Source organism: Ixodes scapularis, unplaced genomic scaffold (genome assembly GCF_016920785.2).
Source record: "Ixodes scapularis isolate PalLabHiFi unplaced genomic scaffold, ASM1692078v2 PGA_scaffold6__148_contigs__length_123643588, whole genome shotgun sequence".
Classification (NCBI taxonomy): domain Eukaryota; kingdom Metazoa; phylum Arthropoda; class Arachnida; order Ixodida; family Ixodidae; genus Ixodes; species Ixodes scapularis.
This window is the reverse complement of record NW_024609881.1, coordinates 29,172,517-29,244,605: the sequence shown is the minus strand read 5'-3', so window position 1 is coordinate 29,244,605 and position 72,089 is coordinate 29,172,517. Positions and strand designations below refer to the sequence as shown.

Sequence of the window (72,089 nt, the reverse complement as noted above, 5' to 3'; positions counted from 1 at the left end):
CTATGACTGTTCTTGCACCCATGCGCACATCCTGTTGAACTCACCAAAAAGCCAACGTAGAAACGCGTTTACTAACACTTTCTTGGCCTGAACCACCAACATTTTTTTGGTAAAAATTTGTTGTTTTTTTTTCACTGAGAAGCCTTAGTTGACAAAAACATAGTCTGTCTAAACATGCGAGATCTTTTAGCTTATAAATAAAATGTGCATTTTCCGGTTTTAACCGAAAAACACCGATAAACATCCGTCGGTGACAAAAATATAAAATCGGTTAAAACCAAAAAACACCGGTGGTTGGATATTTCGCCCTGGTTAAAACCGAAAAACACCGGTCGTTGCTAGTTTCCGACCAAGTGAAACCCTTTCGCCGTACAGGTTCGTCAAACGTGTTATCTCGTGGATCCTGCATTCTTCCAGTGTTTATACATGGCTTGCAGGTGGCGTCAGTCCGCCCTCCTTTCTGGGGGTCAAGAGCGTCTGGTGAATGCAGTGGAAGCTAAGCTCTCATACGCCTTTCCCCTATTGTGTCTCCCATGGCCCCCTTTTGTGGAAAAATTAACACAGTGGAGGGTAGGCTCTCACGTGCCTTTTCCACATTGTGTCTGGCCAAGTGATGTCGGTGCAAGCCGTGTATTCAGAGGTTGCTGTGGTTCCTGGAAGACACTGCCAACGTCCGTGTCGTACAGGAGCGTGCGTTTTCATAATTGCGGGTTGCAAACCGCAAGGAACGTGCTGCCATGACGGCAGCACGTTCCTTGCGTGTAGATGCAAGCGTGAAAGTATGCTTGCATCTACTATAATAACCAAGTGTGAGAAATAGTTGCTTCCTAGAAAAGAAGTGTATGAACTATGTGAATAAAATTGGAACTCTCTCTCTGTGATCAATCGCTTTTTTTTCACCGATAATCACCGTTTTTAGCCTCGTCGTGAGACGTTCCACCGAAACACACCGGCGTTTTGCAAATAAATAAACACCGAAAAACATCCGCCGATTTTTCTCACAAATAAACACCGGAAAGTACACACCCTACTTATAAAATATAGTGCAGTTAAAAAAAAAGCGTTTTCACTTCCAATAAGTTGTGTATGTCGATGTTGGAAAACATTTATATGTTGACAAACGTGTTTTTGTTTTCTTTAGTTTGCCTGTAGACGACAAGTTATTGGCGCTGTTTTAGGTGTTGGCGAAACGCACAAACATGACAGGTGACTCCGTCAACGACAGTACCTAGGAAGCAAAGTCGTGGATCTATTTCAGTCACATAAAACCCATCCTTACTCATCTCTTTTCCCCTTTGAAGTCGACCCGGCGGAATTTTCCGGTGACATTTAGGCTGCCGACGATCCGACAGCTCAAGCGCCGCCTCGAAGTTGACTTCGAACAAAAACCGATATTCGTAAAAGTCGCATACCAGCGGATTATTGTTTATGTCGCCGTTTTTTCCCCGGCAGTCGCGAATTATCGCCACTCAAGATAACTCGAGGGAGTTGGAAAACACTGCCGCCGCGCCTAGAAAGTGGTAGGGCGAATGTTCCTATCAAGGATTCCGGCGGGATATCGATACGGAAGTACGTGACGTGACATAGTCCCGTACCGTTTTGTATAGCGGAAATGGAAGAATTCAAGATCCGCATCAAAATAGGTTGGCTAAAGGTCGCATGAGCTTAGCCTGGGCGTTTTGGTTTTTCTACTATATATATAAAAATGGTGTTAAAGGCTTCCTATGGGGCAGAGGTTAAATTTTGTTCGAATACAAAACTGTCGATCGCTAGCAGACGGCCCTGCTAAATTCGACTGAGATAAACTGTGTCAAGAAGGTTACGATCTGGGAAGCTAACACGCAAACTCAGGCTTTAGACGAGACAAGTCGAGACAAATCACGAAGTGTGAATCAAATGCTGCGAGAGAAACAAAGAAAAGAAACGATTTTAAAGGGGTGTATTACGTGGCGCAGAAGCAAACGCCAGGTAAAACTAATCCAAAGTGTAAAGCAGAAAGAGTCGTCTGCCGTTGGCTGCCATGGCTGCCACGACCAAACAAAATGGATTTTAGACAGGTCAAGCCAAGTCAAGTCAGTCGAGTTTGTACGCACCAGAGCCTATTGTTTAATCTAGCTTTAACCCATAATAGGTGAACTCGTGTCAAGCGAATTAAGTTGGCCGCAGACGCGCGCTGGAGGTTGACCTGAGAAAAAGAAGGGAGAAAAAAAAAAAGGCCAGTTTAAAGGAAACAGGCAGCCGAAGCAGAAGCAGACGGAAAAAGATGCCAGATTACTCCCGAGAACGCGGGCGACCCGTCTAAAACCTCGACTTCCACAGAAAAGTCTGCCCCGCGGAAGAAGACAAAGCCAAGTCGGATTAACCAACGCCACGCGAAAGGCATGGCCTGCGCATGACGTCCTCGTTGGTGGCTCCCCGACCCGCCCCATAGCGGCAAACGGTTGAAGCTTGACGAGAGTAGCCGCAAAGCTGCAGACGTGTCCGTTTTTTACGTTGCCGCGTGCCGCCACCGTGCGGCCGAAATTGGAAACGCGCGAAAGCGGGGATACCGCCGTGCGTCGTCTGCTACGGGCGCAGGCTCAGAAGCTTGGATCTCGACGACGCAAGCCCGTTTCAGGCTGAGCTTGACATTCTTATTAAATGTTTTATGTTTTTGTTGCCGTTTCTTCTTACTAAGGGTTGTGTTGTATTGTTTCCCATGCGTAGAAATTCAGCAAAGCGATTATTATTAAGTCGGAAGCTTCCATAATCTTAGTGTGTTGGTTTGTATACAATCGCTGGTCCCGCGTATTTTTGTTATCTCGCAAAATCCGTGGCTTTCATAAAGCATTGAGTGTTGAGTGGGTCTGTAGTTTGATTAGAAAATTAACCCGACTGATCGCTATCATTTAATAGACTAATCAATCAATAAATCCGTATGTTGATTTTTCGCCGGTCATCTTGCGTGAAAGACGCTAAAACTGCACATTTTTTACTGGTTCTACTATGCCATAAATGGCATATTGCATTCCCATTCTAAACTTCACGTTGTGAGTCCTTTATAAGTAGGAACACGCACGGGAAGCCTTTTAAAATGAAGTATTTTTTAAGTTTGCATTTAAACAGTATAATCACCCTCGGTGAAATGACAAGCACGCTGAAGTGGTTTACCGTGCAAGCCTGTGTCACAAAAGAAATAAAGACGTCAAAAATATCAAAGCAGGCATTTTTTACTCCTTGTTGACTTTCTCCAGCACAAGACTCCAATTAACCGGCAAAAAAAAATGCAATTAAAGCATTCCTTGAATACTCTGAAAGTTAATCGATGAACTGCCCAGTCCCGATATACGTTAGGTGAGGGCGGAGGGTGATCGGAAAGTCTCGTGAAGGTCGCTAGCCCTCATCAGTAAAAGAGTATCACTGCGGCCGATGCTGTCTGTGTCGTGGTGCGCGTCGTTTGTTGGGGTTGCAGAGTCTACTGTGTTTGAATACAAGATTATTTAGCCAGAAATTTGTAGTATTAGCCTCTTGACATCCGCGGCCCTCACCAAGAAAATTGAAGCGGGTGAACCCACACTCCCGAGAAAAGCATTTAATAACAGGAACATTGCTGCGCTGTTTGGTTACACTTGTTTATTACAGTCACGGCAGATATATTAGAACAGTTTGTTTCACTTGCTTCAGTTGTCCTACCAACCGTGCGGTTTGCAGATCTTAACTAGAAAAGACACAATCTCCTCATCGCAACGCAGTAGATTTGTTCAGACCACTGTTTCAGACTCCAAAAAACTTACCCACACTATGGCACAGTAAACGGCAGAGGAACTCAATAGCATGGTGATTTCCAATACAGCGCTAACTTATCTTCATTCTAAATATTTATATTACTGCAAAAGCCAAAAGTAAAAAAAAAAAAACAAAAAAAAAAAAAACATAGAAGCTGCGATTTCACAGTCCACAGTACCAGTATTATGTTATCTGAGTTGGAATTTATTGTTTTTTTTTGTTTTTTTTTTTATTCCCACGTTGATCAACCGATACATCTATTTTAAAAGAAACAAATATTTAACATAAATATTTAAGTTCAGCCGGAGACAGGCATCAGTCGTGGTGATCCATGATTTCCAACGTCTGCTTAGAGCAGACGACGCACCCACAGAAGCGATTATATAAATTTAGGCCGCACGCTGGCAACACAATTCGATCTTCACTGAAGCACCGAACAGTACCGCATCCTTTTCCGCTAGAATTGTTTTCCCACCGATAGTATGCGACAAAATAAACGCAAGAATCTACACCGCCTGGCGCGCGAACGTGGAGAGCCTATGGGGCGGCCGTTCTCCTATCCCCGCTTTGATGATGATGATAGCGCGACCGTAGCGCTACCTCTAGGTCGATCTCGAGGCCAATAGCGTCACGCTTGCTGTGAGACGCGCTGCAAGAAGCGTTGGCGGCGACGCTGACGCGAGCTAGGCGACGCATCGTGAATCCACTCGTGACGACGTTTCTGTGTGGTGGAAGGGGGGGGGGGGGATGTGCCGGCCTTTTCTTTGGTATTGGACTCAATCGTGCGTGATGCAGGTCAGCTCACGTGCCGAGAAGCATTCAGCGATTCAAATCCGATAATACCCATTTCATCGGCTGTTCGATATACGCGGTCATCGTGCGGATGGTAGATCAAACAAATGAACCGAAAAGTTGGAGGGTAAGCCGATGTGCCGAGTCGATGCACCAGGCGCACTATCAATCACTCGAATAATTGTTTTTTCCAGAAGGGGCCAAATCCACGCTTCCTTTTTAGAATCAGGATACAGTAATAGCTGATCTCAAAACCCCGCAGCTGAAAGCAGGACCCCCCCCCCCCCCCCCCCCTTTTCCTTTTTCTGCTTTTGATGTGATAGGATTATTAAGCTACTCATCACAGATCTCCGTCTTGGTATCTGTCCTCTAATGTAGTAGGCGGGGGGAAATGGATCACCGCTAAATTGAGCGGAAAATTGACGTCATATGACCTATGCACCGATTTAGTTTCCCCGCTAAATTTAGCTGAAAAATTGACGTCACGTGACCTCTCACAAAATCAGTTTCCCCGCTAAATTTAGCGGAAAACTGACGTCACGTCACCTATGCAATAATTCAGTTTCCCTGCTAAATTTAGCTGAAAATTTGACGTCAGATGATCTCTACACCAAATCAGTTTCCCCACTAAATTTAACGGAAAATGGCCATCACGTCACTTATGCACCAATTCAGTTTCCCCGCTAAATTTAGCTGCAAAATTGACGTCAGTTGACCTTTGCACCAAATCAGTTTCCCCGCTAAATTTAGTGGAAAATTGACGTCACGTCACCTGTGCACCAAAAATTTAGCGGAAAATTGACGTCACGTCCTCTATGCACCAATTCAGTTTGCTTGCTAAATTTGGCGGAAAACTGATGTCAAGGGACCTGACGTCGCGTGACTTACGCACCAGATCAGGTTCCTCGCTAAATTTGGTTGAAAAATTGACCTCACTTGACCTATGCACCAATTCAGTTTCCCCGCTAAACTTGGCAGAAAAAAATTACGTTACCTGACCTGGCGTCACGGGGCCTACAGACAAATTCAGGTTCTCCACTAAATTTAGCGGGGAACCTGAATTGGTGCACAGGTCACGTGACGAATGCTATCGCAATTTATAGAAAGACATCAATTTCAGCAATTTTTTTTGCTGCGGGGTTTAGGGAAAAGGAGGGGGGGGGGGGGGGGGGGGGCTAGGAATAGGTCTACAACTTTTGCGACGGGCGAACCCGCAGTTGCTCGTAAAGAATTAGAGTTTTTTTTCTACTAATAGACCTTTCCAGCGGCATTCTCGAACGAAGCGATGTACAGCGCGCGTCCCTGGTTCTGAGAGTGTACGTCAATGTTGCCGGGCTGCGCTGGGCTGTGGATTTTCTCATCAATGGGCTGTGACAAGTCTAAGAGGGCGTTTTCAGAAAAGATGGAACAAGCATGTCCGGTGACCATTTTTAATTTTGATGAAAAAGAATATTTTGCTGGCGTCAAGCCCAGAAGAATAAAACCAACCCTTGTTTTCGGAAAAAAATGTTCGTCTTTGCGAAAACAATTTGTAAGCACCCTCACAGTCAAGTACGCGTTTTGCGTATCGCGCGATGTTGACATTTCTGGCGGCTTTGCCAAAATAACTGTTCTGGCTATGGGTCTAGAAATATTTACTGAAAAATTAGGCATAGGCAGGATTTACAAAACATATTTATCACTGAATATTAGGGTCGTTATTTTGATATCTATAAAAGATAAGGTATTCAAACTTTGCCAGCGTGTTTTCCTGTACATAGTGCGACTATGCATGAAATATTGTGGTCCTGGTTAGCGGGAGAAATTTACAACAATTGCTCACACATTGGCATTTAACTAAATATGCAATATTTTTAAAATCATTAAAAAAAACGTCATCTTTACTATTCTTGAAACTCTGTGAAATTAACGTTTATAATATGTACTAACAGTGTCGGCAAAACATAATGCAATATTTGTGTGGCGTTCAAGTTATAGAGCGAGAAATATGGCCAGATTGACGCTAAGGCTGTTGCCCTAAATGGGGCGTGCCCATACCCTTTCTTTACAATTTCATTATTATTAAGAAGCGTAAAAATGCTACGGGGTGGTCAAGAAAACGCTAATTGACAGCACAGAGGTGGACGATAGCTTTAAAGAGAAAATTCCTAATACATTTTCGAAGAACCGACCAAAAAATGCCCATGGGGCGGAGCGATCGAGGTGCACCACTTTGTAACATGCTGTGCGGAACATATAGCATCTCCTTCTATGCGACGTAAAGGAAGCAACCGGAACGACTTTGCAAACATATCAGCCTACAACCTCAGAACGTGAATCTGCGCCACTATGGGCGCCAATAGATTCGCCGCCGTGGTGGGCCGCACAACGCGTAAAAAATAAAGTTAATTTAAAAAAAAGGAATTGCGATTGAATGAGATTGTCTGTAACTTAATTTATATGACAACGGTTTGGAGAATCGTGAAATCTAATTTGTGCGTGCTCATGTGACCTACGTCAGTGATGGTGCAGCAAGCCACTTTAAGAGCAAGTACACGTCAGCGAAGTGTATTTTTTACGAAACTGGACGTGGCAAGAATGCCTGCGATAGAATCGGGGGTTGCGTCAAGCATCAGTCAACGTTCTACAGCCTCCGATGGCCCAACACGTCGGTGATCAAGTCGGCGTCATAGATGGTTGCCCCACTGAACACTAAACTGCCGAACGTGAAACTAACCCTGTTCCCGAAAGCGTTCAGGGACATGAAAGCAAAGGAGTGGGATTCTGTTTCTGTTGTGCGTGCAATTCAGTCCTGTCACTTGTGGCAGAGTACGCGGTCCCACATTTCGCAACCACAGCTGTTTTTGCAAGATCAGTAGACGCAAAAAAGATACATCTTTAAAAGCTAAGTTTTTTTTATTTTCCTGCGCCTCAGGGTTACTATGGAAGTCTCCTATGGCTGCGAAAAGCAGATAGCGGTCGCGAGCTTGCGGTGCCACTGAAAAGAAACGAAGTGTGATTGCTACAGGCAAAACAGGAAAAACAAAAAAAGTTCCTCCTCGGAGTGCCAGGAGAGCGCCGTGACCGACTCAGGTAAGCGTCCGGCAGAAAGAATGCACGCGAGAAGCGCCGAGTGTAAGCACTGAATCTTGATTCATTAAACTTGTTTCAATTGTACCGCCTTAAACGTTTTTTCTTAACACTATTTAAACTTGGTCGTCAGCAGCCCAGCCTCCCTACGAAGGGTAGGCTACGAAATTCCCTGATCCGAGAATGCTGTATTTAAATTGTTGACTTGAGCTTCAAGCTCACGTGGAATCTTCTGTATGAACTCTTATTTTTCACAAACTCTTGTCACAGTGATATTTCTTCACGGTCTTCCTACATTTTTCGACCCCTTCCTTGCCCTTGTTTTGAAATCGGCAACGTTCAATCTTTCTCTTTTCCCGTTACGGCGATTCTGTATATTTAACGCTTTGTAAAAAAAAAAAAAATAAATAAATAAAAAAAATATATTGCAAAGCATTTTTGAAGGGCCTGATAGAACAGATTATGAGCCTTGATGTGTGAAAAGTAGAATAAAAATTAAGGTGGCTTTCATTTTAAACTGATTTCCAATTCTTGTAAAATCAGTAACCTGTCTACATTTCAGTGTGTTATTTTTAGAAAGCTTACCGTTTTCAATTTCAATAACAATTTAGGCAAATAGAAAGCGAACGCGTCCAAATCTTGTTAAAAAATTTGAATTTTTAGTCTTTTAATATCCGGGTCCATAAAGCTCTGAAGTGCTTCGTAGTCAAAAATGCATGTTTACCTCCTTTTACTTTATGTACAGTCTCTTCACAAAAAAAATGTTAAACCTAAGGCGACAACAATTTCTCTTTTATAAATATTCAGAAGGACGGCTCCACGCAAGTCGCAAAAACGTGCGCGTATACTGACAGCGACTTTGTTTTTTTTCGGTACTAAAAAAAGAAATTTCCGCAAAAAAATTTTTGAAAGTGTTTTTGCGCTTGCCCAAAAAGTAAAATATATCTTTTGGTCATTAAAAAAAAAAAAAAAGAGTGCCGACCGGACATGGTCGTTTGATCCTATCTGAAAACGCGCAATACAGACAATCTCAGTCAATTGGAATTTTTAAAAAAAATTTTAAAGTATCTTTATTTTCTACGCGTTGTGCGGCCCTCCCCGGCGGCGGATCTATTGGTGCTCACAGGCGGTGCAGGTTCAGGTTCTGCCGTGCCCTACCTCTAAATCATGTACCGCCAAGATTGTAGGCTGATATGTTTGCAAAGTCGCTCCTGTTGCTTCCTTTACGTCGCGTGGACGGAGACGCTACACGCCGGCTCTTGAAACAGGCACCGCGAAGCATGTTACAGGTTGACGCCTGTCGATCGCTCTAACCCATGGCCATTTTTGGCTCGATTGCACAAAAATGTATCAGGAATTTTGTCTTCAAAACTACCGTCCACCTCGGTGCTGTCAATTTGTCTTTTCTTGACCACCACGCAGCATTTTTTACGTTTTTTGATAAAAATGAAATTGTGAAAAATGGGTACGTGCACGCCCCATTTCTGGCAACAGCGTTAGCGTCAATTTGGCCATATTTCTCGCTTTATAACTTAAAAGCCATGCAAATATTGCATTATTGCTTTTTTTTTTTTTTGCGGATTCTGTTAGTACATATTATAATTTCGGAGAATTTAAAGAACATTAAAAATGGCCTTTTTTAAACTGATTTTCACACAGGCTTTTTTAAGACCCTAGCTCTTATCGATACGGAGAAAAAAGTCTTTAATCAACGGCGTTATTGTGGAACTTAAAGTGTTTGCCGATTGTTTTAATCAAAATAATAACCCTAATACTTGGTGATTAATACTACTTGTCAATCCTTCTTGTGCCTAACTTGTCAGTAAATATTTCTAGGCACGTAGCCAGAACAGTTTTTTTAGGGAAAAGCCGCCCAAATTGTCAACATCGTGCGATACGCAAAACGCACACTTGACTGAGGGTGCTTACAAATTGTTTTCGCAAAGACAATTTTTTTCCCTGAAAACAAGGATTGGTTTTATTCTTCAGGGCAGGACGCCAGCCAAACATATATTTTCATCAAAATTAAAAATGGTCACCGGACATAGTTGTTCGACTTTGTCTGAAAACGCCCAGGAGAATACGTCACGAGCCAGGTTGTCACGGGCCAACTGGTCATAGGTGAGCTCGTCTAAAGGCATTTCGCCACAGGCCCATTGGTCATAGGTGAACTTGACAAGGAGGCCAACTCGTCACAGGGCATCTCGTACGAGGAATTGTCCTCATGCTGGAATAATCGTCACTGTAGGAACACTCGTGTCACGGCGTGGAGTTTGACTGTAGAACTAAGAATTTACTTCTGTTTATTTCTATCAAATATTCAACGCACCGTGTTGGCAGCTGTGATCTAAACATGGCGCTGAAATAAATACAACTATACTTCGTCTCACCCTACGATGAACTAAAGGCAAAAGCTACGGACCGCCAGATCCAATCACGAGCCACTTAGAAAGTGTGCGGTATTTCGCTTCGATGCATGTGTCGGTGCCTGCGTCTCGGATCACCGGTCATGGGATGTGTGGACAGTGGCTCGAATCGAAGAGCACTGAGTGACTCAACAATTTTACATCGCAAATAAAGCCACGACATACACGCTCTTTGCAGTGTCAAAGCTATGAAATGATGCGACACTTTTGGATTCGAGCATCATTCGTCCACCCCTAATCAATGTTAAGCGTGTAATAGTATAGCGTGGAACGTGATTGGACCTGGCGTCCCGCGGCCTTGGCCTTTAGTCCATCGTAGGGTGAGACAAAGTATAGATGCCACAACGCGGTTTAGAAAGAACAAATGACAAATGCGATTTTATTGAACTTGCATGTGTCATTACAGCATGGAAATCAAAACCGAATATTCCTAGAAATATTTCGAAGCGTGCTGAGAAGAGATCCGATGAAGTGCTCCGCTAGAACTCTAGATATGTGGTCGTTCACATCTTTATATTTCTGTGCGAGACGCGGCGGTGGCTGTCTCGCGTCTAGCTAGGCCATCTTCAGTTCTTTTAGTGCTTGTTCATCCTGCAGACACCTCAGGAAGGCTCAGAGGTTGGGAAGACAACAGTCGACGTTAAATCTTACTAGTATGTTTTTTCTTTTTTTCCAACGCTCATTCTTTTTTTTTAAATGTAGCCCTAGTGGTCTGATACAGTTGCCAAAGTTTAAGAACTAAACCCTTATCTCAGTCAAAATTTAAAACCGATATCCTGAAATTTTCAATGGGAAAATGGCGGCCGATGAAGATCCTATAATGCATGCACACTCTAAAAAAAAAAAATTGCAGTAAAAGAATTTTTAGAGTTTTTCGGCTTGTTCATAATTTGAACCCTAAAAAGTTATTTTAAGCACCCCCGCCCCCTAAAAAAATTCCTTCTAAAAAAAAAAAAAAAAACTTTGAGGTTTTTTTAAGCTCTTGTTTTTGATGCGAAAGAGTTCTTCCTCGCCCAGTTGCCTTCGTATAGTGCGCCAAGGAGGCGAATGCGCTTGAGGCAAAACCTTTGTTCAAGAGCTGAAACAAAATTTTGGGGCATCAAAGTACTTTTAAAGCGCGAACTTTTATTTCGAGTGCAACTGAATGGCGCCGTTATCGAAAATGGGCCCCATTTTTCCATTGAAATTTTCAGAAAATCACCTATAACTTTTGACTGAGATAACGCGGTTAGTTGTGAAACTGTGATGTGGTTCTGACTGCGAGGGCTACATTTGGGCGAAGAATGAGCGTCCAACAATGCGTAACTTACATATAAAAAAATAATTGTAAATTTAGTAACGGGCTTCAGTTGCACTAGTTGGTGCATCAAGTTGGTCATCGGGTCAGTTGAACACGAAACACGAACAAAAAGTTGTTGAAGGGACATTTTTTTTTTTTTTTTTTTTTACTTTTGGCGTTGCTTGATTTGGTTACATCAGATCGTAGCTTCGGCTGCACGCTCAATGTCAATCCACCGTTTTGGGGATAACTGTGACTTCACTGGTTTCGGAAACGATAGGTTTGATTGCGTTGACCCCACAATGCTTGCATGGTGTATCTGACATGATACATTCCGGTAAAAAAGCGCCTTCCATGAAATCACAACAGGAAGGCAACGCGAATGCACTCTGCATCCCATCCGGCGCATGTTTTGTGCCACCTGTCTCAAAAATACTCCGTCAGATGGAGCCATTTCGGCTTTCAGACGGGTAAAACAAAATGGCTCGGTAGCGTAAACTACCGCCCGATCCAAAGGGCTCAGCCGGATTCATCCATCCATTTGGCGCTCAGATGCACGGCATCCTGACATCGGTAATTTTTCGCGAGGAAAGTGTAACCTCCAGGCAGCGCTCCTAACTTCCAGGTGGTGCACATCTCTGTCGTTTAAAAACTGCGAGGGAATTAGCTGTTACGCTGTGCTCAAACAAAAGCGAAAACTGCTTTTGCCGCATCCGGCACCGATGTTTTGTGTATCACATATAATACATGAAGTATTTCTTCGTTTTGAAGTTGAAAATTGCGATAAACATTTTTTAAAAATAATTTTTAGAATCATGATTTATAGTAGCAAGTACTCTAAAAAATTTCGCGTAAAAATAAAAAAGTCATGCATTGTAGGGTTATATATAGCAGACTGAAAAACAACATGGCAGAGAAGATTACGTCGATCAACACGCCCGAATCGCATTCCGTCGGCTTATGTGACAAGAAACTTCGCCTAGACGACGTAAACCCCGACAGCAAATTCAGACCAGAACGCTTACGTCAAGTGGAAGCAGAACGCGCGCCGTGATAATTTGAAGCACGAGAAAAGAAAGGAGGCCCCAAAGAGCCGTCTGCAACGTGCAGACGAAAAACCAGAGACGAAGCCAAGTCAAGTGTCAAAAATTGCGAGCCACCACAAGCTCACGCGCGCTTCTAGGCTTGCTGCTCCGACGAACGAACAAAAGAAAGTTAAGGTCAAGTCTAGAGCGAAACAAAACAAAAAGATGCAGCGAATAAGAAGCAGAACACGACTCGAAATGAATCCGTAATGTGCGGGCCACAGAAATACAAAAATAAACCGTTCAAGACGTCTGCTTCGCGCGCTCGCCGCCGGTCGTCGTCTGCTAAGCAGTTTTCGTGCAAGAAAACAAACAAACAAACATAAAAACACGCCGGCGGCCTAAAAGAAGTTTATCGCGAACATGAAGTGCTCGAAAGCTACAAGCGCATTAAACTTACCTAGCGCGCGCACAAAAAAGGCAAAAATAGTCCCAGGCGATGCCAAAGCAAGTTGTGACCCGTACTGACTGATGCACAGACTCCTCTTCCTGGAGGTCTGCGTCGTGTTCATGTCACTTGGCCGAGAAAAAAATACAGGCACCATTAAAGCCTTCGGACGATTCCGTCCGAATCCGGAAATATATATATATATATATATATATATATATATATATATATATATATATATATATATATATATATATATATATATATATATATATATATTTTTTTTTTTTTTTTACGGGCAAGGCATCGAACGCGGAGCTGTGTTCCCGCGTGATTGAAGGGTCACTTGAGGCTGACCCCAAAAAACCGAGAAGGGATGGCTCTGTGTCGTGTCGTGTCGTGTGTGAATCAAACTAAGGTACTTCCCCATCGTCTTGCTGAGCCGGGCAACGGAAGCTTTAGTGACTTTAGCTTGGATTCCCGAGTAGTATACGAGGCGGAAAAAAACGGCAGTCCCAGTGCCGTGTACGCAGTTTTACTACACCCCGGACCGGCCGACTCGGGAACTGGAAAAACGCCGCTTTAATTATAGCTCTCTTGAATAACCGACCGACTTGTGACCCGCCCCGGGAATGAAAAGATAAAATTAACGCAGGAACAAAAGACCCCACTGCGAGGAGCAGACGAAGAAAAACCACTTTGATCCGAAAGTAATGGTGCTCGCATCCCTGCAGTTTTGTCCTTCTCGCTCTTTCTCTAGAATGGGAGAGAATGGCGCAACGGTAAAGCAAATCCGGTCTTTTTCGCTTAACCAAAAGATGACCCCACTGACGTCAGCGTTTTATGCTCACGGTCAAAACGAGTGACGAGAGAGTTATTCTCTGAACTTACGCGAAACGTCACCACTTTACGCTTCCATTAGCGGACCAACAACTCCAGTAGCGGCGCCGGGCGATCGGAGTGCGCTTGGACCACGCGAACGGTTGTGACGTCACCGTTTTATGCGCAGCTCGCGCGCGAACTTGTTGCCCAGTTTGCGGCCGGTCTTTCGCTCGGGGCACACGTTAACGTCATCACTTTGCGGGCTCCCCAAAAGAGCGCAGCTCCGCGAGAGAGAGGCAAGCAAAAAGCCGAAAAGGTAAAACGGGGCCATCAAAAACGTGGCGCCCTCTATTCCAGGCTGCCCAAAAGACAGAAAACATAAAAGAAGGACCAGTCGCGGCGTCTGCTTCGGACCGCGCTAGCAGACGGAGAGACTCGCGTCGTCTGCTCGCGCGCTAAGCGACTTGGTTTGGCGACTTTTCTGCTCTTAGAAAACGTCGAATTATTTTCGGCGTTGTGTCTTCAAGTTTATCGGAGATGTGCTCCTAGACCAAGTGTGTGCCTGAACCACGACTCTCTTGAGTCATTCATGCGGTGTCTTCTGCGGCTGCGCCGGCGTGGTGTTGTTCGGACGTTGTTGTGTTCTGGTGCTTGTTACGCTACCTGAGGAGTGATACATCATGAGGTCCAACCACAACAGGTGCCGGCCACCGGACTTCTATGGTGAGTACCGGTCAACTTAACTCTCCAAACCTGGTACGTTTTTTATAACGCTAAATGATGGAAACAACATCCTCTCCCTGGCTTATTTAAACGCCACTTTTATCACACCAATTGCCTGTTAAACCTAAATTTTATACATTTGTGTAAAAGGACGGTTTTGGTAAGTTCCTGCGGGATCACATTATTGTCCAAGTCATGACCAATGCAGAGGATTGATGTTTTAAAAACAAGCTATTTTGAAAGGAACTGCAGTAATCAGAAAGTGGATTTGTGTCTTAGTAGATTTCTGCACAAAAAAGAAATTCACAATAAAGACGCCAGTGACATTGTTAAACTTCAATTGAAGTGATAATTGCCAAAACGTTAAAATCTAGATTTCAAAATAAAGCAGACTTTCAAGTAAGAAATTGTCTAGTAAAATCGAAAATAAAGCTTATTACAGGAGTTATTCCGTGGAAACTCGACTCAACGTCACCAAGTATGCGAAATACTACAATATGTAGGTTGACAGATGTGGCAGGCTCGGTTGGATGCCGTCATATATGTCGCGATATAACTTTGGCTTTGAACATTTCTTGTAGACGTTGTACGCGGTGACAAAAATATAGAATACTCATATCGCATAACCTAACCCCCCAAAAAGCTATAGGAGTATCTCCATTAAAATATGCAGAATAAGTAAAAAAAAAAAAAAGCAATGCACACAACATTCCTTTGAAAATGCCGACACTTATGCAGGTCACATCATTTACTGACGAAAAACAAACCCCGTTAAGCCTGATGGCACAAATTCGAAGAAAATGTGGGCATATATAGAATGAGGTTCGAACATTAAACAAAGACAGCTTGTGTGTTCGTAAACAATGGCACCCTCCGAACGACGGCTGATCCTTGACTCATTTAATGGCCTTCAATGACCGCTTTCGCAACAATGCAACCCTGCCGACATCACCCGAACTTGAACTTGGCTCGCTATGAAAGACTCCTTTGTGTCTGGCGTCTTGTGTCCACCTGCATCAAGAGCACCAGATCACGAAATGCGGAACTTACGACAGAAATGACACCACCTCGCGTACACTTCAAAAGATCCCCAGATTTTCACTCCTGCGAAAGATATTATCTTCGGGCGGCAACTAAGCTTCTGTAAAACATAGCAATCCATAATTGTTCTTTTTTATGGATGGACAAGCATTGTCGCAAGGATGGGTGCCATAAGTTTTAGTTCTACTTCTTTATCACGTGGAAACCAGTACGGACATTGATATCGATATGGGCAGTTTTATATATTGCACCACGGAGTAAACCTGTCTTAGAAGTGTACAAAAAGCCGCTAATACATGGTGGGACCCAGACTTCCGAGCTTGTTAATTAAACACGCAAATTAATATCTAGCTGCTATCTTGCAACATTTGGTAAGATTTTAGCATGTTTCTAATATTACCTATATTACCTATATCTGTCCTTGTAACTGGCTGGAAATCGACAGGCTTATATAGGTAACGCCTGATAATATTTAGTGACTAAATATGTTAAAAGTTAGAATTTTTTTTCTACGTTGAAATATATTATTTGGAGCTTTCCAAATATAGAAACCAGTTTTACTGAGGTAATCCTTTTCAGAATGCTCTAAATGTTGCGAAAGATTGCAATTGATTGCTTGAAATATGAGTACAAAAAAAAAACACAAAAAACATTGATTAACAATTATTTGTGTGTCATGTACATATTACCGAATATCATGCTTTTGTTTGCTTTCGAGAATCCGGTATTCAAGCTACGAACCGCTAAATCAGCTGAAATTCTTTTCGTAACATTGTAGCCAACCCCCTAGAAAAAAAATAATTTCGAACTTGATTTTAAATGTTTCCAATAACCGTCACTAAATTTTTGTATTACACACACACGGAATTTATGTCCATATTTTTAGACAGCTAGGATTAAACAAAAAAGAAACACATACACACACCGTAATCCGCAACAAAAAGTTGGTCACAAATATACGCTGCACGACACTTCGCGAGAAATACTACTTGGACAAACTAAATAATTGCGGAAACTTGGTTAAGTTTTATATGAATCCTTAAAGTCTAAAAACAGCGCAAAAAAAAACAACGAAAAAAAACTAAGGACCAAAAAGGAAATACGTACATTGACAGGATTGCATTGTGAATTACTTGGTGACAGGGTTATAGTCTTATTTCTTCCCTTCAATGTCTGCATTTTTAAATAAAATCAGATGAAAGTCTGGTCCCTGTTCGTGTACGTATTCTCTGGTCCATCGTCTTGTTGGCGCTAATTTTAGTTGAAAAACCGACTTAGGCGCCCTTTGACATTTCACTTCGCTAAGGTACTGACGGGTATCAACATATTTTATTTGACGTAGTACCTCCACCTGAGAACTTTCCACCACAATAGTAATTTTGATGACAGCCTTTCAATACTGAGAGAAAAACAGAAACAACCGACGATGGCTTGTTCACGCAAACAGCACTCACAGCGTGTACTACAGAAATTGGATGAACAAGGTGTTTCTTGTGTTATAATCAACAGACAAACTAAATATGAATTGGTAAACATTCTAAATGTTGCAGGCCCAAAACTTGTAAACCTCGGTCTTGTGCCTTCAGTACGTAGCAAGAGTTTTTTTCCCCGCTCACTTGTCCGCATCGGGAAAAATCGGGCCACCCAGATAACAATTCGAAGAGTCTTCCCATAAACGAGTCAAGATATGTCAGCCATGTGATAAAAACAGAAACTAAATGTTCGAGTCTTCTTTTCCCGGAGAGATAGCGTCGCTCCATTTAAGAAGCAGCATGCCACAAACCACAAAAAATATAAGAAACAAAAATTAAAAAGAAAGAAGGACACGCTTAAAAAAATCGTTTACGAGCGTGAAACGAAATCCACATTAAAATTCGTCACGTCGAATCGGAAAGTAGAGCATTCCCTCTTTCTTAACGCCATTTTTCCGGTACTCTTTTTTATATTTATGTAATTTTGTGCCCGTTCAGGAAGGATATAATTCCTGCTCAACTGAAAACAACAGGCGTTCAGACAGAGTGACGCAGCAATGTACTTCTCATGTGGGATGTCGCTAACTTTTCAAAGAGGTTCGAATATATTGAACTTTTAAGGTAATCGGCAGAATTTGGAGTGAAGATTCCATAATCTGCGCATCTGTGGAAATTGAAAACGAGCTGGGTGCACTGCTTAACATTAGCAAACTACATCAATAAAGGGTTGTATGTTCTGAAAAAAAATTTACTGCGCAGTAAATTTCAAATTAAAATGTTTGCCTACTAGTTGGGAAACCCTGTTTACGAAGTCGAACCTTGTCAATATCGCTGGGGTGAACCAAACTAGTCTGTATTTCACACTACGTACATTGTTTGTGATCACGTCTTGCTTTGAATAGGTTACTGCTAAAGTTAGCTGTCGCAATCGGGGCGTGTAAAATACTCTAGTTTTACTAAGCCAAACAGTATACGCGTAACCTAGGGCAAATCGAAATTTCTCCCAAAATCTTGCTTTGTCGTAATGCTTTGATAAGTTGTCAGTACAGTCACCTTATACAATCTGGATCTTCCTAACTTGCACGAAAATGCTATGATGTCGTCCTATGAACATCTTTTGATATTATAACTATAGATTCTTTGAAGTTACACAAAGTCCTTAATTGGGAATATTAGTGCTTTCTGCTATTAACAAACAATGTTCAGCTATTTATAATCACTAGATTGATTAAGCTGCATGTGCGAAGAACAAACCACATATCAAGAAGCGTGAATAGGCCCACACCCTGAAAATTTTAAACAAAATATTGTTTGCGTTTTATTTGAAACAATAAATCAAACAATTATTCTAATTACAATTCACTTAGTGGTGAATAATAACCAAATTGCCTATAAAAATTTCACGTTTGCGATTTTGCTAAGCACTGCTTGGACGTAATGACTGATGTTAATAGCATAAAACACATGCGTTCGTTTTTGGCTCCCAGACTAACAGTCAACATAAAACACCGGAAAAAAACGAGCGGCGTTAACTTTTTCAACGCCTCTCTAGACGAGCAATCGTAAATATTGTTATAAAAAAAAACCCTGAAAAGAATTTTTTTAACAGTCTGGTTGGAACACGCGTGTCAAAAAATTAATTTTACGCGAATTATTTTTTATTAGAGCAATATCGACGGCACGAGACGCGATTTATTCGGTAGTCACCTCCTTTCCACTTGTTTTCTCTCTCGGCATATCGGGCACGTGGAGGAGAGATGAATCGACTCACGTTGAGGAACAAAGACCGAATGACCATCTCGTTGAGCAAATGACCATTCCGTGACGTCATGGACTTTGCGCGCAGAATTTTAAATAAATCTCTTGCCGTCAATATTGCTCCCAAATTTTTTTTCGCATAGAAGTTTTTTCTGACACGCGTGTCCCAATCAGACTGTTAAAAAAAGTTTTTTTTCTTTTCAGGGGCCCTTTAAGGCTAATAAGGTGGTATAATAATAATAATAATAATAATAATAATAATAATAATAATAATAATAATTTTATTTGCCCATCACAAATGTAATGTTATATATATGGGCACATCAAAGCCAGCTAAAGGCTTGTGTGATGACACCCTAAAAGAATAAAAAAGAACAATAGGATCGGCAAAAACGCAAAAGTAGAAAAAAAAACACGACAAAGCAAAAGAAAATATTGTCAGGACAGAAAGCTATACATACATGTAATCAGAACTATTAGACCAATAGAAATGAAAGTATAATCAGCGACAAGCAAAAATGTCGCTAATCTTAGCAAAAAAAAAAGTAAAAACTAAACAATTCAGCAGAACTATACTGAAATGGAAACTCGACATTGAAAAAACATATCAAGGAAAAGAAAAGTAGAAGGAAAAGTCGTAACTGTCATCAGAGAGTGACAAAAGAAAAAAAAACAGTGAGTGAATAAGCTAATTAATACACATATAAAAAAACAAGAAAAAACAAACAGAAAGCAAGATGATACACAGTTACATAATGACACTACATGGCACGAGAAAAGCAAATAAATGTAAAAAAAAGACCAGAAGACATAGAAATGTCATCAGAATCATTGGGGAAGAAGGGTCCAGAGAAAAAAAAATAATAGCCCTGCAAATTCACTATGCACACACTGGTACTAGGCTTGCACTAAGTAATATCCAAGTCAACACCATTTCAGTTCCTTCTTCAATGCTTTCAGTGAGGATGTCCAGGATTGAGTCCGGTAGAGCGTTGAATAAACTCGGAACATAATAATCGCGCGTGCATTTCCCATAACGGGTCCAACAACGTGGCACCTTGAAACGAGGAGTGCATCGCAATGAGCGAGACGGAAGTGACGGTGTTTTGAAATTCTTATTCCAAAAGTTGCGTAATATAGCAGTTTGAATATACAGTGAATGGAGGTTTGGCAATTGGAGAGCTTTGAAAATATCCCTAGTTGTTGACAGAGGTGTATTATATGCAACGCTACTGAGTATTCCTCTCAGTAAGGTATCAACTTTGGTTTGCAAGCGACCAGAACAATTTCCAAAAAACGGTTAGTAAAATAATAATAATTCTTTATTTTCTGTGCCCACAAACAACTTTTCAGTCTCCAGTGTGGTGCACTAAAATACTATAATACAAATACCACAAAAACTAAAATACTAAATGCAAATACCACAAAAACTCTCATTAAGCTATCTAGGCGAAAGACATCAATTCACGAACAAGCAAGGTAAATTCCCGAAGACACATGAAAATATCCAGGTGATATTCCTTATTGAAGGCCAATTGAATCCGTGACAAAGGGATACAGGGGATATGCAAGATGGATAAAACGTTAATACATGCCGGCTGGCTCTTGATGAAACATGGAAGTCAATGGATCGCAGTAAATTCATTGACCTGACGTGACCATGGAAAACTTTATGAATAAAATCAAAATCTCTGGACTGCCTCCTCACGGCAAGTTTATATAATGCAAAACGGTGAACTAGCGTTTCAATTTGATAAAAGACCTCTTTTGAATATAGCGGTCATACACAATTCTTATCACCCGCTTTTGTACATTTTCGGTTTCTGCTGCCTGACCAAGAGATAATGAGTTCCAGAGTACCAAGCCGAATTCGAACCGTGATCTAACTAGTGACTTAAACAAATGCAACCAACAAGAGGGTGATGAGAACCTTAATATTGTTAAAAGTAATAAGCTGACATGAGTTTTTCCCCCGGCGTACCGGCAATGTTCATCACAGAAGCTAAAAACGCTTACTCCCTTAATGGTGTAACTCACCTTGCCCCAGGGCTACAGGAACAACCTTAAAATAACGGTAGGCGCCCTAAAACACAATCCTTGCCATTTTAGCAGGCTTTTAAGGTAGGGCTGGGCGTCGATTAAAATTTCTAACCCAATTAATTGGCACCCTTTAATCAAATAATTAACCGACTAATAGGCCTTGTTCATTCCCATGTAAAAAGGTTAAAAAAAAGAAAATTACATTTTTGCTTTTCCTGAATATATGATAAACAGCCAAATGTACAATTTCACATTTTAATCATTAACTGTTCCCATCTACAGATTAGAATAGGTAAAATAGACCCACTCACAAATTATTACCTCAGCCGCAGAAGCAAAGAGGTTCCTTGATATTCTCAGTCAATAGCGATCCCCTTTGAGACTTTGTCCGTCCCTTCTCGTCCCAGTCTCGGGGTTTTTAGTCAAATGTTTAGCGAACCCCTTTGATTATTCACAATAGTCTCTGCAGCGTTAAAGCGATACTCGGATGTTGTTGAAGTGGCTGGGACACGAATACACCAACTTATGTTTACAAACAAACCGGAGCGCCCCTAGCGGACGCCACCGGCGCCGCGCAGGCGCTATGGAAAAAGCTCGCCGTTGCCCAAAAACAGGCCATTGAAATGCGATGTTGTCGGCGTCGGTGTGAGTCCCCCTGCCCGTTTTCGCGTTCGAGTTGCTGGTTCTTCGTCTTCCTGGCATTGTCTGATTACTTGAGCGGCCTCAGCGAAATTACCGAGGCTCGTTACACCGCAAAACTTCGCGTGAATAATAGGGAAATGTAGTAGACCGTTTTTCTCCTCCGCTGCGGTATCCGTAAAAAAAACAAAAACGCCGCAGCTGCGCATGCGCGCCGCCAGCCTTGTCTGCATAGTTCAAAATCTTGTGGCTGATTACGAGCGCTATCCGGGTGCTTAGCGGGCAGCGGAAACGGTCTACTACAATTCCCCAATATGACATGCGGCAATTCATTCCGCGTGTGCGCCGCAGAATGTACGCTAAAGCCTGATTTGCGTGATAAGATTTCGCTCGCAATTTTCATTCGCGATGTCGCTTGGGCTACCAAAGTGTGAACCGTAGCTGAGATGGTCGACGTCGATACTGAAAATCGCAAGCAGAATCGGACCAAGTGAATCAGGCATAACAAGTCGGTGATGGCCACTGGTAACAATGATCGACATCTCCTTGTATGTACTGTTTACATTGAGCCTGCTTACCAGCCTTCAAACTTAAGTCTTTTGGGGCCTGCACTTACTCCTTTTCATATCATACCGGGCCAACATTTGGTCTACGGGCCGATATCGTCTAAAAGAACAGACGACAGCATAAGCGTTTGAAAGAGCAGATGGCAGTTCGAACGATCAGGCGGCCGTTCGAACTTGAAGACGCACTGAACGTAGTCCGCAGATGGTCCCTACAACTTGACAGTTTTCCGGCGTTCATGCTGGAAAGAGGGGGGGGGGGGGGGGGGGTTGTAAAGATTTAACCGATTAATCGGCTAAAAATTAATCACGATTGAAGCATTATCGATTAATCGGTACGGTTAACCGATCAAGTGTCCAGCCCCACGTCTGGGCCATGTTTTACCAGTAACAAGTATACTCGCAACAGGCACCATATGCCATTCTTACATGCATAGGATAGGCTAAATGCTACAAAGTAAATCACGCATGAGAGAGGAATCGCGACGCCGTTGTCTGCTGCACCTCTTTGCTCGACAATTTAAAGAAACTCACTCGCAGGGGAGCGTCACCGCAATTAAGATGGTTACAACAGCAACCATCCTAATTGCGAAACAGTAAAGAGATGCATCTAACAAATATTGCAATTTCTCTCCGTCAGGTGGTGTCAGCTCGTTTTCAAATTTTAGCGCTTGCGGACCAGAGTCTAACTTCAGTCGAACTTTTGGCGAACTTCGCGTTGGAAGTTCAAGAAAATCGACCTTGGCCAAACTCGAACATCGGCAGGTTCGCGACATCCTTACATGCATGTAAGGATGTCAGGAATATTCATTTGCGTTGCACGGGTTATTCCGCGACCCACACACCAGTCTCCAAGAGCTTTAGAAACGCAGGTCGTAGTGGGTCGTCCGTAAAGTCCACATCGAATGATCTTATGGCTTTAACCGATAAAATGAAGCTAACAACGAACAGCGAGAAGAGAACCGTGAACACAGTAAATCACACCCCGAGCTGTCATTGTCTCAGAGGCGCACGCGATCGAAATAAAGTGTTTATTATATGGCTCTCAACGGCATTTGTTTTACAAAACGAAACACAAAACATTTCTTGAATGTCACATTTTTCAAGAAAGTTCAAGCCTGGATCAAACTAACGACGGAAGTGTAGGAAGTGTACATATTCGCTAGTGGGATAGGGGCTCAACCTCAAACCGCGCGCCGAGGTGAGGCCGAACTACTGTCCAGCCAGGCCGTTCGCTGCTTCTCATAAAATGTTGTCGAGCGTCTCTTTCGGAAGCATACACCGCTGAGCGCAGAAAGACACACAAAAATATTTCTAAAACATACAGGTATTGTCTTCGACCACGAAAGAGCACAAGCAATGACATAAAACACCTAAACCAGTAACATATCAAAAAAGGTAAAAAAAATCTAAAGTTTCAAAGACCAGAATACGCCAGAAGCCGTTAGGCCATTGCATCAACAATGGCTGCACTCGTGGCAGCTCTGACTTCCGCGACGTGCTGGAGCAGATGCTGCGATCGTTATAAAGTCAGCTCCAACCCTTACACATGCCCCCTTCTACAATATTTGGTGCTGCGATTCTGTGGAGATAATTCCTCCTGCGTTCCGAAACAGTAAGTGCGTCGCTGACGCTGGCCGTCAGCGAGGCAGCAGACACCACCATCTGGTCCTCGTGAACCGTAATGACGTGCCTTAGCGCACCCCAACAGGGTAGAAACGTTTCACGGCGCCAGCATCGTTCAAAATGGCAGCGCACAGGAGCCTTTCTTGCAAACGTGCATACAACTTCCGATGCCGTTACTATAAGAGGTAAATTTTCGCCTAGAATACGCGATGAATCGTTGGCAATTTTACGGATATCCGCTATGAAATTTGGATGTAAATAGTTTAGAATCCCTAAGGTGAGGCAAAAACGAATTCATTTATTACGCTAGAGTCGTCTAATCTGAAGAACAATTCTAGCCTTACCCGAAGGATAAGCAAGCTTTAGCTTTTGGGGGAAATTTATTTACAGCTTGCTTTTACGACAGGGTTCATGAAAAGCCTCGAACTCGCGACGTAACATGTAAAACCGGCAGGTTTGCAAATAGTAACGTAACGAGCGTTCTGAAGTACCTCCGAGCGGCTAACACTAGGGACAATGTTATTCACAAAGCATTAAAACTCTGTTGTGCAGCGGAAGCTATAACGAAATAATTTGTTTTTGTAAACGCGAAATGAACCGCACAAGACGTACTCAGTAGTGTTATAATTTTAGAGAGAACTATTATCGTATTTTTACAATTACCGAAGTAATTATAAAGTTTCTGTAAATTTTATTATTCTGTAAAGCAACACGTTCACGCTCTCCTAAAAACTGATATGGGAAGAGTTTAATTCTCGGCTGCAATATGTGTCTTGCAAACAGACAAAAAAGAAACGGTGTGTAAGACATCCAGTCCACCCCAGCTAAATTTCGAGCATTGAATCAAAACAATTAAACAAAACCCACATTTCTGCAAATAAAAAAATAAATAAAAAGCAGTGCAGTGGTGGGGAACTTTAAGCAGCCAGCGCGTTTTAGAACGTTTGGCAACCTTTCGATTGACTTGCTTATAAATATATTCACCGTTTCATTGATTAATCGCCTGCTCCGTCCCTCAGGCTATACCTTCTCGCAGAGCAAATAGATGTGCCCTAGAAAAGTCCACGCAGGCGCAGTAGTGGCCTCTCGTCCGCCATCGGTGAACTTCATCGTCTGCAAAACGGGTCGCTCAAGGCCGACAGTTAAATAGCTTCCTCCAATAAGGCGACTAAATGCTGTTCATATCGTAAGTTGAAATACTGTAAAACCTTCACTTACGCGGCCTCTAGTTTTCGCGAATCAGTCACAGAGGGCATAAACTTGGGCACTAAATTTCGCGAATTCCATGCGCCTGCAATGAAACTCTTTGACCGAAATTTTACCGTTCCCTTATGTTTCGCGAATTTTTTTATTCGCGATTTGCGCGAAAATTAAGGGCTCGCGAATAGGGTTTTACAGTAGTTACCAACTGTCTAGCTTTATACATTACCAGGTACAGTACCTAGTAATAAACATATTAGAGACCCCCCCTCCCCTCTCTGCACTACGCGTTGTTATCAGTCTCGAGGTAGCACAGCACGTTTCGAAAGCCTCACGCTCCGGCGTTTTCGTTCATACTGTTCACGAGCGTACACCGTAGTGTACTTGAATACGGGGTAGGGTTGGGAATACGTGTAGACAGCAATAGCGGCACTGCAATCGTCACAACGCTAGAAAGTCACTGCAACCCGCCAATTTGGGCGAATATTGCATCAGGCGTTCGCAATCACTCGGGACGTGCCTGTTGAGCCGCAGCCTACTAGCAATGCACCGGTGTCGAGAGCTATCGCGATCAAGGCGCCTCAAACGAGCCGCTCAGGTCCCAACACTACACGGTATTCTAGACTACGTGACACACCGCATCACGCACTGCAGACACGGGCGCGCCACTGATGCTTTGATCTTTCTGAGCTCTACCGCGATACAGGTTAGTATCGAACACCGGATTTTACCATTAAGGTCGTCATCAGCATGAACGAATTCCGCTACAATGCTTGCTTTAGCTAAAACCTTCAAGCTAAAAAAAACAAAAAAAGGGAAAAATCACTTATCGGTGTGTTTGTGTTTTGTAATTGGTCAATTAAAGTGCATTTATCTGGACATTTCCAAAGTGACTACAATTGCTGGCTTCTAACGACATTTCTAAAAACTTGGTCCGGAAAGAAAGATTGAAAGTATCGACGGAATTTCTTTGCTGATAATTACAAACCTTTGGTGTCTTGTCTGGTGTATGATGAAGGCAACTGAGCATACTCATTGTATTATAAAAATAGACATATATGCAACATATAATTGAAAAACATTTCTAAAATTGTTATGGGATAAAAAGCTTAAAATTGACGACGGAACTTATTTGCTGACCAACACAAGAATTTTATTTTTTTATTTTTATTCTATAGTGCTAACTGGGCGCATTAGTGCCAGCTTTATTAAAAATACACGTATATGCAGCATATTAATGACAGGTACCAATAAATTAGCATTGAAAACTTGCCAGATGAACTCATAAAATACTTCTTTCTTGTTTTTGGCATTCTCGAAGTACACATCTCGACACCGTTATCATGAACCAACGATGGTTGGTTTTTGCTGCATGTCTCTTAGAATCAAAGGACAGTTTGAAGCATTAACCTAAGCGGTGAAATCTTACGCCCGCCAATACCCCTTCGATGTAAAATGCGAAACTACCGATGTCGTGTTCGCGCTCACAATTGTGCGCAGTGTAAATCTTGCCTACTGTACTCTTCTTCATTTTCCTTACAGTAGCAAATATTCCGGTTAGTTATCTTATCATACTTGGAATCATTTCCAGATGTACTCTACCCAACATTGCCCGGTAGCTTCGCGAAAAACAGCATCGCGAATAAACTGAGGCCAGATTCCCGAAACTTTCTTACGACAAAAAAAGTTCGTAAATTTATCTTACGACGAAGTTATGAACTTTTGAATATTCCCGAAGCAAAATGTTCGTAAGTTTTGCGTAAGTTACAGGTCTCGTCGTAACTTACGCAAAATTTACGAACATTTTTCTTCGGAAATACTCAAAATTTTGTAACTTTGTCGTAAGATAAATTTACAAACTTTTTGTCGCAAGAAAGTTTCGGGAATTCGACCTCTGAAACCCCGATAACGTGGTGACAGAAGCAGTTCCATGAAACTCGTACCAGGCGCACGTTACAGCAAGTTTCTGCGCAACGCTGCTGCCAATGGTTTCGATGCACGCGTCCGTTTCTTCCTCAGACGACATATGGTGGACACGAACCGAAAGCCTTACCGTCGCGATCGTGGAGGAACCATCGTCCTCAACAACGTCGTGTGCTCGTCCGCAAGCAGGGCGATATTCCCGGGACGCAACGGGAAAGCCCGTAACGGCCAATGAATCGCAGAACCTGTTTGATATTCGCGGCTGTAACTTCCGTGAGGGAAGTATGTATCGCTCCTTTTCTTTCTCCCATCGGCATTGCTATTATTAGAGGAATTACTGAGGATAATGCTGGCAATAAATATATATAAATTAGTTATAAGCCCCGGTGTGTCGTTATTGCTTCGGGTATGTCGTTACTTCGACGCTAACGTAACAAAAAAAGACAAGCCCAAATCGATCGTTAACTTTTTGACAATTTCTCGTTTTGATTTCATTTGTGAAGGACTGATCTTACTAATATTACTACTACTACCACTGCTAGTAACTACTATTGTAAATACTACTTCGACCCCTGCTGCAAGTGTTACTACTAATACCACTGCTACTAACTACCACTAATTACTTGCCACTGCTAGTGTTACTGCTACTGATACCAGCTGCTACCAGCAATGAATGACCACTGGCGGTGTCGACCACTGTTAATATCCACTTATGCCTACTGCCCGTGCTACAAACTACTAACAATGCTACTAGATATTTATTGCTATAAAAGTGCTACTAAACACTACCACTGGGTCTAAGTGCTTAAGGCTACTTTGCTACCAGTGCTGATAAAAAGTACTTCATACTAGCACTGATACTGACTGCTATTAGTATGGTACTTTTGCTTCTAGTGCTACTGTTGTTTATACTACTTAAAGCAATAGAAACTATTTTTAGTTTTCGTATAACAATACAATAAGTACGTCACTCTTCAGAGCCTTGGTTTGCTCCTTCGTTCAGAATTTCTTATGAGATAAGCTCACCGCACGCAAAAAAGTTATAATGCAAGAGAAGTTAACTAAATAAACAATGTTCGTTTAACATAAAATGTCAACAAGACCAACAAAACGAAAGAAACAATAAATCATTTAGTGTTTCTTATAATGTCGAGAAACATCCTAACAGTCTTCGTGCTGAAACACACACAAACACACGCAGGCATGCACGCACGCACACGTGAGCACACACGCGCACTAATCTCCATTGTGATTACTATAGCAAATCCCTGTAAGTCACTCGCCACCAGCATTAGCAATCTACGTTCCATCTCACTTACATCTAACATCTACAAGATCACGGAGCGCATGGTGCTTTCCCAAATAATTTGGTTCCCGGAGTCCCAGAACAAACTCCACCTCATACAAACATGTTTTCCGCCCAGCCTGTTTACCCAAGACAGTCTGGCCCTCATTAACCATGACCTCATCGCACCATCCCTCACTGCCAACCGCCATACCGTAGTAGCGACCGCGGATGTCAAGAAAGCTTTTCACACTATTCCACGCCCAACAATATCATTCAAGCAGCACAACGTATAAGGCTTAGCAGCAGGGTTTTGAAGTTTATCCGCTCCTTCATCTACAACAAGGCAACAGGTCAATAATGTGGAACACTATAACAGGAGCCAAAAAGATTGCAATACACGGCTTACCACTTAGTAATAATGACAATCTACTCAGTAAGGTAAAACAAAACAACTATAGCTTGCTGACTAAGCCAGGAAAACTCCCAGCTGTGCTTGTTCGACTTGTATCACGTATTACGCGGGATCAGTGGATGGAAAAAAGGGGTCATCTAAAAAGAGATGAAACAACTCTGCGCCTGCTTAACAACTTGACACCGGAAACTAAGAAACTTTTTTGGATGATGAGGACGAAAGCTCAAGAGAAAAACTATCAGTACGTTTGGCAGAATAACGGCAAGTTGTTTGTACGCAAAGAGCATGGGGAACGAGCAATCGAGATCCAATGCGTAGATGACTTAAAAAAAAAAATCTGAAAAAGTACTGATAGTATGCTCTTGATTACCCACATCTATCCACCATGCGGGAACTGCATGAAACTGGTTATTATGATACATTTTCCTTTAACTTACTTGTGCATGACTCTACTTTTGTTCAAAATGGCAATATGTCGGTTTCTCATGTAAACGCTAGAAGTATGAGAAGCAAATGGCTTGAAACTGAGACGTGTTTGGGTTCACTGGATCACAAGTTTGATATATTGTCATTTATAGAAACGTGGTTCCTGAGTGATCGTGATATAGTCCATTTTACAGGATACAAATCTGAAGGTGTGTATAGAACAAACCGCAGGTGAGGGGGAGTTTCTCTTCATCTTAAGGATAATCTTCAGTATATGATTCTCTCTGAATCTTCATACGTTAGTGATCATTATGAATCGATCGTCTGAAGTGTCTTGATACACTAATCGCTTCAATTTAACGCCCTCCGTCGGGTGAAATAATTTTTTTCAATATTTTTACGAGGTTCTTGATTACGCGTCATCTTTGAAATGGCCAGTCATTATAGTCGGTGATTTGAACATTGATATACTATCATCAAGCCCTACATGCCGAAATTTCCGCAATATCATTGAATCTTTTCGCTGCGCAAATGTGATTCATTCACCAACCCGAATAACTCTAGAAAGTGAAACTCTGATCGACGTATGTATTACCAGCTATGACTCGACTTATATTTTGTCCGGTATTTTGACTTTTGATCTAAGTGATCACCTTCCAATATTTAGCTTTCTTCAGCGAGCTAAAAAGGAAAAGAGACGCACTTCGGATACGCCCATATTCCAGCGGAGATTTTTTTATGGATACCCTAGCTGGGCTTTCCGTTCTCTAGTTGAAGGAATAAGTTGGGATGATGTTTATACTAAAGAAAAGCCGAATTTATCCTATGACATATTTCTACTTAAAATAAAGAATAGCTTGAGAGTCTCTTGTAAGAAGGCACAAAATATCTAGAAAACCTTGGATAAGCCGTGACCTTTGTAAATGAATTACAGAACGAAATAAATTATCTGACAAGTTTATTCGATCAAAAGACCGGACAATATTATCTGAATATGAACAAAAAAGAAATACATTAAACGCAGATCTAAAGAAAGCACGGTTAGAATACTATAAAACAAGTTCATTGCCGCATCGGACGACTCTAAGAAAATTTAGAAGGAAATTGGAAGGCTTAATGATAAATCGAACAGCAAGATCACCAATACTTTTAATTTTGAAAGTCATCAGTATAGCGATGCTTCATTAGCGGAAGAATTCAACGCTAATTTTTTGGCCTCCGGCGCTGCATTATAGAAACAGCGGATTCGATGCTTGACTTCGGCAGATGTGTTTCCTAGAGTATAAAGTTCTATATTTTTGATCACGTGCAGCGAAAGTGAAATATTTGTTTTCCTGAGATCCTTAGGGAATAATACTGCGGCAGGAGACGATGATATCAAAACTAAACTAATCAAAGCTGTCGCAGATTTATTGTTTCCCTTTACGTCATATATGCAGTAATGCTTTGGCTACAGAAACTTTTCCAGATGGCATGAAGGTCGCCAAAGTAGCTATTTTACACAAAGGAGGCATTCATGATAACATTAACAATTACAGGCTCATATTTGTCTTTCCACTGTTTTCAAAGGTACTTGAACATGTAATAAAAACTCGAATGAGTAAATTTTTTGATGAACAACGTGTATCTGTAAAAGAACAATACGAATTTCAGAGCGAAAAATGAACAGAAATGATGTTAGTAAATATTCAAGAACAGTTGTTAAATAATTTTGAAATGAAAGAAAAAAAAACATTTCTTGACTTTAAAAAGGCATTCAGTTCAATAAAACACGATATCCTGTTTCACAAACTTCCTTTTTATGGAATCCGAGGTGTGACGCTAGAACTGATCCGTAGCTATCTATCTAATAGAATGCAGTATACTTGTCTATATGAAACCATGTTTTAGCGGATGGCGGAAACAGATCAACCTAGTTTTTACTGGATTGACTTTTAAAAGATTGGAGGCGTACCAGTCCACCACTCTTATGGCATTGGTCTGCAAATTATTACATGCACTGTCGAAATTCACACGTCTCGAAATCAGCAGAGTGTCGTCGGCATATTGATAACATTTACAACTCGAAATTGCAGATATAAGGTCGTTGACATAAGTATTGAACGGCAGCGGCGATAACAAAGAACCTTGGGGAAACCCCCGCTCGTTGATAATAAACAAAACTTGTTTCACAGCCCACTAGAACTCGTCGCGATCGATTTAATAAAACTTTTGACAGAACTGCAAGAAAAGGCCCACGAAACCCGATCTTAAGCAATTTACGTAGTAAAATATCATGGTTGACGGTGTCTAAGGCTTTTGCGACGTCTAACTACAGCGCATAAGAAAACATATTGTCATCGAACACGGAGTTAAAAAAATCGGTGACATCATCTAGCAACAATTGAGTGCCATTTCCAGGCACGAAACCATACTGCGATGATGACATTATGGGGCGGCGGTCCAGAAATCTATTCGTCACCACAAAGGGGTGCTTTTCCAAATGTCTTAGTACAGGCAGAATAGATATGGGGCGTATAGTTTTCTATTGCTTTTGATTGACCCCCTTGGAAATCGGTCTAACAATAGCCACTTTCAACGCTTCGGGAATCGAACATGTTTGAATGAAACCGTTGAGAATATAAAGCAGCACATGTTTTAACGAATCAAAGTTCTTTTTTAAGAAACTAACTGTAATTCCGTCAGCACCTGGTGATCTGGTCCACTTAATACTGAACACGGCAGAACGCAAACCCTCATCATCAATCTCATAAAGAAAAGTGGACGCACAATTCCTACCCTTCAAGGTTAATTCATGCACGCTCCCACTGAATGTTGGCTTGGATGACGCAGCAAAAAAGGTGTTAAATGTTTCCACCGTCCCCTTAGTATCGACACCAAAGTTCTTAACTATGACGTCATCAAAAGAGCGCTGGCGGTGGCACCCTCGAAGACTGTTTGCAAGGGACCAGGTTCTCGGCAATATTAAAACGATTTTTCGAAAAAAATTTTTGGAAGTGGATCCCTTTAGCAGAGTGAACAAGGACATTAGTTTTGTTCCTGGTTGCATGAAAGACTCCGCGCAGTTGAGCATATGCAGGTGATCGCCTACAACGGGCCCATAACTTTTCTTTCTGCGCGACTGCAGACAAAATATCTCCGCTTAACCAAACGCAATCTGGTTTACGTTTTTTCACTACAATGTTGCGCCGTGCCTTTGACTTGAAAGAATCGTGGAAAACAACACATTCTTGGATACATCAGAATACGACACAGTTTTGAGAAACGAACTCCAATCATAAGACGACGCCAGGGAGTCCATAATTTGTCTACCGAAAATTTCTAAAGTTTGTCGACTGTTGTTGGCGCATCCCGATGTGCGCTACCAAACCAATTGGAATCCAACAAAAAAGTGGTCAGCCAGTTTTTGCAAAATTACTGCCGACCTCACCGTTGTGTCTAGAGTCCTAACCAGAATATGGTCGATACATGGATATACGAGCCTTCCAGCCATATATTCCTCCCTCTTTGGGGAACTAATAATACTTTCAATACCAGCACTAGCAAGTGCGTTAAGGCAGTCACAAACCTCAGATTTTCATCTTTCAGCAAATCTATGTTGATGTCCCCTACAATGAAAGTAACCCCTGATTGTAACTCGCGGCTAGGATCTCTGAGATCTCCTGAACAAATTGCCTGACGCTTTTGGACGGGGGCCTATAACAGACTAAGATAGAAAGGAAGTGACAGGAGTTTTTGATTTTTAATAAATGCGTTCTACGCAATTGAAAGCCACTTCCTGTCTTGAAACGAGCCATTCCCTTTTTACGTAAACTACGAGCCCCCTCCAGTGGAATACTATCGAAAGAACCAAAAAGAATTGTACCCAGGCAACTGAAAAAGATCCCTCAGTGCTTCAGAAACGTTTGATTCAGAAACGACAAACACGTCTATACGAGACGAAACTTTATTTACCAAAACTTTAAACTGTTCCCAGTACTTTCCCAGACTTCTAATATTAACGTGAGCAGAAAATGATTGAAAAGTTTTTACGGCTAACTGCTCAAACTCTTTGAAATATTTACACCTACTAAAGGACCCTGCCATAGTCTAGCGTATTTTTTCCAGATCTTGAACATTGGTCACACGGACAATGCCCATGCTTTCCGCCTTCTTTGCATACATTTTTCCCGATTTAACCCAGACGATCTTGTAACCCATTTCCTTTCCTCTTATTCTCGCCTTTCAGAGCAGTTCCATGCAGACTCTGGACAGGTGCTTGTTAAAATATACTTTTGAGAGTGCATCCGACTTTGGCAGATGCCGGAATAACTCTACGGCTCGTTTTGCAACAAACGGCAGTTAATAATATAGGAAAATTTGCTTCGAATGCGGTCAAATAAAGCTTCGTTTGATCTCGCCAACCCGCTCCAGACTACATATGCATATTCTAAGCGGAATCGGCAAATACTATTAAAGAGTGTGATGAATAGAAAGGCTGCAAGAATTCATTCGTTATACGGCTGATCATTCCTAGCGTTTTCATAGGAGTAACAGATGTTGTTCCTATCTGAGAGTAAAACTTTAGTTCTTGAGTAGATGTAAACACCTAGATCTCAAACTATTTCAGTTCGCGCAATCTTCTCGGAGTCATTTTTGTAGGGAAACATACTTTTACTCATTTTGCGACTTTAAGTGACTACTTCCGTTTTTGATCTATTAATCACTAAATTATTGACGGGGGTACCAGTCTCCGATTTTGTCTATATCCCTCTGCAGCTCGTGGCAGTCCGCCTCTGACTCGTTTTCTCGAAATATCTTCATGTCATTGGTGAACTGAAAAAAACAGATGAGTAGGAAAGACACGGCTGTACATCACTGACAAACAATGTAAACAATAGGGGTCCCAGAACCGAGCCCAGAACCAGAAGGTGTGATATTAAGAAGGGCAGACACCCTCGATTCCAACTCTATTTTGGCGGCCTCTAATGTAGTAAGAAAACCAAGCAAGCATTGATCCTCTCAATCCCATTCACTGTAATTTGTTCAAAAAAAGATTATGGTCCACTAAATCGAATGCCTTGCTCAGGTCAAAATATATTATATCAAGCTGACTACGCTTACTCACAATAGGTACAGCGATATTAATAAAACACGTTAAACTGGTTACTGTGGACCGACCCGGCAATAATCCGTGCTGAAATGCGACAATGATGTTTAAAAAAAAAGTGCGACATATATATATATATATAAGTGCACCACAAATTAAAAAAACATTTCGAAAACACACGAGGTAACGTCACAAGTCGGTAGTTGGAGGCGTCCGATTTTTTCCCGGATTAATAAACCGGCACAACGTTACATGTTTTGCATAACTCTGAAAACACACCAAACATTACTGGCTAATTAAAGACAGCTGCCAACGTAGGGGCGAACAGCTCTGCATTGGCCCTAACAACGGACCCTGAAATATTGTGAGGACCCACCGACATTGAATTAGTGAGCTTCTTTATGGCAACCAGGACATCTTATACCGCAATATCGACCCGAGAAAAGACACCGAAGGGTGTACACCCTTTATCAGGACAATCTCGCTTACTGTAGCATTTGTAAACGAAACCAAAATAAGATGCAAACGTGTTTGCGATAATAATAATAATAATAATAATAATAATAATCAATTATTTTGTATGGCGTCCAGGAGCAAACTTGAGGTATTTGTGCTGAATAGCAAGTAAAAACAATAAGAATGAGAAAGTCCGCCTTAGTCGCCTTTAACAAAATTGTTGTGCGAGAGCACATTATGGATTTGTCACGCGATGCATTCACGTGACGCGACCACCGTTTGTTAAACTTAACTGGAGGCACGTTAAATTTAGCTGACGACGTGTCCTCCGTGTAGTTCTTTATGTCGCTTTTGTATCTGGGTCTTTCCTTACATAGTCGGGCCTATAACGTATTTCTCGGTAGTAATAGTAAGAATGATCATAATCATAACAATAAAGACACGAGGGGCATGTGAAGTGCCTCGTTTAACTTTCGTAGCCCAACAAAATGCTCCCACCGTCGTAGTTGTCCATCGTCTCGGGCGTCTCGAAATACCACCGTAGCACGGCAGCATTCTTCCACCATAAATGCAAGTAGTCCAGAAAGACCATTACACATCTCAGTGTCCCCTCGGAATAAACACAAAAAAGCGATAACAAAGGAACGAAAGCAAGAAATAGCGAAAGCAGTAGAAAGAACACAACAAAAACAACAACAACAACGTAAAACCATATCTAAAAATGAAACGCGTACAAACGGAAAATAAAAGCCTCACGGAGACAGGGAGCAGTAATTCCGACGTTCCATTGTCCCGAGCCACGGCGTGTGTAGACATCGGCACCTGCGTCTTTTTATATCCGAGATAAGCTCGTTCTTTCGGCGCCCGATTAAGTTACCTCAATTGTCATGCGGCGCCGTCTACGAGCCAAATTACTTCCCGAAGGAAGCGGTTTTAGCTTTTTTATATTTATTTGTAGGGTTCGTATTGAATGTCGACTGCCATCTGACCGCGCTGGATTAGGAGAAGAATAGACATAATTGCATGATACAGCATTTGCATAGAATACATGTTTGCACGAGATACACTCATCGTATTTATGCAGGGCGCGAGTTCGTCTGCTTCTTTTGCAGGGGTTTTGGTGACGTCAGAACTACGCCGAGCTCTGATTGGCTCTCCCGGAGGGATAGTGGGTAGACCTCAAAGCAAGCTGCCTCGAGGTCTACGCACTATCTTTCAGTCAGTGTCAATCAAAGCTTGGCGTTCTGACGTCACCAACACCCCTGGAAAGAAGCAGACGAACTTGCGTTCCGCGATATTTTATACAGAGTACGTTTAGGGATATAGACTTTGAGGGCTTAAGGAACGCAGGGCGAGCGTATTGCGTTCACGGTTCCTGCCTCCTGGTTTGCTCTTTAGAATTATTACTGGCAAATGAAGCAATCTTATTGGCTTGCGGATTGATAATAGGACGAGTCTAGAATATTTTATAAGCTGTAAGACACTATGGGGTTTCATAAAAAAAAAGTTCCAAAACGGATGTAATTCGAGAGTGGGACAGATTACGGCCTCATAAATTTACCGGGGAAACTCTTCTCGCAAAGTTCTGCTTGTGATTTCACCAAACACCATTGGCGTAAGCGGAAATGGAACGAAAAAAAGAAAATGAAACAGAAATATGAAATAAAAATGGTAACAGTCATAAAATATTTCCACATATTATCAGCTGTATCGTGGAAATGAACCTCTTATTGAATTTTGGTATGCGTCGCCAAGCGACTAAACGTGCTCGTTGATTCGATTTTATTTTGACACGCATTAATAATATGTCGTCATTGCTATATGCCATTCCCCTTTGATACTGCTCGTTTATTTCAATTTTTATATTTGATTACGGTGGTTGATATGCATCTCTTTTTATTCTTTATTTTTTGCGCTCGATGTCCGTTTGTTATATTTACTACACCACTGTGATATCAAGATCTTATGAGACGACCTTGTTTGGTTTCAGTGAAGTGAGATAGGTCGAGAAGCCTGGGAGAGCGATGAAAACAAAACAGGCTTAGCCTGAATTGTGATATTAGTTTTCCTCATATTTTATAAGCATACTGCGGGTTATGCCTATAAAAGCGGGCGCACATAAAATCGTCACATGAAACGTCTACAAATAGCAGCCGAGCACACCTTAAATTGTACGTTGGACGTGACAATAGAATAAAAGAAAAAAAGCCAAAGGTAGGCATCTATTGTCGTTTTAAAGTTTTTTTTTTTTTTAGTCATAGTGTGCTTCGAAGTGCAGGCTTGAGTTACCAGTAGGAGGAACAGAATTAGAATGAACTAAACATTGCACACAGAAAAATAAAATATTACGTATTTAAACGATTCAAATGCTCAGCAGCACAGCACGTATTACATTTTTCGCTATATGTCTATTTCAAAATGTATTCTTACACAACCACCTCTGCATAGTAAAATATTAACCAGGTTTTTTCTCAAATAAGAGCGGCGTTTTACGTGAGAAGCGCCAACCAGGACATTGATGAGAGACTAGAAACAGGTAAATTTTAGAAAAATGCAAATACCCAACTTTTTTACAGTTTCCAGGTGTATTTAACTAAAAAAATACGATGTTGCATTTTATATTACAATAAAAAAATTATTACGTAATGCATCCGACCCTAACACTATACTAATGCTTTTATCATGCATCATTGTTTAGCCAAAGCTTGCCCATAGAAGGTAATTGATTCGAACATTCAGTATATCGCCCTGATATTTAACTTTTTTTTAATGCAAAACATAGCCTACGCTTGACAAGATATTTCGTTCAAAGGTTACGACAACAGTAATCAGCGGGAAGAAGTTCCACAGAGCATGCACACTGTGTCCCTGAAATGCTTGCCAGCGTTCTCTACGGCATGGCGCTTTTTGATTTTAGTGATATAGGATTGGATTTTGTGAACACTGTCACCAGTTACAATATGTAAAACGATACCAAGTATAACTATTCTGCTTATTCTACTTTATGTGTCCACAAACACTTCGAGGCCTTATGAGTGCGCTCATACTACAAACAATAAAAGAACAGATACAGACCAACAAACAAGCAAGACGTGATTTAGAAAAGATAAAAGGAAATAAATAAAACTACGGAGAACAATGAAGAACAACAAAGCACAGATGTTTCTCAAGCGGCCAACAATGCTCTTCTATATACGATGTGCCCGCGGATGTGGACCTGGTAGTCTGTTTAATCTTTGTTTATTCTATTAGTATATCCCCTAGTGAAAATTCTTACATGTATAAAAAATTTCTACGTCCAATAAAAGCATATAATTTACGTTCTATGTTAAATAAAATTTCTGATCACTTAGGCCTTGATAAAAACATTGATGTGTTCGCGACTTGATCTATGCCTGGTTTCAGCTCATTATTGATTGAAACTGTCGTGCATGGACATTTTTGGGCTAGCAGTTTTAGGACTCCTTACGTCCATGCCCGTAATCTCAGACCGAAACAGCGATAAGTAGACACCTCGGAGTTTTACAAGATGTGGTAAAAGAACCTGATTATACTTTGTGCCAGCAAGCTTTAATAAACTCCCTTCGTGAGTTATTAACGTCACAACAAGGTATAAACTGCAGAAAGGCTCAAGATTTTTTTTTTAAAGTGGCCAATGATTGATGTTTTTTTTTAAAGATATTGTGCACATACAGGCCTTACAGTGCACCGAAAGGTGACCTCCTACAGTGGATCTTAAAGAACGTTTTTGCTCTCGTAGCTGGTCATTCAGACACCGTCCCGTCTGTCCAACATAGCATCTTCCACATGAAAAAGGAATGCTATATACAACGCCCGATGAACAGGGAACAAAAGGCCGCACATGTTTTTTGTGGCACGTGTTTTTTGATAATTTGTCCGCCTTTTCACGAACCTCAGAACAAATTTGTCGCATTTCTTTAGAGGGTGATAGTACTACGGGCACACCATACCTCCTGGCCACTTGTTTTAGATTATGTGATATTTTCTGTAGGTATGGCATAACCACCACCCAGCTTTGTTTCAACGGGGCGGTGTACGTGCACACCATTCTTAGAGAAAACATCAATCATTGGCCGCTTTAAAGAAAAACACGCGCGAGGTGCTCGAGGCGTTCACCATCATGAGCCTGGCCTATCGCTGCGTTAGTTAGCCGTCGGTAGCTTTGAGCGAAAAAGAAGTTGCCTTCTTGCGATCATTTGACTGCGACTGATGTGTTTACCCTCTGATGACGTTGTCCCCCGTAAAAAAATTGTGCCTCGTCTTTCTTCTCTTCACTTAATATACTAGAGTTGTGAGTGCGCGCCTGTCTGTGTTCTGTGTTCCTTCCTCGTTTGTCCACGTCTCTTTGTGCGCGATTTTTAACCATGTTCAACTTTTACCGAGTCGCCCAGCTTACTACTCTTCTACTATTTGTGTGTGTGTTTGTTTCGTTCGCTGACTGCCAGACACTGCCAAAAGCCCAGTGAGGCTTTGGCAGGTCTGTTTTTGTATGTGTACTTTACATGCAATAGAAATTATTATTAGTAGTAGGATAATATAAAACATAAAATCCTTATATGAACATATAGAAGAATGTAAGATTTTATAAGACTCTAAAAACATCTTATCAATTTCTTATAACTTTTTATATACTGGTTCCTTTATGTTCTTATATAGTCTTGTTTAATCATATTCCATTTACTGGATCAAAAGATGTCTTATACATGTAAGATTTTTGCTAGGGTTAAAATACGCATGGTTATTACATGGTGTATCAGACGTACATATGTCTTGTGATTTTTGCATATTTTGAATATTTTAATTGGTGTTATGTGTCCATGAAAAACAAAGTGGCTTTATAACCACGAGTTTTAAACTACCTAAATTCGTGTATTTCAATCAAACATTTATAAATTAATTAATTATTTCATTTATTCATTCATTCATTTGTTTATTTTTTGTGCTCATCAACAGCTTTCGCCTTTGTAAGGATGCACGATTAACATACAGCAAACGGAAGTATAATTCTACAAATTGACAAGAGAAAAGTTGAACGCTACAAAAGATGGGTTAAAGACGTCAATGCAGGAAGCATCGAACGCATTATACAAGATACGACTACCGAATAAAATAGATTGCATGGTGCAAAATACGCACAAATTGGAAGTTTTAATTTACGTTTACATATGACAATGCACACTTTTCATTCCTTTTATTTTTTTGTAGCTGAAGATTTACGAGAGTTAAATTTGGAAGAAGAACAGAGAACAATAATTTCCCCTTAGAGAAATAGCACTAGATCTAATGCGTGCCAATAACCGGCCGATGACCTAAGAATAAGGGGAATTCCGCTGAGTCCTCTATTACAACTGCTCTCTACTTCCCCGATTGTGGTATGCAGCTAATCTTGGCTGGGTTTTCCGTTCCAAGAATGTTCAGATAGACGCGTAGTTTACTATGTGACTCATAGAGTTCGATCTAGGTCATTGTGCCAGATATTGTAAACTGTTATTTGTTCACCCCAGATCAATTTGTATTTGCTATATAATAAAGGACATTGAACAATTCGTAGAAAAATGTTCAAGGTGCAAATAATTCGAAGTATGAATGGCAGATTAATTACGCAATACGCATAGTAACTTTCAAAAAATTGAAATATGCAAATTGTAATACTTGAAACGGCTATATTACAACTCTTTTACATACTCTATTTTGCATAAAATGAGGGAACTAATGCAAATGCTCCGGCATAAGAAAAAAGCTCTATATTATATTACCTTCTATAAATTTATTAGACAAGAATTATCCCGTTAGTTGCCTAATACCCAACAATGTCGAAGCAGGCGTTTACTGGATACATAAACTAAAAAACACATAGCGTTCAATTATGAGCCATGTCATTTGTTACCAGCTTTCTTTTTATAACCCTACACTCTTCTCAATGCAAAAAAAAGTATTTTCGTGCACCTTTTGTTGTATACCACATAAAAGGCCATAGGCTAGTTCTTGACACGCCAAAATAAAAATTTATGATATTATTATTATTATCGCTGCAGAACATATGAACAGGGAAAAACGCAAGCCGATAAATTAAGACTCGACAGACGTTGGAAAGTGAAGCCAACCACCCCCTATGAAAGTGGTTACCTCCCAAAATAAAACTATCTCAATAGCTTCGTCAGTAACATTAATGTCGGTTTTGAATCTTAGGGGTATTAGCTAGCTTGTCCTAATGCCTTTTTTTTAAGTGCATTGCAAAAGTTTTTTTACGAGCAAGTACAGGTATTGATTGTAACGAAGATAGGCACAAACTTGACAGCGTTGCTTAAATGGGCATTTTTTTTGTTAATGTCAAGTGGAACACATTCTAACGTCAATCCGATGTCATTGAGTCAAGCTGGATATTGCTAAATCATAAAATGTGCTGAATGATTTTACTTTTTGCCTAGAGCCTCCAAATTAGCTAAGCTTCAAAGGAACGACACTTCCGCCCCCTTGATATTGAAAATCATTGTTGTCAGTTTTGTAAATGCTTTAGCTGAAATCAAAGAAAAAAGGTTCTCCAACCACCAGAAATGCTAAAACAGTCCGGTACAGTGCAAAACAATATCGCCTGAGCTTCATCACGCCGCGTCTAAAGCTCAGAATGTTACATTTTCGAATCGCGAAGATCGCCAACTGCGCCCACTCTGCACCAAGAGCAGAAACTTTGGTGCCCGCAAAGCAAATATACCGTTCCGTAAACACGCAGCGCCCCCCATCGTTCTTTCGACGAACTACGGAATAACGTGCGGCGTGTGAAGAAGTTCACATGAATAGAAGGAGCGGTTCATGTTTGTTTAGCATTTTGCAATTTCAGAACGCAAAAAGAAACCGGGACGATGACAACACAGGATAAATATCGGCTTTTTGATGTATTTGCTCTGTTTTCGTTGTGTTCTGAATTCGCAGTGATAATAGGAGAGAAGGAATGAGCCACTTCCAGGATGCAAGGTCAGAGTGTACATTCGATTAGGCCCAGTTCCCCGCGCCCCGCGGTGCAATATGGGATTGAGAAAAGGCATGTGGGATTTTCTGGAAATGTCGATTGGGGCATGCAGATACTCTGAGCGTCGGTTATATATTGGACCTGGTGTTACCAAGTTTCAAAGGAATCGCACCCTCCTGAGGTGAAGAAAGCCTTAAACTTCAATCCTAAATTACTTATTACCTAACTTGTATGGTTTGGCATAGACAATAAATGTATGAATGATTGGCATGTTTTGCCATTTGACTGGAACTTTTTTATTTGTAACCTAGCTCAGCATCAATATTAGCTTTTCAAATCACCTAAGTTTTGAAGATTAAAGTAGTCTCCGAATGCGAAAAGTTAAAAGTCTCACACAAAGTGTGACCATAAGCTGAAAGTCCGACGTTTGCTTACCCATGAATACGTCCACTATGCCTTTTTATGCCCGTATATTGTCTCAAGTTGTAACTGTCTTAAGGCTGACCTTGTAGGATTCGTTTCTCACAAATACAACGAAATTTATTCAATCAAGCCTCAAAATAGTGTGGCGATTCAATTGCATAGATGGCTGTGAGCGTTGATATACTGAAAACTTCTAATAACTTAGGCCTAAAAAAATTTGCGAAATTTCGAAGTTGGTAGAGAGTGGTAGGAAGATACAGAAGTTCTTACTACCAGAGTGGTAGCCGCTGTTCCGCTAAGACGCTTACATCATTTGAAGAAGGTAATAATGGGGAAGGCACTCCAACTTCCTTTTCTGCCGCTTGTTTTTGCTGACACTGAAATGCGCACGCTGTCAAGCAAATTTGAATGAAGATCGCTATATATCAGACGACAGACACAGGTAATTTGCACCTTCGAGAAAACGGCAAGGCGGATATGCGTTGTCAGGTAATCACCACGATCATCGCTGGCTTCATAAAGCGCGACCCTCCAACATAAGTGGAAATGATTTAGGCTGTATCTAGATGAAATAACCAGTCAACAACGAAATAAAATTGCAACGCATGAACAGCTGACTATGTAGCTCACAGCTAGATCGGAGGTGATGCCTATCACCGTATAATTTGTCAGAAGTGTATTAGTATTTAACTAGTTGGAGAAGTGAGACGAGTAAGTTTTGCCTGGCATTAAACACTAATTTAAGAAACGTGGACAACAAAGGTGTTAGTGTATATCGAAATGACATCTCTACATCAATCTTTTTCTATACTCACTCTGGTATGCTATTGGGCTTGAAAACATAGATTCTCTTGCAATAATATGTTAGTGTACCAATTTTGTACTTCCAGAAAACAAAAAGAACACTAACATATTATTTAGTATACTGAGATATACTTTCTATATTTGAAGTACATGCTTAAGACAATTTTAGCCTGCTTTGCATTATAGCAGTATTAGCTTCTTACAATGACACAATCAGGCAACTACGGTGTGCGTAATGAAAGTGTATTTCATAATATTATTTTCTAGATCAAATACACTTCCAGCGTGCTTTCTGCACTGTTTCAAAAAGTAAATACTTTTAATACTTTAGTGTATTTAATTATGCCAAGAACATAAACTCTTGCTCCAGATACAAAATATACGTCGGTGTCAGGCATACATAACCTAATATTTTTTGTAGGTTATTGAACTAAACCGTTATAATTGTAATTATAGTGAAATATATTTTAACATACGCTAAAGATGTATTCCGTTTTATGAATCATAGCTGGGGGGGGGGGGGGGACCGGTAAATTTATTCTTAATCCTGGAAAACATAGGAGACAAATAATTAGTAGAGGGAACCACAAATATATTAAACTTTGCATTATTTTCTTATTTGTCTGTAATTTTGGTAATGACACCACCAGTGTCCTTTGTAGATTAGACATAAAAAAACGAACTCAGTGTCGAGCTTTCATGGTCTGACAGCACTCATTATTTACGGAGCCAAGAAGAGTCTTCAAGCCACCTGAACCTGCAGGACCCTGCTTCGCTTCATTCCGATCTGCTATGATATATCTCTATGGAGAAGCAACCTCCTATAACTTCCTTGAAATATGGATGTCTCTAATATTATTAAGCGTATCTACAGGATGGTAACATAGCGACGCTTGGTAAGTTACTATGACTCCGTCCAGGAGCGTTGCAAAAAAAAAGTCATCCATTCGTAGTCATTGAGGATCAGCCTCTATCGCTGAGGCCAGCATCGTTAGGCTATAGCCAAAAACGGCGTCACATCTAATATTGAGGAAAATATACAACAGAAAGCAGACGATGAACACCAAAACAAGCAAGAAAAACAACATGGCGTCGGCGACCGTTACAGATCAGGTTCTGGATTCTGGCCGTTCGCATCGTCTGCTTGTTTGTTGTTATGTTTCGTTTCGTGTGTTTTGCGCACGCATCGCTCCGCAGTTCTTTTTTCATTTTTATCTAACTCGACCGCCGACTAGCTTCTTAAGAGGGCTTTCACCTGTTCCACGCACGCCAAGCCTTTGTCCCCAATTCGAACTTGGCTTGACTTTGCCATGACTGCTACGAGGAACCGTTGCCGTTTTTCGCCTCGCGGCGCGTGGCGGGGGGACAAAGGGAGAGAAGGAAAGACGTAAGAAGGGGAAGGGGGGCGCCTCCTCGCCCTCGACGATCACGGTCCGCTCGTGGGGCCTTTCACTTTTAAAGCGGGAACTCGGGAATTTGGTGTGCGGACACGTCCTCGGCGCCTGGACACGGTGGTTAGGGTCAGGTTGCAAGAGCATCGTCTGCTATCAGAGCCGGCGGTTAGGTTTCGTTTTCGATTTCACCGCCCACTTTCCTGCTAGCCTTCTGCACCTCTTATGCTGTGCTCAGACTCAGTTCCGGACAGCATCATCGGTTCGTGAGAGTTTAAGACGTGATGGTGAAACTGGTGCGCTGTAGCGGTGTGTTAAATTGTCGCTGGTGATCGGAGGGGGCCTCGTGAAAATCGATCATTTCTAATCATCAGCTGTGGCTGAGAGGACGTCAGCAACGCCTGGTGAGCTTCCTTCGGATTTTTTCCTTTATGCTTGGGCACGCTATTTTAAGAATGTGAGTTTTATATTTAAGAATATCATTTTACATGTTTTTATATTTAAAAATTTAGCCTTATAATGTTTGCGTTCGTAATCAGCGATGATGGTGAGAAAACACAGGCAAGCGGGTGAACTGACTGCATGATATTAAAACGGAGACTGGCAATAATTCTCTTATTTGTTCTCAGCATCGGGTTTTTTTTATTATTGGGATGTTCTCATTCACAATTTCCATGCACTCGGAGGAACACGTGAACGTTGCTGGCCGATAAAGTTTAATAATGTTATTTATGTGACTATATTTTAAATACGAAGCCCATGACAATCTCTAGGACTGACCTGAAAATGTCTGAAGTTGGAGAGCATTAAAGATAAAATCGGAGCTTTATCTTAAAAAGTTTTAAACTCGTCGAATTTCTAAAGCCGGAAAGCTTTGTCTTTTGATCTTTAATGCGACTGAATTTTATAGAAGCATTTACGACGTTCGAGAAATTTTATAACACATTTCAAAAATCCAATGTTAGAAACCAAATCTAAATCATTGATTTTTTTTATTTTTATATCATTATGGTATTAACTTATTTGATTATTGAATCTCTTTCATGAGAAATCTATGTACATACTCGTGTGTAATATCAAATTCCCACAGCATTCGTGTTGAGCGTCATTATAATAAATATAGGAAACCTTGCTATTTGATTAAGAGCACGAATCAGAACCGATCTCAGACTGATATGAACCGTTCGAATCATTGTGTGAGCATGATCCAAACGATTCTTAAATCTGTCATCTTTTCTGTGCATCAAAATCAAGGCAATCTCGTTGTTCATGAGCACATAAAATATACTTCTGATGATGATTGTGATACGCCTCAGTAACATTAAGGTCATCGTCACAACGTTGGAATATCACGACGCAAACGAAACCAAACTTTCTATTTGTGATCTCATGGTTCTTGCTAAATTTGGAAAAGGTGAACAAGGCATGTTGTTGGGCTAGTTGGTGGTGCATACTTGTTTCGGTGGGAACAGCGCCAAAAAACGTAGAGCCAGGGCAAAGAAACACACAAAGAGGGCGCTGAAAAGGTTCAGCACTTTTAAAGAATGTCATTTCAAGAGCAAGGGCATACACCACAAAGATCCATTTATAACAGGTGCGTTACCCTGGGCATGCTACAAGCCGGTACATTTGAAAGAACATTCGGTCCGATAATAACGCAAAAATAGTTTTGACCTAGTTCTATAATAGCCCTCAAAACGACCAGAAGAGAAAGTCTGAAAGGAAAACTGACACGCATAAGTCGACTAACGCGAAGCCTTTTTTTTTTTAGATAAGATCGTTGTTATGATGGAGCTGGCAGGCAGAAACCACGGTAGTGCAAATTTTTGCTTTTGCTCAAAACGAATCTAAATGCCAGGTGCACCAATAAACAATGCGAAGTTGAATCAAAAGTCTCTATTCGGAAAAAAATTACCGTAAACAACGTTAAAAAAAAAAATATATATATAAGAATAAGATATATACATCTTCCAGATAATTAAGGTTTCCGTTGTTCCTAGTGTGTTTATTATTTTAATACTTACCCTTTCTCTATACTACTACTTATCTTTTCCAAAGTAACAAAGATGATCATGAGATTCCAAATAAAAAGCTTGGCTTAGTTTGCATCGTTCACTATTCAACCTCAATTAATGTTTTCCCCCTTAAAACGCATGTGCTGCCTGTGAGCACTGCAAGGTTAGATTTACTGCTTATTTTAGCCCCTGACAGGTTAAAAAATATATTCAAGTCTCCCGGTTGTTTTTAATCTTATCTGAGCTAGTGTCTTCCTATTCCAGAAACAAAGTTCCCGTGATAATGCAAAGAAGCAAGCGAGCTGAACAAGAATGACAATGATAATTTTATAGCTATTCTTGTCCGGCTCGCTTGCTCCTTTGCATCATCTCATAACCTTAAAAATGCAGGCTGTTCACCCTTGTTGGTGTTAGACTGGTGGCAGCTGATAAAGCCGGTCTGCTCTACTGACGTCTAACCCCTGGTTAGCTCAGTTGGTAGAGCGCTCCACTGGTGATGGAGAGGTCCCTTGTTCAATACCAGGACCGGGCAGATTTTTTGGGTCGCGCATCACAGCTGTGCTTAGAGATTTGTGTTTGTCCTTTGTCCCTCTTATTCCCCTTCTCCATGGATTATCGTCAAATTTCACGTGTTTTCATATTCGAAGAACAAAGTTATGCCAAATTGGACTAATGTTTGGAGGGCGTGTACGATGTGACTATTTTTTAAAGGCTAAACGCAAACGGACAGGGCGTTGAAGTCAGCCTAAAACACCAAGCGTTTTTTTTTATGCGCATGTCCTGATATGGACATAAAGCTAGCTACTTTTTTTAACGTTTAAGTAGGATGATGTGTTTTCGGAGTAATTTGTCGCAAAGTGCGGAGGATGAATTTGGCACTTAATTCTTCGCTAAACAGTCAAGGTTCATCAGAGTTCTTTTTTTTGGCCTCCCAATTCTCGAAAGACTCTTCCAAATTAAAACAAAAATAATATCCGGACAGAAACGCACACTAAATTTATAAGAACTCACCAGCATCAAATGATATTTGTGAAGCTACCTTTGGCATTGGTGCCCTTGCCATTGGCCATAATAACTCTCCAACAAAAGCTCTTGCCAAGAAGTGGTGCCTCAATTAAAATATACTTTGAAATAACTAAACATGGACGTAGTCAGTGGCAAGCGTAGAAGCACCAGCTGCACTGTCATCATCCTACGAAATCTACAGGTTCGTAGCTTTCACTGTCATAAAAACACTACCCTCCTCCCCCAAGAAGCGTAAATAGTATAACGCAAACTGGGAAACGGAACGGCTTTTGTCGTGACCCTGAAATAATGACCCGTTCTGAACGAACCCTGGCGCGATAAACGGAAACTGGAGTCGCCTCTTATCAGAACCACCAACCCTGTGCTTTCACGAAATTTATTTGTAAAATAACGTCTTTTTGCGTTTTATTTCTTTTTATTCGATGATCGTGTACACCAAATTCTGAGTTTTCGCGTAAATCCGAAATGATGAAAATTTGACTGGCAAGTGTTTTTCAAATTTATCGGCTTCAGCCTCAATCGAACAGAAAAGCGCAGTTCAGTGCAGATAAGTGCAAGGCAATGTACTTTCGGTTACGTTTTGAGATAAGCTGCACTCGCAAATCGAACACGGTGGTGTGCACCGGGTGCAGCTGGTTCAAAATGTGCCGGCAAATTGAGCGCAGCAAACGAGAATTTGATTATCCCGTTTGTGAGGTCGCATGATTACGAACGCACCTTGATGTAAATTTGTAAATTAGACCGAATTTATTTTACAAAGAAAGATTTGATCTGATTGTTGTCCGCGACTTTTATTAATTCAATTGTAATTTGTTTAATATTGTCCTATCGAACCGTAGGGTGTACCGTCAAGGAGATATGTTTTAAAATTATACTGATCATCCCTAAATTATATCGCAAGTGGTCACCATCTCTTGAGGTAATTTCTACTTATTTACCCACCTCCATTCTTTAAAAGAAACAAGCTTAACATCCTAAATTAGGACAACGTATATCCGAAATGTTATGTATGTTTCATTGAAGGTTTGTATGCGAAGTAATTAACAGAAATTCTTCTCCGGTTTTGTTTTCCTCAACTAAAGTAAGAACAATGATAGATGTATTAAAGGGCTTATTTTTGCTGCTTTTTGACTGCCTAGTTGATTTATTTTTCTGTCTAGGACGAGAAGCTTGTCTTGATATAACTGTATTGGTGATTATAATACAGTTGACACAATTATTTGTTGGTTGTATAATTATCATGCAGGTAAACATAAAAGTGGCTGGAGAGCATCTATACCTCTTGAAGCAAATAGCAAACACAAGATGTAATATGGCGCAGAATATGCATATGCCTCTTGCATTAATTTTTAGCCCCTTCTAACATAAAATATGTTATAATTTGGATAAGGTAAAAGGGCGACAGTGTCAAGTTTTTGAACTGCTCAATTGACAGAAATGTCCCAGCTTAATTGCAAGTTTACAGTGTCTCTCTTTATTCAGACTTTCAGCAAGCCTAACAATCGCGTGTGGTGCTTTTTAGGTTACTACATTAAAAAAAAAAAAACAGGACAACATAATTTTGTTTTGTATTTGTTATGCAAAATTTATTTTTTTCAAAATAAACGCATCTGATGTAAATATTTCCTCAATAACTGAAGAAGAAAAGCGTTGCTCGCTTTCCAAGTTACGTCCAAATTACAAGTCGTTAAAAAATGTAAAATGGTCTTCAGTGTCCCATTTTAATTATAACGCGTTCTGTTTTCATTAAATTATACCTCTGCAACGTATTGTTTGAAAAGTGAGGCCAAAGAGCTTTCTGGTGAAAAGGGATAGTGTTTACACCTTGAAGCAAATTTTTTTAAACTAATGTGAAAAGTTATTAATGCAATTTATTAGATCACCCACCTTAACAATTACAAGAGAAATTAACAACTATAATGTCACTAATGCATTTTAAGCTATAGTGCCATTGATAAGAATATTAGTTCATACTATATCAATATAAATGGCAGGGTACATAACCTCAATGTTTTTTTGCTGAAACCCTCCCATTTCAAAATTTGTTGCATATATTATATGTTTTTTTGCTGAAACCCTCCCATTTCAAAATTTGTTGCATATATTCTATGTTTTTTTTTTTGCTGAAACCCTCCCATTTAAAAATTTGTTGCATATATTATAGTTCAAAATGCAATGTTGAAATTAATGAAACAATCTTGTTCACGAGGAGTCACGACAGAGGTACATCTGTCATGTATCTCTGTCATACACAAACGGGTTATTCATGAGTAGTTCGGAAATGTTCTGTTTTTGTGCTTCTACTTTCAATATATATGTATTTGAGGATGAGACTTCGCTTCCATTTTCTTGCTACATACGTTGCGACACCTTCTCTGCGGTTCCTTCTGTTTAACTGACTCGTGCACGGACATAGGCTATCTTGGGGTGCCAAATCATTATTAATATTGCTATACTATATTATTTTTGTGTACCCCACATGCGTATAAATGCCCAGACGAATTCGATAAAATATAAGTTCAGCAAGATATTCTTCTGGGCGAACTATTAATTTATTTTCACACTAGTTCGCTCAAGTATCTTGATGCCTTTCCAGTGGTCTAACAAACCCAGATATAAATATAAAACATGAACAATATTTGAGATGAAGAAAGTAAGCGATACAACATCGAAGTATGAGTAAGTTATTTGCTTTAATTTGACCTTCAGTACCCACGTCGGCATAGGTATTAAGAGGGTATAACACATAGTACAAATACTTATAAAAATAACACACGAAAAGTTATACACAAAAGACAGATAGTGGTCATTTCAAAATCAAAAGTAATGCAGTAAAACACGGCGACATAAATATGACACCAGACAGCCTTGAAAATAGCTTCGGTTGGCTGCTCTTTGATTTGCCAATATTATCTGAACGTCCACATGAGGCTTGCTCGACTTCTAGTCGCGGCCAAAATACGAAGGTGAATACAAATTATCAGCACCCCGGTTTAACTCTTGTTGACCGCACTGTTATTTCAGCGCTTATCGTACGAGGTCGCTCCTGCGCAGGTTTGAGCATTTTAAGCCAGCTCGATTCTGACCGAGGTGCGAGAATAAAAGGCTAGCCCACTCGTGATCGGCACACGCGGGAGACCCACTGTTTTGGGGGGTCTGAGGGTGCGTCAGGTGCAGATATTCATCGAAAACTATACGCACAATATCAAGGAAGTGTTTTCTCCCAGAAAGTATGGTTGAGCAGACACACAAGCTCGAACAAGGACGCTGCACAGGTGTCAGCCATAAAGACAAAGCCGGACGTCGGTCAGCGCCCACGACTGATAATGATGATGACTTTGAGCTCGCACGAGAACTGATTCTGGCGTCTAGACGAATGACAGTGGATGATTATAATAAATTGTTCTGCAAATCAGCAAAGGCTTTGCCTATGAAATATTCTATGACAGGCTCGGGTTTCGAAACGTTTTGACTAAAATAAAATCTACAGCCATAGTGTGCGGATAATATTGAAATCACCCTCGTATTTTCTGCCTTAGATGTTTCGAATGTTCCTTCGCTAGCGCCCACCACGTGGCTCAAGCGGCGTGCTTGGAACACGGTTTGGGTTGCGAAGCTAAACCGTTGCTGTGTTCGGGTTTACTTTGTCCAAGAATCTGCGTCCTCCCGATGAAATGGAAGTTACAGCGAAGAACGAAACTTCGCACACTCCGTAAAAGCTTTAAGTCCGCGTACGTGACTTTCCATAAGACTGAACTTAGTTTTTTCTTTCTCCAAGAAAAAGAAAGCGGCAAACTCGGGTTAAGACGAGAAAGAAACGCGTGGAAGAAGGTGTCTTTTATTTTTTTATTGCGCGCATCTTCAGCCAGGCGTGCTGCGCGAGCAAGCATGAAGCTCTTCTAAAGAGGATCACGGGAGCATTTCCATTCCTCCCCCGAAGAGGCTATTTTTTCCCTGTTGGAGCAAAACAAGTTTTAGCCACGGCGAATAACAAGTCAGAAAGAAAAGCCGTAGCCTAAATAAATAACGCATCATTTTCGTTACAGAAAGAACACCAACCCGGAAACTGAATCAACACCGAAGAGAGAGAGAGAAGGAGAAAAAAAGAGTCTGGTCCTGGACCATCTTCTTTTCCTTCGTTCCCCGCAACTGGTGTTCACAAGGACCAACTCATGCTACATTAGGACGCTAGTATAAGGCGAATGATTATGCAAATGATGTCACATGAGATTCGTTCAGAGACGTGATTGGTCGGTCGGCGAACCACAACATTTCTTGCAACGTTTTGCTGTTCCCGCTGCTTTTTTTTTTCACGGAAAACGGAAAAGGGGGGGGGGGGGGGGGGTATAGACTGTCACGCAGAGAATTATGCAAATGATGTCACGTGACATTCATTCAGAGTCGTGATTGGTCGGTCGGTTGACCAGAGCCTTTCTGGAGGCTTTTTGTCGTTATAAAGACCGGCATCTCCCAGGAATGGACTCGTTTTCCTCGGATCCTTGTCCGCGTGTAAAAAATAACGACAGCAGAGGCACACGCGTTCAGCGGAGGGTTCGTAGCTGAGGAGAAAATTGCGTGAGGACATACTTTTTTAATTTTTTTTTATGGCGGAATCCACGAAGCATTAACTTCCCAGCCACGTGTTCGACTTTCCACGTTCGCTTCGATAGGAAGTGCCGTAATTTATGCAGCATCCCTTTCGAGTACACGTACGACATCCTGTTTCGCGTCGATTATTAATTGCCAGTATCGAGCGGTAACACCATTTTAGAGGAGTCAGCATCCTCCTTTTCTATGTAATTTGACCAAATGTCGAGGAAGGTGCCAAAAATAAAAGAGGCATGTTTTTTTTTTTTTTCATAGTAATTGACAGTTTAAGGAAAGCGGCGACAGCCACTAATTTTATTATCGCTCCAGAGCCAATCCGATTGAAGCTCCAGTCATTAGGAACACCAATGTAGGAATCCCAAAGCAAGAGGCAAAAGAATAATTAATAAGCTGCCTATTGCGTTCTACAGCGGAGCTGATAAGGGCTATAGTTTCCCCAGGATTGTGTCCGCCAGCAAATAAATGTCGACACAACACTCCGGACAGGTACCGCCATCTATGAGCAACGGCCGGTTGTCTGGTTGCCGCCGTGGCTTACAGGTGGCGGCAACCTTTCCAGCCTTTTCATTCTGGCTTGCCGACTTGCGGCCGGACATTATTTTATTCTCACCATAGTACAGCTTCGCTGGTTTTCCTTCTTCGCCAAAAAAAAATGTGCTGAACGTTTTTTTAAGCTGTTTTAAGCTATTGATTGCTTGACTGTTCTTGCAGAAGATTACTCACTTTGTCTCAATATGGCGTCTTATGTTTCTGTTTAAAGAAGATTTATCCCGCGCGTTTTACTAAATTACAACACGATATATTACGCTTCTAATCGACGACCATAAAGAGAAGTTTAGTTTTGTTAGCACGACCGCCAACCTTGCCTCAGTCTAAGGCGCATCAGATTTATTTGACAGCACACAGAAAAACACAAAAATTATACAAAGGCAATAAAAAACAAACAATAAAAAAGAATTCTTAGTATTAGTATAACTTCGCACAAGTTCTTGGAAGTTAGACCATATCTAGCTCAGTTCCAATCTGAGCCGATAGGTTGTTCCATTTGATTATGATTTGGGGTATCGTGCATAACTAGATGAGTGGCATGTGATGCGCGTTACTTTGAATGATTGATCGCGACGTGAGAAAATCGTCGTGAAGCTTGTGAAATAATGACATACGTGCATGTTTACGACGGCGTGATAGGTGCCTTTTATTTTATTCTTCTTTGTGAAATACGGCCCTATCATTTCTTTGAGTATAATCCCGCGGGTAAACGTTTTCTTACAACGAAAAAGAAATAAATAAATAAACAACAACAACAACGACTCGCTGCGATTTACGCAAGGAGGCGAGGGATTGGGGAAGTAGAAAATACTGGTATGAATTTTGGTAAATTTTGAAATTTTCATAGTCACTGATTCGCCTCAAAATCGGTGCAACACAGTTATATTTACATCTGAATTAGGGACGTAATTGTAAATCGCGATAGGTTTTCCTTTTGTTTCCTTGAAGCTATTAAAGTTTATGTTTGGTGTGAGACACTGAGAAGCTTTTTCCCGGACCAGTCGCAAGAAATGTGAGGGTGTGAAATAAACGCTAATTTAACTCGCACCAGTATATTAAAAAAAATCGCACCGGCGAGTTTGTGATGGATTGAAACAAGGAAACAGCCCAAAGTGACGACGGACGAGAGGAAGATCGACAGACCAGCGCCCGATCTGTCTTTGCCTCCCTCTGGTCCGTCGTCAACATGAAGCAGGGTGGCGCTGTATGTATCAGTTGTAGTCGAGGGTGTGCATAAAAATCAAGATGATTTAAATTGAAGTTGAAATCATATTTAGCAATTTAATTTACGATTTAAATCGTGATTTAAACCCACCGGTTTTACTGCGATGGTTTAGATCAAACCTTTTCCCAAATATGATTCCGAAAATATATTTTTTACCGCTTGTCGATAATGTGATGCTTTCTGCACGTATTTGTCTTTTATTTACATCAAAGAATATTCGAACAAAAAAGGTTTATAACAGGAGGGCGAACACGAGAACGATCGGTGCTCTTCTGAGAAAATCTGCAGCGTTGGGCTTGATATTGCCAAACATACCACACAAACACACACACACAAACACACACACACACACACACACACACACACACACGCGCGCGCACACATATACACACACACACACGCATAAAAAAAAAATCGAGCGCCTGGAGGATGCACTTTTGAGTCTGCTTAATTGGTTCCCTCGAATCAATGCACCGGCTGCTGTCGGGCTTAAAGTGAAACTAACTATATTATGGCGGGGTTTACGTTAATCAAAGCTGTTAATTAAACTGCACTTTAAATTTAGAGCGATTTTAACCCCTCCCTCCCCGTTGTTTTCGGTGATCGGGTGTGCTGATAATTCAATCAACCATATTTAAGAATGCATTTATCTAGTGATTAAGGATCACGTTTCTTCAAGCTGCAGTGGTTTAAAGCAAATATATCTGAATTAAATCAAATATTCTCATTTATTTCCTTAAAACGCATGATGCTATTTAAAAAGAGGCATTACCTTGGGGGTGACCCTCATAGAAGCCTGTTTTTTAATTACTCCTAACTGAAGATGTGTGCTGGGCCGTAAACATTGCGCTAAAAGTTTGTGACATGCGAGTCCTGTCTCGGTACTTCGAAATCTTCTATAAGAGCTCAGTGTCTATTTAAAAGAGTATCGTTAGATCAAACTGAATAGGACATTTATCTATTCCTGTTGTGTTAGTGATGAACCTTTTATATGTGGCAATATTAATACCTTTTTTTTTTGTCGCGTCATGAGAATCAGTAACTGTTGCACAGGGGGTTTGAGTGGTGAATTTAGTATGCAGAGTTTAGATAATTTGATAGGGATGTTTAGTCAATCAGAATATGTTTGTGTTCTTTTAACGAGCAGATGTGAAGGCGGAGAGGCTATATCCGCTAATTTTGCATTATGTTCGCCGCCATTTGGGTGCTCGCTAGTGCCATATAGTTAGTTTCGATATATAAAATCGCTAAACGTTTATTTCTATAATATAAAACAAGAATACACGCTCTTTGAGTTTGACTTGACGAAGTACTAAATTTAGTATTACTTGCTATTTAGGTCAAATTCTCAATCAATAAAACTATAATGATAATGCAATTATTGCAAAGGTGCAAGGAAGCGTGCAAAGCAATCCCTTCCCCGGGGATTCTGAGGACGGAACGAGCGGGTTGGTAGGAATAATTAAACTTGTTAAAAAAAACGAGAAGCGACGGACAAACACAAACTTCCATTGTATTTGTCAACAAAATTGTCGATAAATAAAGTTTGTCAATAAATATAAATTATATTTGTCAATAAAACTATAATAAAATGTTTACACGTTCTGTAAAAAGGGAAAAAAATATGTCGCTCTTCTTCTTTTCCTTTTTTCGTTTCTATAAATAGTGTACTTTTATGGTACTGATGCATTACAAAAATATGTGCCAGTGACACGATACAGTTGTTTTTACAGTTTCTTTATATGTTCGATGACGTTTAAAAGACGTATTTTAAAGCGAATTCAATTCTCACGAGGAACCGTTCGTGACGACCGTCATATATATGTTTTGCCGTGTTTTTAAGCAGCGTATGCCGGAGCGTTCGTTAAAGACGGCTTAAAGCCGTTTTGAATCCAAGGGGCATCCGACAAACGCGGTATCTACGTATGACTCCTCGAGTGTGCACAATACTAAGAATTAAGCGCGAAATATTTCCCATGCCAGCATCGTAGATTCCTTTACTAAGTGGAATTTTTCCGGCTGGAACGTAAATACCATGTTTTGTAGGATCGACGAAAGTGACAAACAACTTCCGTATTCTGGGAGATAGTGGACTGCATCCCGACTTGCATGGTAATCGTCACAAGCAGTCGAATTAGTTGTAATGATTGCTATTTCTAGTAATCTTGTAATCGTTTACTGACTTTAGTAAGTTAGTAAACACATGAGTAATTTGCTTACTTTTGGAAGTAATAAAATTACTTCTAATCGTTATTATTTTCCCTCCCCTTCCTATAATGGCGCCCCGTGAGTAGACCACTGAAAAACATGTTTTTGCGAAAAAGTGTGTTTTTATTTTATTTTCTTAATAGTCAGCAGTTGGCGTATAAAAGAATATAGAAAATACAAAACAAGAAATTTAGAGAGTCGCGATTAAAACGTGAGCTCCTCCTTGTGAAGTGGCGACAGCAATGCGACACTTTCCCGCATACCAGAAGTTCCGCGATTCAAGATGGCGGCGCCCTCGAAGGAAAAAGTCTACACGCCGTTTCACTTTAAATTCGACCACGGCCAACGCTGCGACCTGACGGAGCAAATGAAACAGCCGCAAAAGAGCATCTTTACGGGGCTCTTTGTTTTTGGGTGTTTTGCCATTACCGGCTATGCGGAGCTTAAAGGGATACTACAACGAAATTTCGGCGCTTATTTTATGGTCTATATATGTTCAAAGGATCAGTATCACATAGAACACACCAATATCTTGTTAGAAAGTGTCGAAAAGGAATTTTAAAACGAATTAAACGATTAGCAAAGAGCACCTGGTGGATGTCGCTAACGCCTCATTTGTAATGCCCGTCTAGGAACCTTGACAGCTAGTGAGGGTGAGTGTCCCGCCTCCGACCACGACGAGAGAAGAGGTGAAGGAGGAACTCCCGTTTTCCCGAGAATGCATTTTGTGTGTTCCAGAAGTAGCTATTGTCCCCCTAGAAGAATATAGAAGATTAACCCGTCACTCAAAATTCGTACAAAAGCAGCCGCTTCGGTGGCTGGAACGACTAGGCCATCCCCTCGACGTCAGCCGCGCCGTAGCTTTGCTCGTCCCGAGACGACCTACGTCACGATTGCGTCAGATGTCACGTTCTCTAAGCTGGGCCTTCTCCGAGCGCTTGATAGAGTGGGCCGTTTATAACAAAAAATACAGCCACGAGGCTCAAAATACAAACGTGCGATTGTCATTTACGGATATTGTGGATCATAATCGACCTATTTTTGAACACGACGGATATATTTCAAATTTTGTTGAAGTATCCCTTTAAGTTCGTCTGCTTCTTGCACAGGTGTTGCGGTGACGTCATAACGCAGAGTTCTCATTGGATAATTAAAAATAAAATAATGCGTAGAGTTCAAGGCATCTAGTATTGAGGCCTACTCACTATCCTACAAATCAAAGTCAAGCAGAACTCGGCGTCGTACTGACGTCAACGCAAACCCCTGCGCAAGAAGCAGACAGCTTGCTTTCCACATATCAGCCGCGCACCAAAAAAAGTGCAGTGTCACGGTGCATTCACTGCGCGCGATTGGTATAGTGGTTGATTACAAGCCCAGGAAGACAACAACGAAGCAGCTTTTGGTTTGTACAGGAATATAATTGTTATCGGCGCCCGCCGTTTGCTGGTCTCTTGCTGGTTGTTCCAACACCGATGTAAAGTAGACGTGCGGGCTTTGTTCTGTCACAAAAAGAAAACATATTGTACTATTCGCGGGACTTCGTTGTACTTCACATATGGATGGAGTCAATCAAGCAACTCTAAAATCGCAACGTCATGGCATTCGTCATTGTTTCTTGCGCCGTGACGTTCCGCTTTATGTAATATGAGTATCCATGGCCGCTTGTCTTCCGACCTTTGACTGCGCTCACTTTCAAAGGAATGACGAATAATTAAAATTTCCCGCCTCACTCAGGGTTTCATGCATTTACCTGTCCTGCCCCCAGACGTAGTTCGGATTTACCGACTTATTCTGAACTTAACCTGCCCTGTTCAGGATTTAACTTATCCTGGACCGATACCAGGCGAGAAAAATCAAAGCCTCTTCACTTCTGAAATGCCACAGAAAATCGACAACGAGTATAGTGCTGCTGCGGAGCTACGCTGAGAAGCGGAAACATAAGCTAAGAAGTGCAGAGGAGCAGGAGGTTGTATCGACTGTCGCAAATGACTACACCACCAATGCGTTCTTATTACTAAAAGATTCATCACTTGGACCATTCAAAATCAATGTGGCTCTCCCAATTGCTTTGGGAAATAGCAAACGCTTCATACTCTTGCAGCGTAGCCCTCGCCTTTTTCCAAGCTACTGTGAGACTGTGTTGCCTGGGCGCAGTTCCCATTTCCCGCCTTGTCCCGGCTCTAACCTCCGGAACCGTCCCTCTTGCAGACCGGGCGTACCTGGGCCGACCGCCGCTGTCCCGGCCCCAACATCCGGGCCACCTGCAGTCCCATCACCACCATCTGCAACACCACCCGCAGGGCCACCACCAGCAGCTCCAGCATCCGGGCAGCATCTCGTCCAGCGGCACGTCCGGTTCTTCCAGCAGTGTGCATAGCGGCCCCAGCGGAGCTTACAGGGCGCACGTTCCCCTCGTCAAGCAGGGAGGTCCCGGTTCCAACAGCGCCCGAGCCAGAAGACGGAGGATGAAGTGCCTTATTTCGCTGGGACTCATCCTGCCCGCCCTCGCCGGAGTCATCGGTGAGTCGGAAAATCCTTACGTCTTGGAGGTGTCAGTCTATGGTGCCTCGAACGCGTCTCCGACTGGTGTGCTCACTACATGCCAACCGGAAGACAAGGCCTAGCTCCTTTTCCCTCAAAACGTCATCACTTGTGAATCCACGGAGCGCCACCTATAGCTCGCCTTCGCATGGCCACCAGTGCGTCTCGCAGCGTCTTCAATAGGTGGTATTCGTTTACCGCGCCCAAAAAGTGGTCTAATGACGTCATACAAGTGTCACGCTGTCGCCGGCCGCGATCCTGGCGGAGTCAAAGCAGCAGAGGTGGATGCGGCAGACGCCTGTTCTGCTGCGGGTCGCTCTCCAGCTTGACAGACCACGAAAGCTTCTGCAGCCGGGAGTTGGGACGTGGCGACGGCAGCGACACTCGCGTTCGTTCTACTTTCTGCCTCTTTCGCTCCGTTCGGGCCGTGTTCCAAAATTTACTCGATCTTACTCCAGGGTAAGGGTTTTGTACCCTTGGCGTTCTAAAACCTACCCGCGTCCAGCGTTTTTCAATTTGTGATGTCACGTGATACGATCCGCCGAAGTAACTCGGATCCATTTGGGTAAGATTTGGAACACAGTCTCGGTCGATCGTAGCGTCCACTTTTCTTCTTACAAGTGCGAAAGAGTCTTTTGGCACGCTTCCAATGACGCGCCGCGGAAGCGGAACAGGAGGCAATTGAGCGGCCGTGGCGGTAACACAAGTGCGCGACAACGTAAAACCGAAGCGCGGTGTCGACACCATTTGCGCCAAAAAACCTCCGACTCCTGGAAAGAAAAATTGACTCTTTGAAGACAACGAACCTTAGCAGCATCTCCTATATAAGAAAGTCTACGTACCAAACTTTCCCGCGTAAGTAAACAAGGCCACCGTAGGCCACAGATTGGACACGATTCACTGTGTCAGCGTTCGGCACAAACTCGTATCGAATCACGGAAAACACGACTCCCAGCCTATAATGATGACGTCGTACTCGTGTACAATCTTTGTCCTACGGTGGCCTTCTCTAGTGACGCAGGAAAATTCGGCAATTAGGCTTTCTTATCTATAGCAGGCATTTGGCCTTAGGCGGCGATCGAGAGAAGCTGTGCTGGCCGCATTCGAAACAGCCGACGCCCCGGAGAACATACTGCAACTCTCCGCAGACAACGGTACGCGGACCGTCGCAAGGTTGGAGCTCCTATCCTTAGCCGAGTCGAAACTCCCGCGCTAAATGGTAACGTATTTCATCGAGAAACAGCTAGCGACAGCAGCAAATTCAGCATAATTGTTTAGTGCCTAATAAAGGATGGGCGACCCCTATGATTCAAAAATCCGAATTTCCGTAGATGTAGGGACGCTCTCAGGGAGCTTGGACGACATCGTTCTACTTTGTCCCAATCTAGTTTTACGTTTCTGATGGACGAAAATGCGATTCGTGCTATTTTAGATACATTAAGCATACGCTAACTAGAATCAAGGATGTTATGCAACAAGACGATGAGCGTGTTATTATCCTGAACCGTGTGTAATGCTTATACCGGCTCTGACTACCCAAGCCTTCTCGGGCATTCAGACCGCAGCAAATAGTCCCAAAATATTTCTACTCTAGCCGAAGAAGTGGAGTTGTCGTCGTATTCAAAAGAAGAGCTGTAGACGGGTGTAATACAATATTGATCTATACCAATCACAACCTGAGGAACGCATCCCTTTTCTTCTTTTTACGTATTCCCGAGTCGTCGGGAAGTGGCGCCATCTGGCCTCGAACGCGTCGCGAAAGCATCCCTGAGGATCTGGGGCATTCATCCCTCAGCAAAACCTTGTAAAAACGAAACTACAATAGGGGTGTGAAAATTGTGGTTCGAATGGAACACTGCTGCATTGGCGAGTCCCGATCATCTCATTATCACTTCTCGGCCAATTAAATTGCGGCATTCGCTGATAAGAACAGAAAAGGACCAATCACGAGTCAAGTTTACGTAAACATAGTACGCCACGTCCTGCGCTAGTTATCAGTGACTACACAGCGTGTCCCCCCGCCCCCCCCCCCCCCCAAAAAAAAAAACAACAACAACAACAACAACAACAACATTACATCGTTTTTCTTTTTTTGCAAAAATAAACTACGCACGCCTAACGCTCGTTATCCGCCCAAATGTAGCGCTAGCGTGGTCCGAACACGGTGGCAAACTTTCAGCACTAACAGTTGTCTTATTCCAAAGTTACAAGTGATTCTCTTAAAACCTTCATTGGGAAAATGAGGCCCATTTTTCTCCGTATTCGGTAACTGTCAGCCATAGAGCTCCATGTATTCGAGAACTCCGTCGGCCGCCATTTTCCCATTGAAACTTACAGAAAATCACTTATCACTTTCGAATAAAATAGCGCTTAGTGCTGAAACTTTGGCATCTCTTTCGAACCGCTAGCACTACATTTGGGTGGAAAATGATCTTTCCGCGATTCGCAACTTATTTTTGGCAGCAAAAAAAATTAAAAGAAAACTACATTTTCTTTTTTTTTTCTTTTTTTTTTTTGGGGGGGGGGGGGAGGGTTTGCACTATATATACATACCGGTTCCTTTTATGGTGGTGAAGCTTGCGGTGATACGGCGCTTTTCGATTCGAAGCGATATTCTCACACGTTGTAAAGACGGGTTTCAGCTAATAAGCATCGAACTTTTAATATTCACCGAAAGAATTAAAGACGGCAATGATAGAATACCGATTATTACTTACCAAAACATCAAAGATCACAATTCAAGCCAGTATTTCCTAAGGGGGTCGGTAACAATGCTAAACGTGATACGGAGTTATAAACATACGCGTGATTTAATACTGATACCAAGCTTAATGAAAAATGGGCGAGTTAAACACCCAAAAATGAAAGAGGACGGTAAGCAAACCAGCGACAGGTTTCGGCAAAGCCGCCGTTCCTCACCTACATCCCAAACGCCGGCCGACGACTCCACGTTCCAGTTTCGTATTCCCAGCCTCCTCCCACCACTCTACCCCTTCTAAATTTTATCGAGCCTCTTCTAGGACAGATTCTGTCGAAATGAAGTGGCCGCGACAAACTGACAACACGCGCAAAAAAAGAAAGAAAGTAAGAAGTTTCTGTTTAGTCTGCTGTATGTCTTTGGTATGTGCTAGAATAGGTAACTTCACGGGTTACCTTTGCATACTAGTTTTTTTTTCGTTTTAAGTCACGTGGAATGCATAGTTGTTTCGCTCATCGTGGTTTCTATGAAATAATTAATGAAGGAATTGAGTTTGATTCGCGCAAAAAGAAAAAAACAAAGTAGGATCGTTGTTATGAAATAAGTGGGCTTTCGGTTTCAAGTCATTGGCAGTTTCTATTAGGGCACCAGGTGCACGCAAGCTCATTATAAGGTTGCGAGCTTTCAAAACGTGTGGAGGGCTACTTAGTTTACGGAGGACAACGTTTTCAAGTCTCACTGAAAGATATCTTTATTCCATTTATTTATTATAGGCTCAAGGGCTTAACATTATTACATAAGGTGTACTATCAGATTATAAAACAAATATCAAATACCCGTGTGAACTTAGTATAAAATACTAACATGAACTTAGTAGGTTGGTGTTGATTTTGACAAGTATGTTTGCAAGTGTTACCGGAGTGATTTCCTTTGTATTGTTGTTGTACCTGCCAAAAACACCTTTTTATGAGCATGAAAGAGTGCTGGTCCGTCTCACTTTTACACCTTGCTGGCTTGCTGGTGACGTCCACGAAAATCCAGGGCATGACTTTAAGCTTGAAGAAATGGTCAAGTCGATACTACAAAATCAGAATGATATTGCTGAGATATAAAAAGTATGAACAGTTGTCAAGATCTGACTCAACCCAGCCTTGATGCCATCAACAAAAATATTTCATATCTCGATGAAAAATGTAAGACTGTGCTTAAAGAAAAAAGGTCGTACATCTCGAAAATACTGTTTTTCTTCTACAGAACACCCTACTTAATCAGCGAAAGAAGCTAGGTGACTTAAAAAACCGTGAGAGGCGTTATAACTTAATTCTCGTTGCCTCTCCAGAGAATTTTTGATAATTTTTGGAAAGTGCGGTTGTTGATGATTTGTTCAAAAATGGCCTTGGGTCAGAGGTCTGCTCGGTGCAGCAAATTTGCAGGCTCGTAGAAACAACTGAAGAAAAAATCACGCGTATCATCATGACCTTCTCTCGCTACTGAAAACTTCAGCAGCTACTGAAGATCTGCTCATAGCTGAAATGTTTGCGCGCATTTCTAGGCGGAGATTTTTGGAGCACGCTGCAACGAGGAAAGATTCTATGGGAGTCGTCAAAATCGAACGAGATAAAGGCGACAAAGTTAAGTTACCTTAGGATAAACTTACCATAAACAGAGATTTTGAATGAGTGTCGTCAAGTTATCTTATGGCGAGTTTCAACGCGCGAACTATGGTAAACAAACTTGCTGACGTTGAGGGTATCATACATTAATATTGCTGCGCGCGTCTCCGACCAAGCGTGCCCTTGGCCGAATGGTAATCGTGCTTGGTTCCCACGCAAAGGGCCGAAATTCGATGCCTGCGAGCAGACGCTCCTTTTTATTGTTTCTGTGAATGTCGCGTTCTTGTGAATTCGAGAACACTGTTGTTCATTCGAGGTCCTAATGTTCTACGCGCCGAAATTTCTACGCCGATTGTTCCAGAAGATTGCGCGCGTACTTACATAAGGGGTTCCGCGTGGCGAGCCGCAGTCCTTGTCGGCTTCGACGGTAGGGTGACGAAGTCCGGGGGCAGGCCTTGGACACGGCGGTTGGTCCGTGTTCCGGGTTCGTCAACGGGGATAAGCTTTCCGGGACTCGTAAAAGGTCGAGCAGGACAGATCTTCTGAGGGGTACGTTTCACAGGCATGGGACGCGGTATCTCGCACCTCCATCAAATATGTCACGAATGACAATTGATGAGGCGTCGAATGACTGCGGAAACTAAACGTTTAAGGGGACGAACTTGTACCCAAAATAAAATTAAAAAAAAATACTAGCGTCGCAGGCGTCGATGTCGGCGTAACAGAAGTATCGAGCACTGGGGCGAGACTGACTGCGGCTCTCCACGCGGAGTCCCGTATGTACATGCGTGGACTTCTGGAACAGTCGGCGTGGAAGGCTCGGCGCGTAGAACATTCGGACCTGGAGTAGACAACAGTGTTCTCGAATTCATCAGAACGCGACATTTTTACAGAAACAACAAAAACGTGTGTACGCTCACAGACATCGAACCTCGGCCCTTTGCGTGGGAACCAAGCACGATAATCATTCGGCCATGGGCGTGCTTGGTCGGAGACGCACGTGGCAATATGGAGCTTTCATAAACGCAATTACGCAAACCTGGCTACATTCAGAGATTGGCGATTGTGAAGTGGTTCATTGTACTCCTCAGATTTTACGAAACTATCGTTCTTCCTGAGGAGGAGGTGGAGGAGAAGTGGTCACTGTTATTAAACACAATTTTTTCTGCTCATTTTTGGAAAGAATACAAAACCACGAGAGTTCATGGTGAAAAGCTGAACTCGGAAAAGTTTTATTCGTCCTTGCTGTTGTTTACAGGGCACCAAATGCTCCGGGTGCTTTCTTAGAGATAACGTATGATAACGTATCTGGGTTTATTAAGAATAGAAGAAATGTAGACAAGGGTGGACATTTTAATGCTCCCGGAATAGATTGGACCACATTAAGACTTACTTCCTCGGGTGTGCAGACAGAATCAATACTACTCGACTGGTGATCACAAGACTTTAGCAGGGCAGACTCCAGGCATGAAGTCGCAATAGCTCTCTTAGCCGTCTTCGAACGAGCTGAATCAAAAGAAAGTAACTTTTTCCGTGCGCGAGCTCGATACATTCCACACACACGTCGCTCGTTGATGGTGATGTTAATATCTAAAAACTGCAAATGATTGTTGTCAGGTGGCTCATGAGTAAAAAGTAAACCTTTGTCATGTTGCTCAAAAGCTGACAGAATGCTTTGCAGTGCAAAGATTAATCTGTGTACATGAATTCTGAAATAGATATTATAGTAATTTTTATCAAGAACACGCTGAGATTTTTTAAAGAAAACTATCTTTGGAGAACTAGTGTAATAACCAATATGTTTTTTTTTCAATAGAAACGACGCAGAATGCCTCGAGAGTGCAACTGTGGAAACAAATTTTTCATAAAGTAACTTTTTTAATACCAATAATGCGCTGAAAACTTAAATAAATATTTTGTCTTTTATGTAATCGACAAAATCTTGACATCTTTCATAAAATGCATCCACAAAGTAAAAAAAAAAACACAGTTGCATTGGCCATTAAATTCTATACGAATACTTGAAAGGATAAAACACCGAGGATGAGGACGAAAACAGGACTCTTTCATTGGGCACCAGCATAGAATGGAACAAAGCATTAAACCGCCCCCCCCCCCCCAAAAAAAAATAAAAAAAATGTTTAAAGTTTTTAAAGAAGTAAATGAGAAAATTGTTAAAACAAAGTAAATTGGCTGCCAATTTAGAAGTTTAAAATGTCAATTATTATTAATCCCAATTAAGAAAAGCAATGAGTGATGCTGTTATGTTGTTGTTCTGTTACCAAACGATATTTTTCTTATAGTCGAATTTATACCAAAGAGTGTAACGGAGAAAAAGGCGTTCAAAGCGCTCGAACCTCTACTTTTCCTTTAGCATCAACGAACTGAAGAACATTTATAAAAAAAATATATCTATACAGTGTAAACGAATGAAACTTTTTTGGAAATACTCTCTAGATGTTAGTGAATGTAAATATGGTATTATTCAAAACTGACCTTTTTTTGCTGAAATTTTGCTTTCTGGTTAGTGTCCCCCTTTAATGAAAAGGGGCAAGCCGATGCGGTGTTTATCGATTTCTCGAAGGCTTTCGACGCCGTGCCTCATAATGCAGTGCTTTTTAAATTAAGAGCAGCGGAAATTTGTGATGCTTTACTAGAGTGGACAGGTCTTAAACAACAGAGTGAAATACGTTGAAATTAAAAACACACATTTCGAGTCCCTTGAAGTTTTGTTTTCTGTGTCCCCCAGAGGTTTGTGCTGGGTCTTTTATTGTTTATCAGCTACCTAAATGACATTGTGAATGACATCGATGCACAAATTAAAATCAGACTTTTTCGAGATGATCGTGCGTTGCCACACAAAAGTGGAAACTACTCATAATCAAGTTATGCTCAACAACACACTTTGTATGGTATCTCATTAGTGCCAGAAATGGCAGATAAAACTTAACCTTCACAAAAAAGTTTCGATCACCTTTACGCCAGAGAAACGCCAGAGATTTCTTGCTACACGTTTAATTGCTCTGAAGTTCTCAGGGCTGATTCCGTGAAATATTTAGCAGTAACCCTCACGCCTGGCCTCAGTTGGAGCGTGCACATAGATAATACATGTTCATCTTTATAATCGAAAACTTTGTTTCATTGGAAGAAAGCTTAGATTGCCCCCACCACCGACAAGAATGGCCGCCTATAAAACTCCCATCCGGCCAATGTTCCAGTGTCCAAGCACAGTACGGGACCCAGGTTGATTCTTCTTTACTTGAACAATTACAAAATCAGAGCTTGCGATTTGTTTTTGGCCGTTACAAAATAGCAGAGTCTATCACCGATATGGTTTCATTAGTAAATATCGAACTGTGTCTAACCAAAAACGTTATCAAGACTAAAACTACTGTACCGTATTGCAAACAAACAAACGGGTATGGACCCTGTGTCGTACTTTCCCCCCCCCCCCCCCCTTTCAAACACTCTACCCGAAGAAATAACTCGAAACATAATCGCACTCTTTGATAGATTATAAGTGTGTTTATATTTTCATTTTTTTTTTGCTAGAACCATCGATGAATGGAACCTTTTGACGAACAAAATTGTGAACTGTTCATCTGTTGAGAAATTTGCTAAAGCATGTTCTTTTTTACTTTAAAGGTGATGGTTCTTCATGATCAACAAATAACAAACATTGCTAGTCTGCTAGGCAATTAGTATGGGCAGTCATGATAATTTCATTGAGTTTCCTTTTTCAACGTTGTAGTTTTAAATTGTGTAATATTGTAACACAGCAGTCTTTTGTGTGCAATTTTGCGTTCTCTTTCATTTTCTTAATTATGCACCTGCGTGTAACCGTTCATGTACTAATACCATTTTATTGACAAGTATACTTTTTTTTATTAATACCTTAACTTTATTTATGTTAGCGGCACACCATGCTAGTGCCTTTTATTTTTCGGCACACGAAGTAAAGTGTTACGAACTTTGTATTGACCGACTCTGCTTTGGATTGAAATGGCTGCAGTATTGTGAAAAAAATTATAAATGAAATTAAGTTAACTTACTGACGACACTTAATTTGTTGCCTTATGACCGAAAAGGATTCAAACAACGAAAACTCCAATCGCTTCGGGTATGCACCTTATTACGCTATCACATTGACGACGTCAGACGAAGCCACCGAATCTCCAATGGTTTCAACGCACACTTGAATCATTTATGGCTTGAAAGATGATGTATATATGTGGACAGGACAGAATGCGAAAACGAAAGAGGAACGCAGAAGGCAGACGTTATATGGGCTTCAATAGTTCTGCAGCGGTCACGAGGTTTATGCGGAACACGAGAACTGCGTATTATTGTTGCGTATAAGTTTGGTGACCATTGTAGATCTGCGTTTGGCTGAAAGCTTATGTGTAACATGTGTTGGAGTGAACTAACGACTAACCGTATTCAGCCTTCTTTGTCGGAAAACGTGTGCAACACAACATTATTCTTATGCTAACTCAGTCATGCTGCGTTTCCTGAACCAAAAAATGAAAGAGAAGACAAATTTATCAATGAGCCAATGTCCATTTAAGCCTAATATTGTAAAAAAATAGACTAATGCTGGGCACACATACCGCACTTATATCAGTGAAAAACGCTCGGCAGCAAGAAAGGAAATATTGTTTTCAATTTTATTGATACGCTTTTTTACTAAAATTCATTCTAAAGATGCCGACACGTCATTTCTAGTTTTGGCGATAGTAGGCCCAGATGGACGTCGTCTTATAGAGGAACCTTGTGTTTCTTTTTTACCTTTCGAACTAGAGAAGTGTAGGCTTTCAAACTTTGGCGTTATATCGCAACCGCTAGAGCTCGATCGTCACAATGTTTTTGCTTCCGGCGATGTGTTTTTATTTACGCAAACCAATTAACGACCTTCTTAAGAAATTACAAAAATATAACAAATTGGTACATTTTTGCCGCGTTATATTCCTGCCGCCTGCTTGCAAAGGGCCCGGACGACGAGCTGGCATGATGCGCCTGCACCTCGGTCTTCTGCAGTTAGTTGCGTACTTGCATTTCGGAGCGCGTTCACCTTTTTTCCACTTCCGCGTCCCTCGCGCCCGCGACGGGCATCATTAAGGTTAAACTCGTGCCGGCGCCATCTTGGACCGTGACCTTGACGTAACACTTCGTGACGTCAGGGGAGGGGGGGGGGGGGGGGGGTTGCGGACGGGTGGTTGCGTCGGCTGACCTTTATACGAAACTTTGCACGGCGCCGCCGCGGCGACTGCAAAAGACAGATGTGTGACATCGTCGTGAAAGCCCAGAACTAGGCTCTACGGTAATTTCACACCGAGTCACGGAGCTTTGCTTGCACATCCTCGTTTTCTTTTTACGAGCGAAGGGTATACTTTCGTCGCTATGGCAAGTTGGATTTTACATTACTGTATTTACAGGGGAGTGAGAACTTCGCGCCACGCAGAGCAGTATATGTAACACGTCACAGTGACGCGTTGCGTGCACTTAGTTCGATTTATTAGTAATGAATTAGCAACCTAGTTAAATTTGAAGAGAATGAACGACTAACGTTTTAAAACGGAATGTGTTTTATCAGACGATGTTCATGGAATACCGTAACCTTTAGCAGTAACGAACGGCTGTAACAGCCGGTTTAGCGACCGGGTTAACGAAAAACCGACACCAAAAAAGCGTTACTCCAAAGGGAACCACATCGAAAGACTTTAGTCTCCCGCCCTCGAGGTTGTGAGGCAAGTGATTTGTCGGCAGAGCTATTCTGGGTCGGTGTTCAGATCGCACAAAAGCGAACTCTTTGCCGCCGTCGCGGGCTTCGGGGCCTTTCCTAGAGCCGTTTATACTGAGAAAGTTTGGCCAGGGGGCGGAGCTTGCTGCCCGCTAGAACCAGCAGATTTAGCGATAACCCAAAATGGAGTTACTTTTTTCTCTTTTTATTCCTGAAAAATCGCACAGAGTTCCTACCAGTCAGAGCCACAAAATGGCGGACGAAAGTAGACATCCCCCGGTTGTCAGACTACGCTCCTGTGGTTGCCAGACTGTCAAAATCTCCGTAAGAAGGCCACACTCTCTCAGTATGAATGGGTCTGGCCTCTCCTGTCATGTTGCACCGTCTCACGGCCTGTGTCAGATATGAGACGGAACCTTCGGTTGGCGGTGCCGTTGAGACGCCCTTCTCTTCGTCCGTGGAAGGGCTACATCACGCATTTTGTGTTTACCAGTTTTTGTCAACATAGTCAAGTTTACATTTTTTTTTTAACTTTTTGATGAAGTAACGGATAACGGTGTTTAGTTGCTTTTGGGTGGTGCACGGCACAAGTACCCAAACCTAGCGCGAATTCGCACGACGTGAAAACGCTATATTCCAGCTTCCACCTTACGTCAGACCGTAGTAGATGTGCGAGCCATCCCGACCAATCCAGCTCTGCGTACCCTAGCACGTGACTACGCTCTCGGCGCGTCGCGGTACTTTCTCTCAAAGGTCACGGAAAACTCACGCGGCCCTCCATGAATAAACTCTGCGAGGGCTCGCAGCGCCCGGTGCGGCCGGACATGAGGTGAGACTACGGTTCCTGGAACGCCTCTCCGAGCGGGGGTGTTTAGCATGATATTCCGCCCATATCTCGGAAAGCTCACGTAGAGGCATCAAAGGACGTCACAAATGTCATCCTGGTGATATCCCACACTGCCTGGTGATTGTTAGGGGGAGAAATGTGCCGAAGGGCGGGAGGAAGCATATATTTGTCTTCTTAGACTTAGGCTAGGTGGCGCAAGCTACCGCCCGTTACAAAGGGTATATACATTAAGATCCATCTATCTATCCGACGGAGTGATATGCTGTCAGATGTCGCGACTCTGGTGGTTCGTCGTAGAAGTCCCGGCCAAAAAAACAGGAGCAAACGCGCGTTTCGCTGTCGTCGCGGCTTCCCAACCTCTGGCTGCCGTAGCTTCCTTGAACTGTCACACGCGGAGAGCGACCTGTAGCACACCAGGCGACCGCCGCGTTCAACCCCCCCCCCCCCCCGCCCCCTCTGCTGTGACACCGTCAGGATCGCGACTGGCGACCATATGACACTTCTATGACGTCATCAGGTGGAAATTGAGGGACCACCTTTTTGCACGCGGTAACCACACCAGTCGGAGACGCCGTTCCAGGCACCACTGTGACACGGAGCATGGATAGACCATAAAGAGATGTGCGCACAAGGAATTCCAGTATAGCCACAGTTACACACCGAATGAACGCGTTAAAAAGCAAATAACTATTAACGACGACAAATATTGGAAGTCTACTTCTTGAGAAAATTGACATATGCAGAGTAACGAGAAAAGAACGCGTTATTTTTCCGAGATGATGTAACGGTATCTATTTACTCTGTCGAGACCGGTTACAACGAAGTCGGTCATAACGAAATAGCGGCTACACCGAAGCGATCACGATTTTCCATTCCCTTTTGCACTTCGATATAACCGAAGTCGGTTATAACGAAATAACAGATATAGCGAAGTGATTTCTGATTCCCGTTGACTTCGTTATAACCGGTCTCGACAGTATTTCAGAAACGTGTACATGTCTGGGGTCACACACTTAAGAAAAACGTTGTTTTGTCCTTCGACAAAACATATCGAGACGCACCTAGGACAATATGTATTTAATGACTAAAATCCCCGACAAAATGATGCAATGTCACAAAAAAACATCACACTCCCCCTCCCCCCCCCACCTTTCCCTAAATTTAGCGGACCTACATCTCGCAAAATTTGGGGTCTTGCTATCTTTAGTAGACGGTGTTCTCTTGACGCTACGGGCACGACGGCCGGCACACGAAACCATGACGTGACGTCGCATAACACCATGACGTAACACCGTAAGGTCACAGGAAACCGCGACGTCACGATGTGACACTGGGCCACGTGACACTCGCTTAGTTTAGCTGACAACCCACTGCACAATCGTTCTTCCGACGTTGTCCATTGTATCTATATGCGCTCGTTTCTTTTTGTTTCAGTGACAGTTACCAGCTTTCTTGCTCTTTAAACATCGTTTCTCTATTTTATAGCCATTCCTGTGTCGAAAAACTGTTCTATATAAACATGATCGAAACAATATACGATAGGTAACCCCAAGTACTAAACTAACAATGATCCTGGAGGCATTTATGCCTAGACTACACGGCAGCTATGCAGACCTAGAAGACCCTTTACAAAAGTCGATCGAGCAACAGTGGTGGTCTGCATTGCCTGGTGTTTGTCTATTTGAGACTTGGGCTAGGTGGCGCAAGCTACAGCCCATTACAAATGGCATAGTCATTAACATTCATCCAAAATCCATCCATGGAGTCGATGCGCGTGATTGGATCCGAGTTGACGCCGAGCGCTGACGCAGGCGTCGTGTCCAATACATGCTCGAGTATGTGATCAAGGAAATGGCGGATAGGCGTCGGCGCGAAACTTTCGAACAGGGTCTATTGAGGAAGTTGTAATGTTTCATTGATGGTAACCGACGACAAGCAAGATTCATTATCCAGTAAGGTGAGACTTTGATTGCTAGATTTAGATTCAGTCGCTTTAAACGTATTACGAGCTAATTACACATCGCATTATCACAAATAGAAAGTAGACGGGTGATACACAGATATGAAAATGCGACATGTTGTGACATCGATTCTGTTGATTCTTTGGAGGAACGAGACACGTAATAAATCCTTATCGAATCAAATTCTCGGACATCACAACCATTGAATTAGTAATATTTAGGGGGGTATACTTAGAGGTGTACTGTACTTTCATGAGAAAGTCCATTTAATTAGTGAAACTAAATGCCGCTTGCTTTCCAATCTGTAGTCACGAAATAAAGGAGCCATAATGCGCTCAAACCCACTAACCCACATCGGTGTCATAAAAAGCAATGTATGAACATTATGTTTTTCGTCACAAACATTTGTTCACTATTAAAATAACTTGCGAAAAAGTCGTTTTTTTTTTAATGAGTAATCAAGCAAGGAAAGAACAAGCGGTTTGGTAGGGTTTTGGTTGTCCGTCCTTTCTCGTTTTTTTCCTCAAGTTTAATTTATCAAGCACTGTCTTTTACATATTTGCGAGCTGTTTATTTATTTACTAACTTATTTTTTCCATTTATTATTTTGTACATCTATTTATCTTTACGTGTTTATTTACTTATGCAGCTATTTATATTTATTTATTTATTTGTTGTGAATTGTATATATATATATATATATATATATATAACTCATCTTCTAGCGGAGATATTGAAGGGCTTGAAAAAATGGTTGATCAGGAACAAGAAAAAAAAAAACTGTTTATGGAAATAAATCCTCGATAAATATTAGAGAGCCTGGAGTGAATACTGATCCAACAAGAGAACAACAGGAACTGATATTGCTCAATCAAAAATTGGAACAACTCAGGAGCCACAATATAAATTATAAGCGGGCAATATACTTTATCTACGTTTTCTTTAACTTCATTAGATACCATCTGGCGTAGCAAGCGCTTGTACCAGTGAACATTCCCTTGGCGGCGTTACGGTCTAATAAATTGCAATTCAGAATCTCATCGTAACTTGATAAATGGCGAGGGCTACGCGGTCCCAGTCAGCCAATCAGCGCTTCCAGAGGTGGACACGTGACTCTACTCTATAACATATTGTTTGCGCGCAGTGCTCTCGAAGCCACGGGCAGGGGAA

At 41.7% G+C, this 72,089-nt stretch overlaps 1 protein-coding gene, 1 non-coding gene and 1 pseudogene across 2 annotated transcripts; all 3 read left to right on the top strand.

Moving 5' to 3' along the window:
• Positions 1-14,275: 14,275 nt before the first annotated feature.
• On the top strand, positions 14,276-62,404 carry LOC121047439 (dendritic arbor reduction protein 1-like). Its single transcript, XM_042294726.1, has 3 exons — positions 14,276-14,349; positions 57,728-58,070; positions 62,311-62,404. Exons 1-3 carry the CDS (start codon positions 14,307-14,309, stop codon positions 62,402-62,404), a joined length of 480 nt encoding a protein of 159 aa, XP_042150660.1. The 5' UTR covers positions 14,276-14,306.
• Positions 46,363-46,435, top strand: Trnat-ggu. The gene has a single exon. It is a non-coding gene; the product is annotated as a tRNA-Thr (tRNA).
• A 51-nt stretch (positions 62,405-62,455) lies between the features above and the next one.
• LOC120843674 lies at positions 62,456-63,807 on the top strand (annotated as a pseudogene).
• The last annotated feature ends 8,282 nt before the right edge of the window (positions 63,808-72,089 follow it).

Bases quoted from the DNA above. Each gene is read 5' to 3' on its own strand.
- LOC121047439 (XM_042294726.1), top strand. From the start codon at position 14,307: ATGAGGTCCAACCACAACAGGTGCCGGCCACCGGACTTCTATG. The intron at 14,350-57,727 runs GTGAGTACCGGT...TCCCTCTTGCAG, and splicing joins CCGGCCACCGGACTTCTATG to ACCGGGCGTACCTGGGCCGA. The intron at 58,071-62,310 runs GTCAGTCTATGG...GCGCATTTCTAG, and splicing joins AATCCTTACGTCTTGGAGGT to GCGGAGATTTTTGGAGCACG.